The 72,089-nt window shown below is 42.2% G+C and overlaps 2 protein-coding genes across 2 annotated transcripts; one reads left to right on the top strand and one right to left on the bottom strand.

Moving 5' to 3' along the window:
* Window positions 1-22,330: 22,330 nt before the first annotated feature.
* On the bottom strand, window positions 22,331-31,146 carry LOC149473077 (small ribosomal subunit protein mS34-like; the record flags this gene model as incomplete). Its single annotated transcript, XM_089683688.1, has 3 exons — window positions 22,331-22,623; window positions 27,311-27,353; window positions 31,048-31,146. Coding segments are annotated over 3 exons (435 nt in total), but the record flags the coding sequence as incomplete, so codon positions are not given.
* On the top strand, window positions 31,146-48,961 carry LOC149473076 (structure-specific endonuclease subunit EME2-like). Its single transcript, XM_089683675.1, has 8 exons — window positions 31,146-31,152; window positions 31,475-31,611; window positions 36,940-37,031; window positions 40,586-40,690; window positions 42,768-42,870; window positions 44,634-44,749; window positions 46,357-46,546; window positions 48,731-48,961. The coding sequence occupies exons 1-8, from the start codon at window positions 31,146-31,148 to the stop codon at window positions 48,959-48,961; spliced, it is 981 nt and encodes a 326-aa protein (XP_089539801.1).
* Window positions 48,962-72,089: the final 23,128 nt, after the last annotated feature.

Raw genomic sequence — 72,089 nt, 5'->3', positions numbered from 1 at the left:
AGAACCCAGCAAGCAGCCTAGCTATTTGCTGGCGCCATATTTTGTTTTTTTTTTTTGGGTCAGGTAGATTACTTTGGCGAGCCGTATCTGGCCCACAGGCCATAGTTTGAGGACCCATTGCCCTAGAGAATAAAATAGTGGTAGTTCCAGTTTTTTTTATGTCACACGATATTATCGCAAAGGTCTATGAAATGCAAAATTTCAGTAAAAAATACACTTAAGTTAATTTTAGGGCACAAAAAGCAAAAAATTATCTATTTTTTTAGTAAAATATAAAAGACGAGGTTGCATCGAGTAAATAGATATCCAACATGTCGAACCTTAAATTTGCGCACACTTGTGTAATGGTAACAAACTTTAGTAACCCTATATTTTCTATAGGTGACACTTTTAAAGCCCCTTATAGGTCATCAGTTTAGCGTTACAGAGGATATCTCGTGCTAGAATTATTGCTCTCATTCTGGCGTGTGTTGTGATATGTAATGTGTATCGCAATCATCGCTTTCATGCGTAGACGCCCCTGCGCACGCTTTTATGTTTGTACGTGCGTACATATGTGGGGGTGGGGAGTCCTTGAAAAATTTGTTGGGGTTATATATTTGGATGTAACTTTTAATTTTTTAAAAATTAAACTTTTTTTTTTTTTTTACTTAACTTTTTTTTTCATCACACATGGGACAAAAAGTGATGATTTTTGGTGACAGATTCTCTTTTTTTAAAAACATACAGGGTCTAAAAGACCCTGCATGTCCCTCCTGTGCTCCACTGAATTTAATGCTGTGCATATCGCAACGCATTACATTTTATTCCAGCCTTGATGTCCGGTAATCTGCCGACGGGGACCCGGAAGTGACGTCACATCACTTCCAGGTCAGGACAAGAAGGGGAAGGGAACAGATGTGTTCGCTCTCCTCCCTCTGCTATACACGTTGGCAGTCACTGAAATGGTCCTGAGCCCGCAGATGGGCAAGCGGAGCCGGGGCAGAGGCTGGCAACATAGTAGGCTGTGTGGAAGCAATCGGGCGGCAGCGTTGCCACCTGAATGCTTCCACCTGACAGGTGAGCCCTGCTGCTTGCCCGCAGCAGGGCTACAGGTAACAAAAAACTACCTGACCGACGCCCGGAACTACATGTCCTCGGCGTCGGCCCATATGAATTGCACATCCCTGAGAGAGATATACAGTCATATATATAAAAGCAAAGTGAAAACCATAGATATATGTAAACCTTAACTTATAGCAGATATTCAAAGCCCAGTTCTATCCACATAAAAACACTTGTGATTGGTGCTGCTTCTCCTTTAAAATGCTCACTCATCAGACTGTATGGACCCCTTAATAATAATCAGGTCTGAATGCATGTTGGATGTAATCTCCACACTCTCCTGCTGTTATACTCCACCTTGCTCTTCTCCAACCTTGGAAGGTAAAAATATCTGTACCGCCAGTTAGCTCCTTTCCTTTAACCATCAGACTCCCAGAGTCGGTCACCAAACTGTCACTTCATAAAGCTCATGTGATGACACAGACCAGAAAGAACCCTCATCATTTTCCATCTGTATTATTTTTAACACACATATAAAAACATAAGCATATGTATTGACGTTGCCCTGTGCCTGATCCTGCACCCGGAATGACAAGCCTGCATAAGCTGTAAGGGAACCCCGCTGCTCCACTACTCACCTGGAGCCAGAGTGTGTCACAACTTAAGCAGAGGTGAGGTCACCAACTGAAGTCACAACCAGGGGCGGACTGACCCTTTGGAAACTCGGGCACTGCCCAAGGGCCCGGGGTCAGTAGGGGGCCCCATGAGATGCCCCTGGTACCTTTTTCATAGACTTTTCTGAGTTTGGGCAAGGACACAGGGGCCCCATGATCTCCTATTGCCCGGGGGACCCATGAGTTGTCAGTCCGCCCCTGGTCACAACCTACACATTTTGCAACATCCGAACGTCATCAAGCAGAGGTACGGCTGCGACATCCTCCACTCGCTAAGAACTATTTTACAATGAACCATCTGCATGTAAGTTAGCCAGCTGGGCCATGATATATTATTATAAGCAATTATTTTTTTACAAATATCATGTGGAAGAGCAGGATTACAATTAAGAACCAATAAGATCAACCAATTTGTACCCAGTAATAATAAAAATCCATAAACCGTTATCTAAGAAAATTGCCATTTAGTGATGTTGTAATACATAACCATCATCATCAAAAATGCATATACAATCTAATGTCATCTAGTGGCCATTTATGAAAAATAGTAAAATGAAAATAAAAATGAAAAAATGTGTGCTCCCCATTTATAAAATCGCTATCAACACCTATCTAGCTTAGTTTGAATGATAAAATCTCAGAAGTATGAAATATCTCCTCCTTGATACTGGAGATAAAACAATTGAGATCTTTCTCTATCTTCAAATCCTGTGGGCTCAGGGCTTCCAATTTGTAAATCCCCTGGGTTTTCTTTCTAGAATTATTCCCCAGTTGTGTTTTCTTCACTATTTTTGTTTGCATATTAGGGTCACCTACACACACACATATATATATATATATATATATATACTGTATATGGCTTGTTCTTTATTCTAGGAAACTATATTCTAAAGTTGAGTGATAATTCACAGACTTATAGGTAGAGCTGCCTAGCGGGTACATCTGAAAGCAGCGGCTGGGTTCATTTGCTAGTAGCACACTAAAAAAATTAGAGCTTTCAAAAATAGACGTGTTAATAGTTTATGTAATTTCCATTTTGCTCATAAAAATAAACAGCAGAGAATCCCAAATCAAATCAATATTTGGTGTGACCACCCTGTGCCTTCAAAACAGCATGAATTCTTTAAATCTTCTAGGTACACTTGCACACAGTTTTGAAGGCACTTGACAGGTAAGTTGTTCCTAAACATCTTGGAAATAACAACAGATCTTTAGATGTAGGCTGCCTCAAATCCTTCTTTCTCCTTATGTAATCACATACAGACTGGATGATGTTGAAATCAGGGCTCTGTGGGGGCCAAGCCATTATTTTCTGGACTCCTTTTTCTTGTGTACACTGAAGATAGTTCTTAATGACGTTGGCTGCATGTTTGAGTGTCGTTGTTCTGCTGCGGAATAAATTAGGGGCCAATCACACACCACAATGATGGTATGGCATGATGGATAAGTATCTGCCTGTATTTCTCAGCTTTGAGAACATCATTGATCTTGACCAAATCTCCAACTCCAAATCTTCAGCTCCATTTGCAGAAATACAGCCCCAAACTTGCAAGGAACCTCCACCATGCTTCTGTTACCTGCAGACACTCATTATTGTACTGCTCCCAAGCCCTTTGCAAACAAACTGCCTTCTACTACAACCAAATAGTTCAAATTTTGACTCATCGGCCCAGAACACCTGCTGCCATTTTTCTGCACCCCGGTTCCTATGTTTTCATGCATAAGATATGGAAACAAGGCCTAGGCGACTCAACTATGCATGAAAACTGGCGTGCAAAAAAATGACAGCAGATGCTGTGGTCCAATGAGTCAAAATATGAAATATTTGGCTGTGGCAAAAGGCAGGTAGTTTGCCAAAGGGCTGGAGTGCGGTACAATAATGAGTGTCTGCAGGCAATAATGAAGCATAGTGGAGATTCCATGCAAGTTTGGGGCTGCATTTCTGGAAGTGGAGTTGGAGATTTGCTTAAGATCAATGGAGTCCTCAATGCTGAGAGATACAGGCAGATAATTATCCATCATGCCATACCATCAGAGAGGCGTGTGATTGGCCCAAATGTATTCCTCAGCAGGAGAATGACCCCAAACATACAGCCAATGTCATTAAGAACTATCTCCAGTGTAAACAAGAACGAGAGTCTTGGTAGTTATGGTTTGGCCCCCATAGAGCCCTGATCTCAACATTATCATGTCTGTCTGTGACTACATGAAAAAACAGAAAGAGTTGCGGCAGCCTACAGCCATAGAAGATCTTTGGTTAGTTCTCCAAGATGTTTGGAACAACCTACCTGCCGGGTTCCTTCAGAAACTGTATGCAGGTGTACCTGGAAGAATTTATGCTGTTTTGAAGGCAGAGGGTGGTCACACCAAATATTGATTTGATTTGGATTCCTCTTCTGTTCAATTACTTTCCATTTTGTTCATTAATAAAAATAAATGATTAACACTTCTATTTCTGAAAGCATTCCTTATTGACAGCAATATATATATAAAATCTGTCTAAAGTTCCTCAAAGTATAGGTGGAAGAACTACTCACCCCCCTGCCTCTAGGTCAGGCTGTTCTCCACCTCCTACCCACTCCTAGCACAACCCCTTGTCTGAGCCGCCCCCTCCTTCTAGCATTGCTCTACATCTGCCTGAGCTACATGCAAACAGCCTATAGAAGTAGATGCATGTCACAATCTGGATCATCTGCACGGCCCTGTGTGCACACAATCTGCATTTGGGGCTGCGCAGCTATCACATTTTGACATGTGGCTGTGTCATTGCAGCTGCTGCATCTGCATCCGCTTCTGTAGTTTGTTTCTGCATCCACCCTGAGCTGCATGCAGGCAAAGGCAGCCTGCACACAGGACGGGGTCCAATGCCCATCTGAATGAGGCTTTAATTGCGATATTTGGCATGGATGCGCTTCATATTGTTGCGCTCTACTACTCCGTGCCTGGTGGGTGACAGAGAAGTTGAGGGCTCATGCACATAGGCCCTCTAAGCCATATAGTGTAATACCAGGCATATCTTTGCCATAGGTCTTATGTATAGTTGGCTGCCAACAGCCTGTAGAAATCAATACCAGAATGATATACACAGCAGCTGTATTCATATTTACACATCCCAGCAGTAATTCCATACAGGGACAAATACCTACAGGGATGCAGAGCATATGTCCCTATACACATCAATCACAAAACTCCAGTACCACGGGGGATGGGCATTAATAAATGGGAACTGCTGCTGTGTGTTGCACCTTGGCATTGATTTCTACTAGCTGAATGCAAGACCTGTTATTTGCTAGCACAGGAACATGCCCAGTTTTTATACAGTACAGCTCTCAGTTCCCATGTGCATGAGCCATTAGAACACATCTTTGCATGAACGATAACCCCCACTGACTACGGGAATTATAGGCCCCTTCTAGCAACAATAGTTACCCCAGCAGGAAGAATATATACCCCAATAACAACAGTAGATGTATGAGCAACAATAAATAGCAAGAATAGTTACCCCAGCAGGAAGAATATATACCCCAACAACAACAGTAGATGTATGAGCAACAATAGATAGCAGTAATAGTTACCCAAGCAGCAAGAATATATACCCCAACAACAACAGTAGATGTATGAGCAACAATAGATAGCAAGAATAGTTACCCCAGCAGCAAGAATATATACCCCAACAACAACAGAAGATGTATGAGCAACAATAGATAGCAAGAATAGTTACCCCAGCAGCAAGAATATATACCCCAACAACAACAGTAGATGTATGAGCAACAATAGATAGCAATAATAGTTACCCCAGCAGCAAGAATTTATACCCCAACAACAACAGTAGATGTATGAGCAACAATAGATAGCAATAATAGTTACCCCAGCAGCAAGAATATATACCCCAACAACAACAGTAGGTGTATGAGCAACAATAGATAGCAAGAATAGTTACCCCAGCAGCAACAATAATTAGCCAAGCATCAAGAAAAGATAGCCCAGCAGTAACAATAGATACCCCAGCAGCAATAATGTGCCTCTTAGCAGCAACAATAGATGCCCATACTGTTCCTCAGCAGCAACAATAGATCCACATTCTCTATGTAACATGAACAATTAGTTATGGGGAAACTGTGCACTCAGCCAGGAGGAGCGAGGACACTAGGAGTGGGCACAGGCAGCAAACCTACAGGCAGCAGATCTCTCTCAGTCCCTGCAGCCTGTTCCTGGCTCCCCTGTAAAGGCATATCCCCTACCCTATACAGGGAGAGGGCAGCTTCACATAGATCTCTGCTGGAGACTGTCAGAACTGCTGCAGCCGCCGGCCAGCACTATAGAGGCAGCGTTGGCAAATGCATCCGCCTGCTTACTCTGTGGCCGGCACAGCTGCAGAGAGCTGAGAAAGTCCCACTCGTTCCCCGCGTACATCAGTGGGGGTGTCAGACCCTAGTTCAGCCAGAAGGAAAGCCCTGTGTATATATATATCTATCTATCTCACACATGGACATGTTTTCTGTTCAGCATTAGGGACTCAAGCCTCCACATCACAAGGCCCCAATGATGAAGAGAACTGAATGACATGTCACTTGGGACACTTCAATAACATTCTAGCAAAATGTAAACAACCCCATCCACCAAAATGTGATCTAGTGAATGAATTCTACAAATTCTACATAATTAGGGGATTAAAAATGCATTGTATGACAAGTGTATTATAAGGAAAAATCTATTGTTGCTATTAGCAACCAGTCAGAATTCATTTCACAGCCTGGTGCAGCACTGACAGCTAGAGGCTGACTGGTTGCTAGGGGCAACAAGAGATTTCTGTCACAGCACACTTCTCCTACATCATCCCCAGACAGGGCTTTCAGTGATTGCTGCATAGGGATGATGGCAGGCTGTGCATAACACACAGCCCTGATACCCAAAGGGATGCTGGGACTTGTAGTCTGCACAGACTCCAGCCTCAGGCTCATCACTACATCCTATATCATGGCATATGGGAGGGGCCTGGAAACCACAGGGCAGACCTACCACACCAAACCCCACCCACAGGGAGAATAACTAGTCCTCTAGAGGAGGGGTAGGCCTTGTAGGTGGGGCTAGCACTGTAATTGGGATTACTGGTGGGCCATTCAGATTCCTAGGGACACTGCTGGGGACAGGCCCATCAAAACAGAGAAACGGTAACCATAGCAACGGTTTAAAAAATTTATTTAATAACACTCACTTATTGTCTCTGGGCGTTCAGACGTCATCTCCGGTCTTCTCTGAAACGAAATCACTGTAAAATCGCTGTGGATGTGACTAGAAATTTCCATTTAAGTCTCTCTGCTTCCCTCCTCTCCAATCTCTCAAAGCAGAGTGAGCTGTTAGTGTCAGAAGTGACAGTTGGAGGTCACCTGACCCTGACCGACCAATCACTGGAGACTTTCTTCATTTTCTTGCACTCCGGCTAAACTGCACGATTTGTGGCTCACAATGACTTTATATTCCTAATAAATTATATATTTTCCGAAAGCAGAGACTCTGGAGAACACATTGATGCTAGTTTCAAATTTTTATCTTACAGCATACTAGCACAGCGGTTTAATAAACCCCCTATTGTTAGTAAAAAAATGTATATAAGTTAGTTTTGATGTATACAAACACTAAAAAATTCTCATTGTTTGATGAAATATAAAAGATAAGGTTGAGCCAAGTACAAACCCAACATGTCAAGCCATAAAATTGAAATGGCAACAAACTTTGATACCCCAAATTATCCATAGGTGATGCTTTAAAGGGCTCTTTGCAGGTCATCAGTTTTGTCTTTTTAGATCTGTCCTAATAAAGAAATGGTTTTATCGGATGGCAGTCATTCCTCCATGCTTAGATCTAAGCTAGACTAGCACTTGATAGTCCTGGCAGACAAGGGTGGACCAGCCTGGAGCAGTAGTTTTGGTGTTCTTCAGTTCACAGTTAACCATGAATGATGGCCCTAGAATTGTTCTCTCATTCATATTTAATATGTGTGATACAATCAGTTTTTCTTTGGCACACTCTACATACGTGTTTACATTTGTATGTGCATGCACTTATGTAGACGGTGGGGGGCATTACCCCTTGGTGACCAAAGGTAAAACAAATGTTAATGCCTGAACACCATTTTGCAACTTTGGCAAGTGTTAGTACAACTGTACATATCGGTGCGACTACTTATTGTATCCAGGTCCATTATACCATGGTGTATTTCAGGACAAATGGGGCTTTCTTATAGTGGTAAATGGTAATGGATAGCTCCTGATTTTTATTTTTATTATCAAAGGGAAACTGATTCAAATTATTTAAAAAGAAAAGCAAAAACTTATTTTTAAAAATTTAGCTTTTGTATTTTTTGCTATTACCATGCTTTACCACCAAGAAACAACCCAAAATAATATCTCCTACTCCTGATGATCGCAGCGATACCACATATGTGTACATTATTTGTTTGTACCCGTAGTACAGCCCATAGACAACAGTGTGTATTTTGCTTTTTTTATCCTACCTAAACAGTACTAATTAATAATTTAAAAAAAAAATTTATTTTTTAAATCCTACTTAAAATATACTGTCCTTGACCTTTTACCTTTACCTTAACCCTAATGCTGACCCTGGCATTGATTTAGATCGTACCATGGTATAGCTAATTTTTTCTTTGTTTTCATTTTTTCTAATATATTTTCTTTACACACATTTGTTTATTTACTTCTTCCTCTCGTGCAAGAAGAGAAAGATACAATGTATCCTCCTCCCACCTAGAGTAGGAAACACATGATCCACAATAATATAAAAATCCTGGGCACATGCTACATACGTGTTTACTTTTAAATATGCGTGGGGGTGGCGGCTTAAAACAATTTTTTTAATTCATTTTTTTCACAGGAACAGGTGTCTCCACTACGCCATTTCATTTCACTTCTTGCTCTAGTGGAAATGCTAACATTCTGCATTTTGTCGCACTTTCTGTCCCAGTGGCAGTGGTCTGCAGGATGCATAGAGAGGGTGAAGGGTGAATCTCCCCAGATGGGGACACCAATAGAAAAAAAGAAAAAGACAAAAATCGAACCCTTCCCCCAGACTATTTCAGTTTCATTCAGTAACAATGGTTGCTAAAACCAATGAAATGCAAAAAAAAAAAAAAATCCTTGCCCAGAGTAGTACAATATTACTATGGTAACATTGTATTGCTTTGGGCACCATGTGTTGAAAATGGTAATAAAATAAAAAAGTAATAAAAAAACTGAAAAAAATAATTAAATTATTATTTATTTTTACATACTGTCACCAGGTCAGTGTCCCTAATCACCACCACACCACTTATATGATAATACTGGACTGGACTGGTGACAATATGTTAAAAAAAAATATATATATATATATATATTTATTTACAACTTCAAAAAACTTGCCGTGCCTCTTACTAAATAACTTTGGCTGTCTATTTTCCAAAAATGGGTCATTTGGGGGGTATTGGTACTGTCCTGGCATTTTTGGGCCTCAAGAATTGAGATTGGCCATCAGTACATTAGAATTGATTGATTGGTAGATATACAGTGGGGATCAAAAGTTTGGGCACCCCAGCTAAAAATTTGTATTAATGTGCATAAAGAAGCCAAGGAAAGATGGAAAAATCTCCAAAAGGCATCAAATTACAGATTAGACATTATTATAATATGTCAACAAAAGTTAGATTTTATTTCCATCATTTACACTTTCAAAATAACAGAAAACAAAAAAATGGCATCTGCAAAAGTTTGGGCACCCTGCAGAATTTATAGCATGCACTGCCCCCTTTGCAAATCTGAGACCTGCCATTGTCATGGATTGTTCTCAATCATCATCTGGGAAGACCAGGTGATGTCAAGCTCAAAGGTTTTAAATGCCCAGACTCATCTGACCTTGCCCCAACAATCAGCACCATGGGTTCTTCTAAGCAGTTGTCTAGAAAACTGAAACTGAAAATCGTTGACGCTCACAAAGCTGGAGAAAGCTATAAGAAGATAGCAAAGCATTTTCAGATGTCAATATCCTCTGTTTGAAATGTAATTAAGAAATGGCAATCATCAGGAACAGTGGAAGTTAAAGCAACATCTGGAAGACCAAGAAAAATATCAGACAGAACAGCTCACAGGATTGTGAGAAAAACAATTCAAAACCCACGTTTGACTGCACAATCCCTCCAGAAAGATCTGGCAGACACTGGAGTTGTGGTACACTATTCCACTATAAAGAGATACTTGTACAAATATGGTCTTCATGGAAGAGTCATCAGAAGAAAACCTCTTCTACGTCCTCACCACAAAAATCATCGTTTGAACTTTGCAAATGAACATATAGACAAGCCTGATGCATTTTGGAAACAAGTTCTGTGGACCGATGAGGTTAAAATTGAACTTTTTGGCCGGAATGAGCAAAGGTACGTTTGGAGAAGAAGAGGCACAGAATTTAATGAAAAGAACCTCTGTCCAACTGTTAAGCATGGGGTTGGATCAATCATGCTTTGGGGTTGTGTTGCAGCCAGTGGCACAGGGAACATCTCACGAGTAGAAGGAAAAATGGATTCAATAAAATTTCAGCAAATTTTGGATGGTAACTTGATGCCATCTGTGAAAAAGCTGAAGTTAAAGAGAGGATGGCTTCTACAAATGGATAATGATCCTAAACACACCTCAAAATCCATGGGGGATTACATCAAGAGGCGTAAACGGAAGGTTTTGCCATGGCCTTCACAATCTCCTGACCTCAACATAATTGAAAATCTATGGATAGACCTTAAAAGAGCAGTGCGTGACAGACAGCCCAGAAATCTCAAAGAACTGGAAGACTTTTGTAAGGAAGAATGGGCAAAGATACCTCAAACAAGAATTGAAAGACTCTTGGCTGGCTACTGAAGGAATCAGCCTTTCAGCATTACCATACCGCCATTTTGTCTCTTAGCCTAAGCTCTGCCATTTTAAGATAAGTATCCATTTTAAAACTTAGTACTTAAAGATGAATTTGTGTTTTAAGACTGTTTTTTACTTTCGATAAGAGCCTAAGGTTCCTCTTTTCCCTTCAGGTATAACTTCCCTTTTTCTTTTAGCTAGCACAAGACTGAAAGTCTGCGGTTGGATATATCCTGTTGCAAGATTATTAATAATTATAGCCAATGTTAAATAGGGAAATTGTCTACTTTCTATACTGAACAAAAGGTCATGTTTGACGCACTTAATAATAATTTACATAAATGCCAAATGATTGGGCATGACTGACGTATGTAATATTCTGATTGGTTTATGCATATCTGACAATTGATTGGTTCTTCTATTTCCATGCATTGTTTTAAGTTTCATATATAAGTTTAAACACGGAAGAATAAATTCAGTTCCTTCTGAGATACCACCTTGTGTCTGTGTGCATTTCCTGTGTCTCAGAGGGGGCTCCAGGCCTGAGGACAGACACTGATCAAGGCCAGGGACTGACGGGGGTCAGTGGCTCGAGAGGAACGACAGTCAATTCCTTTCAATTGGGGGCTCGTGTCCGGGATGAGATAATCACCCTTCGGTAAGTAAGATTTTTTGTCATTCTGCCAAATAAGTCTCTTGCCGTTAAGGCTCTGATAAAAATTTCATGCCCTATTGTAGCACTGGACCTCACGTCATAAGACGCCAGTGGCCAGGCGCAGAGTGCTGTGGGAAGCACTCTGGAAAGACCGGAGCAGTTTTGGGAACTGCAAGTCTCTTAAGAGAAGGGACTGAAAAGAGTTTCTTTAAGAAGAAACCAGAAAAGGTCCGGGGTTGATCAGTTCTGTCCTGCAACTCTTTGCTTTTCTTCCTATCGCATAGAAGTATAAGATAATTTGTTTGTGTGACACAAGTGTCCAGGTGGTAAGTGTATGGACCAGCGGTTACTGAAGGTATTGTCAATTTCAGTGTGACATGCCCCACCCCTTCAGCTAAACCTTATTGGTTGATGATCTGGATGGGGTGATTGCGTGGCAACACTGAGTTGGGTGCCTATGTAAATGTCTTGTTCAAATTGTGTTGTAGGCTTATTGTTAGAAAAAGTGGGAGGTAGTCAGAGTCAGGATATTATTAGAAGTATTGTATATCCAGGTTATAATCTCCACTTTTGGTCAACCACTAGAGAAAGACCCAATCAATATCTTAAGTCCAGACATTTTTATAAAGTAAATTGTCATTTGGAAGTTGACCCCTGTCTTTTGGGACAGCCTATAGGACAGATTTGTAACACAGACCTTTGTAAGTGTAAAAAATGGGAAGTGGTCGAAGTAAGGATAAACTCCCCCCCCCCAAATGTTGGTGAGATATGTAAAGATTATGTAGCCCGTATCTGTGGGACAGATTACTATCTAGTTAACCCCTGGGTGGATGAATTAGCAGACTGGAGTGAATTCATGGGAAGTGTTGACCCGTTTCCCCGTGATGGGAGTAATGATACTTTTCATATGGATATGATTAGGGGTCTCTGTCTGGGGGATAAACAGGCTTTTCCATGGTATGAGGGAGATCCTGCGTGGGATCAGAAATATATGGCCAGAGGAGGACAAAATTGGTTAGAATTTGCCCCTCTCTGGTTTCATAGACAAACTGGGAAACAAAATAAAGCCAAAGCTAGAAATGTAGATGCCACTAAAAGACATGCATTAGAGTCAGAAATAGACAGACCCACACACCCTCTCATGCCATTCCCTCCCCCATATGTCCCACCTGTCCCACAGCCCACAAAACTTTATCCATCTCTAAGAAGATATTGATTTTTTAGCCGGACATTATGCAGTCCAGCACCCCACTGCACCTCCAGCACCAACACTTCCACAGACCTCTCAAATACCTAGTGCTGTTCACATTTGTACCACACAGCCTAGTACAGTTCAAACTCCCGCGCACTCCCAGGGTGTGGTTCAAATTCCTACCACACAGGGAGTGACAGGGGGAATAGCTGTTTCTTCAACTACTGAAGCAGATGACTCACTTGTTGATGATTCCGCTAGTTCAGGCTCTCTGCTGTTCAGAGCAGCTAATAGTCTAGGTATAGTGGACATGCTAAGTCCATCACACACACGCCATAATACCCAATATGGTATTGATTCCAATACACAACAGATGCCCTTCATGACAATAGGAGACAATCTATTAAATAAACCCATTGAGATAGAAGACATAAATAGGATTGTCAAACATTGTCCAAGACCCACTGTTTCTTCAACGGCTACTGTGAGCTATTTGAAGAAAGCATGTAAAGGTAGAAATTACACACAAGAGGATATGCGCCTTATCCTCGATGGAATATTGGGACAAACTTCCCCTTGGAATTGGGGTAATGTTGGGACCATATCCATCTTAGAAGCAGGCAACATTACTGCCACAAATTATAAATTAAACACAGAAGATGATAGGGACAATATGTGGAGAGAGGTCTCAGAAGAAATGGAATGAGCTTTCCAATCTAGATCCTCCCTCCCTACCGCAGTAGCCTGCAAGCAAAAGTCAGGAGAAACTGTGTTAGATTTTTGGAAAAGATTTAATGAGACATGGACACAAGAGGCAGGATTGACATTGCAAGACACCATGCATAGTCTACTGATTCAGACTTTCCTGTCCAATCTAAAACCCAGTGTCATGTTAACTGTAAAACAGATGATTTCTGAATGGCCCACTTGTACCAGAGAACAATTTCAATTAAAATTGACTGAGAAAGATGCTGCCGGATGTCTAGAGATACCCAAGGCGGTGGCCACTCATTTTCAGGAAGATCCTTTTCCCCACACAAACCCGCCGTACAAGAGAAGGGGGGGTTTCAATAACCGAGGCAGAGGCCGGTTTAGGGGAAGAGGGAGGAATAATAGGGGACGGGACACGGGTTGTTTCAACTGTGGGGCTGAGGATCATTGGAGAAATCAATGTCCATATGAAACTCAGGACCACGCCCAGCATAGCCCCTCCCCAGGCCAACCACAAAGGGACCTCCCACAGCAGAATGTGAGGTTTCCTATCTCTTGGCAGACACAATCACAAAATAAATGAAGGTGCCCAGAAGGTGGTATCCCAGCATTCCCGCTTGTCTCTCATTCTTATAAGGAACAACCCCTTGTATCCTTACATATACAGGGCAAATTAATCCCATTTTTGTTGGACTCCGGGGCCACTCGTTCGAGTCTGAGTGAGGATTATTATAAGGGAGAGGTAATGAATGCTGAACCTTCCATGGGAATAAATGGGATACTGACCAAGACTTATAAAACACCGCCTCTTCCAATTTTTGACCCCATACAGGGAATCACTCTGCTAGATCACTCATTCAGAATCATACCCAATTGTACAGTTAATTTGTTAGGGAGAGACCTCCTGGGAGAGTTGAACATCAACTTGAAATCCACAAAGAGAGGTGGTATTGTGGCTCACTCTGCCAAAATGCCAATCATCCCTGCCATGACAATGATTACTAAAGAAGACCCCTCATTTCCTGCTGGAATAATTAATGACAAAGTTTGGGCAAAAAGTGCCTTGGATGTGGGATCCATTTCCTGCACTCCATATAAGGCCACACTGAAACCATGGGCTCAACCTGTGTTTCACAAACAATACCCTTTGTCAAAAGAAAAGGAGGAAGGAATAACGCCCATGGTGGAACACTTTCTCAAGGAAGGAGTTCTTGAAGAGGTGATTTCACCATACAACAGCCCAATAAATCCAGTTAAGAAGCCGGACGGCTCTTACAGATTTGTGCAGGACCTGAGGGCCATTAATGATCTTGTGATTCCCATTGCCCCAATAGTGCCTGATGTACCAACACTCATTTCCTCCATCCCAGCTGATGCTGAGTTTTTCACAGTGATTGATCTGACAAATGCATTTTTTTCAATCCCTGTTGCCAAGGAGACACGCCCAATTTTTGCGTTTCATTACAGGAGAAAGACCCTTGCTTGGTGTAAGTTACCGCAAGGGTATGTAGATTTGCCTGTGGTCTACTCTGTCGTCCTCCAGGCTACCTTAAAGCCATGGACTCCTCGCCATGGTTCAGTTTTGGTTCAATACGCAGATGATTTGCTTCTCTGTAGTGTTAATCGGGCAGCCAGCCAGGGGGATAGTGTAGATCTCATGAACTGGTTATATGAATGTGGTCATAAAGTGTCTAAGAAAAAGCTACAATGGTGTCAGAAAACTGTTGAATACCTTGGTTTTGTTCTCACAAAAGGTGAAAGGAAAGTCAGCCACAAAAGAGCTGCGGCTCTTATGGGTCTGCCCCTCCCATTGACCAAGAAAGACATGCTCACCTTTCTTGGTATGATTGGTTACTGCCGCCAATGGATACCTGACTGTTCCTACTATGACAACATTTTGAGACAAGCCACAGGTTCAGAAATGTCAGATCTTGTGAAATGGTCAGATGATATGTGCAATGCTTTTGTGTATCTGAAAAATGCTATGGTAATAGCCCCTGGTCTTGGTCTGCCCGCATATGATCAAATGTTTCATCTGTATGCTAGGGAAAATTGTAAAACTATGGCAGGGATCCTGGCCCAGGAGCATGGAGGAAAACTCCGCCCTGTTGCTTTTTTCTCAAAAATGGTTCCAGTACAGGTCCAAGGCATGCCTGCGTGTCTCAGAGCACTAGCATCATGCGCTATGGTGGTCCAAATGGCTACGTCACTCACTCTGGGACATGAGACCACCTTACATACCACCCACAATGTGTCTATTCTACTCAAGAATATACATACCCAACACATGTCAGCCCAGAGACTTAGTGGATATGAGGTTATACTGTTGTCAAACCCTAAGTTGAGAATAAAATATACCTCTCCCACTTCAGGTCCAGCTCCAATTTTGAATGCCTTATTAGGCTTAAAGGGAGAGCAGGATGAAGTTGTTCCACAGCATGATTGCCTGGAATTGATTCATCAGGACACCTCCCCAAGACAGGATATGTCTTCTGTGGCTCTTCCAGAGGCACAGAATGTTTTTGTAGATGGCTCTTGCTCGAGACCCACTAATACTGTTTACCATGCAGGATATGCGGTGGTGCAGTTGCCAGATAAAGTACTTGAAGCAAAACCCATCCCATACCAGTCAGCTCAGGCCGCTGAGCTGATAGCCCTTACAAGAGCATGTCAGCTTTTTGAGGGACAGGATGTAAATATTTACACAGATTCCAGATATGCGTTTGGCGTGTGCCACGATTTTGGAATAATTTGGGAAAAGAGAGGAAAATCCATCTCACATTCATCTCTGGTGAAGGCTTTACTCAAAGCCATACAACTGCCAAGATCCCTTGCTATCCTACACTGTAGGGCACACACAAATGAACAAACTGATATTGCAAAGGGAAATGCTCTAGCTGACAAAGTAGCAAAAGAGGCGGCCCTTACCCAGCCTGCCATGATCCAGATGCCAATGCTCACCCCTGAAATGCCACTGTTGGATCAAACATTGCAGGATTTACAGACATATGCTACCTCAGAAGATATTAAGCAGTGGAATGCAGCTGGTGTGACCAAAGATCCATAAACTGGACTTTGTGTCACAGAGGGGAGACCATGCATTCCAAAGGCTAGTGCACCTCTGTTCATCTCACAGTATCATGGAGTAGGTCACAGGGGATGGCAGGTTACATGTGAACTGCTGGATAATGATTTTTTCATTCCTGGCCTTCCCTCTTTGGTAAAATCTTATGTGTCTAGATGCATTACATGCATAAGGAATAACCCAAACAATCCTCACAAGGCAAGACATGAACACCTGACATACCCATCAACACCTTTTACCCACCTACAAGTAGACTTTACACACATGCCAAAGGTAGGAAAAAGACAAGAATATCTTTTGGTAATTGTGGACATGTTTAGCCGCTGGGTAGAAAACTTTGTAACCACAAAAGAAGATGCCCAAACTGTAGTGAGGATCCTCACACGGGAAATTATTCCCAGGTGGGGATGTCCACTCCAGATTAATTCTGACAACGGTCCAGCATTTGTGGCCAAGGTATGTCAGGAATGTCCCACTCCCTGGGCCAGACAGCCACTCATGGTAGAAAGAGGGGATTTGGAATTGATTCAGGAGGAATATGTGAGAAAACGTATTGAAACTTTGGACAAGGTTGAAAGAAATGTTGCTCGCACCTTTCCTCTTTCTTCACAGGAACCAACTCACTCTTTCCAAGTCGGGGACCGTGTGGTGATACAAGCCCTCCATAGGAATCGGAAGCAAGAGTATCCCTTTGGGCCCCCTACTTCTGTGATCGCTGTCACCAGGACCGCTGTCCTGACTGAGGATTCCAAGGCCTGGATCCATGCCAGTCGTGTAAAAAGGGTGAACCAAGCCCCTAAGAAGCAAGACAAAGACACAGATAGAGAAGAAGAAAAAGGAAGTGAAGCCGGTGTAAAAGTCTTTGAAGAAGATGACCTTTCTGATGCTCTCACAGAACTCTGGGCAGACATTTTGCTTCCTCATACTAGCAACCCTGACTGTGTTCCTCCCAGTATGGACAATAACTAACTGTATTTATCACCCAGATGATTATGGAGTGATTAAGAGTATATGTAATACCCCCATCCAAGCTAATGACCCAGATAATGCAGAACCAGTGCACACACAAAACCATAGTACACAACATTCTAGTGTCAGAAAGAAACGAGGTCTAACCCGCACTAAGAGAAGGATGAGAAGAATGTCAATACAAGATAAGGGATGGGGGTTACAGGAAACACCAGTCTTGACTACTGAGGATGTAAATCAGACCATAGTGTTTACTCTGACTAAAAACCAGGTGTTTGACCCGACTAAAGTTACTTATGATATTGGACCTTATAATGTGTACATGTGTGGGAGGAATAAGCCCTGTGGTTACTGGGAGAATATATGGTGGACAACAGACCCTCATAAATGGGAGACCCAATCAGCTAGAATTCCCCTAGAGGACATAGGCACCTATCAAAGAATCTCTATAGCAAAAGGCCAAGGGAATATCATTTTCACAATAAGGAACCCACAGGTCAGAGATAGTGGGGAATATAGGTTGGGAATAACTGTGTCAGGAACAGACCCCTGGGCCAACCTCATATTACAGGTAAAACCCTCCCCAAGAGTCCATGTCAATACCATAGACAATTCATTCCCCAAAGTTAGGGATCGACTGGATAATGAGGTGACAGGAGTAGTGATGCAATCAGAAGACAGATTAAGCATTGAAACTGGTTACTCTGACAAAAATGAATGGATTGAATGGGTGAGATGGACCACTAAGAGCAAGGGACAGGGAGACTGTGTTTCATGTGCCAATCCCCGCCCCCTACTTGCCACAGTTCCTTTGTTAGAAGAAGAAACTAATATGTCCTGCCTAATTAGAATGTATAAAGATAACATCACTGAGAAGGAATGTTCTGATTTTGTTAAGAAGTTCCCTGTTACCGGATTACGAAATTTACCTTTGGCCTCTAAACCGGTACCAGGAAATTTCACCTGCTTTGAACATGATGATGCTAAGGGTAAAGATTTAGGTACATTTCCACCTAATTACTGTATTAAGACCAACCACACCTCCGCAGAAGGCTACCGGAAGGAATGGTTTCAGGACCACCGGCAGCAACTGTCAGATGTGTGGTGGCTGTGTGGAGATATGAGACTCAGAGCCAGACTCCCCAGCAGATGGAAGGGAAGCTGCGCTCTGACCCATCTTCTCATGCCTTTCTTTATGATCAAAGTAGAAGATGGGATAAGAAGCTTGCCCATCTTGGAAAAATCCAGATCTAGAAGGTATAAAAGAAATGCACCCAGTGGTTCCTTTGACAATAGAGTTTACATAGATGCTATAGGTGTACCAAGAGGAGTCCCTGATGAATTTAAAGCTCAGGACCAGATTGCTGCAGGGTTTGCCTCTATTGCTATATGGGTACAGCCTAACAAAAATGTGGATTGGATTATTTACATTTATTATAATCAACAAAGGTTTGTTAACTATACTAGAGATGCTCTAAAGGGGGTCTCTGCCCAACTTGATGCAACATCCCTTACTGCTTGGCAAAACCGCATTGCTCTTGATATGTTATTAGCTGAGAAAGGAGGGGTATGTAAAATGTTTGGTTCCTACTGCTGTACTTTTATCCCCAATAACACCGCTCCTGATGGAAGCATTACTAGAGCCCTTCAAGGCCTCCAAATGTTGTCTGAAGAATTGGCTGAAAACTCAGGAGTAGAAAATCCACTAGCTGGTTTATTTGAAAATTGGTTTGGTAAATGGGGAACCCTGATGAAAACTATGCTGATTTCCATAGTAATGGCTGCTGCAGTATTAACTCTGTGTGGTTGCTATTGTATCCCCTGCATCCGAGGTTTAATGCAGAAACTTATTGACGCCACCATTACTAGAACCATGTGGAATCAGTATCTTGATAAAGGACCTACTAAGGGCCCCAGGTACCAACCTGTAAAAAAGGTGTAAGGTCACGTGCGTGACCTAAGAGGGGGTTTGAAGGAATCAGCCTCTCAGCATTACCATACCGCCATTTTGTCTCTTAGCCTAAGCTCTGCCATTTTAAGATAAGTATCCATTTTAAAACTTAGTCAGTACTTAAAGATGAATTTGTGTTTTAAGACTGTTTTTTACTTTCGATAAGAGCCTAAGGTTCCTCTTTTCCCTTCAGGTGTAACTTCCCTTTTTCTTTTAGCTAGCACAAGACTGAAAGTCTGCGGTTGGATATATCCTGTTGCAAGATTATTAATAATTATAGCCAATGTTAAATAGGGAAATTGTCTACTTTCTATACTGAGCAAAATTTCATGTTTGACGCACTTAATAATAATTTACATAAATGCCAAATGATTGGGCATGACTGACGTATGTAATATTCTGATTGGTTTATGCATATCTGACAATTGATTGGTTCTTCTATTTCCATGCATTGTTTTAAGTTTCATATATAAGTTTAAACACGGAAGAATAAATTCAGTTCCTTCTGAGATACCACCTTGTGTCTGTGTGCATTTCCTGTGTCTCAGAGGGGGCTCCGGGCCTGAGGACAGACACTGATCAAGGCCAGGGACTGACGGGGGTCAGTGGCTCGAGAGGAACGAGAGTCAATTCCTTTCAGCTACAAAAAGCGTTTACAAGCTGTGATACTTGCCAAAGGGGGCAGTACAAGATATTAACTCTGCAGGGTGCCCAAACTTTTGCAGATGCCATTTTTTTGTTTTCTGTTATTTTGAAAGTGTAAATGATGGAAATAAAATCTAACTTTTGTTGACATATTATAAGAATGTCTAATCTGTAATTTGATGCCTTTTGGAGATTTTTCCATCTTTCCTTGGCTTCTTTATGCACATTAATACAAATATTTAGCTGGGGTGCCCAAACTTTCGATCCCCACTGTATATACCATGGTTTGTGGACTCTATAACTTTCCTACAGACTAATAATATACAATAATTTGGGTTATTTTCATAACAGAAACAAAGAAAAATGCGTGGTTTTTTTTTCAAAAGTTTGTGTTTTTTTGTTTATTTAGCAAAAAAAAACTCAGTGGTGAATAAATACCACCATAAAAAGCACCTTACAGCATCTGTCTCCATCCTGGGGATAATGGGATCCTGCCGACATTGGGGATCCCTGTAGACCTGCTCCGCTGCCTGGAGCGGGGAATCGGGTTCTGTTTGACCCCCATCCGTAGAGCTGGAGGTTCACGGCCTACGTGGCTTCCGAGAGGGGCCACACTATATGCCACGGCTCATATATCCCCTCCCCTCGATGTGCTAGTGTCCTGCGATACCATGGGCAGAGTTGCTTCCCTCTGATGTGGGTTCAGTTTCCACCTAGTTTAAACTTATTCAGTAATATTCAAGAAAATATTTTTCCTAACAAATTCATTCAAGACCATATTGCAAAAATGAATACACCTCAATGAAAGTCTTAGACGCAAAGCTAAGTTTTAGACAATAAAATCCTAATTAACAAGAATTCAACTACAGGTGAGTCTAAATATTCATTAAACAGGTGTACAGCAGTTGATTATAAAAGGGCATTACTTAACAAAGAAAACCCCTCCCATTTCATGCTGTCAGCAATGGCACCACATGGAAGAGAAATGTCACAAGGCCTGAGAAAGAAAATAATTTCTTTACACAAGAAAGGTGAAGGCTACAAGAAGATCAGCAACACTTTACTTATCAGTCAGAATTCTGTATCAAAAGTGATACAAAAATTTAAAAAATATGGAACTGCAACCATCTCACAGAGACTTCCAGGCTGTCCACGGAAGTTGACACCTCGACAAGAGCGTCTTCTGATGAGAGGGGTTAAAGAAAATCTCCATGCAAGTTCATTGCAGTTGTCTAAAATAGAAAGCAAAAACTGGGGCAATTGTTTCCTATGACGCAATATGGCGTATACTGCAATGGCATGCATAGGAATGGCATGCATGGGTGTCATCCACATAGGAAACCTCTCCCATGCACAAAAAATCCTGCCTAGAATTTGCCAGGGAGCATACTCAAAAAGAAGACTACTGGGACTCTGTACTCTGGAGTGATGAGACCAAGATAAATGTTTTTGGAACTGATGGCTTCAAAACTGTACGGTGTTGCAAAGGTGAGGAGTACAAAGAAAAATGCATGGTGCCTACAGTGAAACATAGTGGTGGCAATGTCCTTCTGTGCTGCCGCATGAGTGCTGCTGGTGTCGGGGAGCTGAATTTAATTCATGGTATCATGAATTCACTGATGTACTGCTCTGTATTGAAAGAGAAGTTGTGCACTTTTCCAACATGACAATGATCCAAAACACACATCTAAGGCCACTGTTGCATTTCTGAAGAACAAGGTGAAAGTGATTCAGTGGCCAAGTATGTCTCCTGATCTGAACCCAATCGAACACCTATGGGGAAATCTTAAAAGACAAGTTGAGCATCACTTTCCATCCAGCATCCAGGCTCTAAGAGGTTGTTCTCGAAGAATGGAAAAATGTAGATGTTGCAATGTTGCCAACTTGTTCATTCCAAGCTTAGAAGACTTGGTGCTGTCCTTACAAATCATGGAGGTCATACAAAATACTAGATATAGTAGTTTTTGTTGTGGGGTGTATTCATTTTTGCATCAACTAATTGGAGTAAAACTGAAGATTTTGTAATCTACGTTATACTATTAACCTTACTTTCATGTAATGAGCAAAACAAATGTTACATAAAACTCAGTTTTGCCAACATTTTGGAAATTGTTCTTGTGTTGAGATGTTGAATAAAATCTTACTTTTCAAAAGGGGTGTACTCATTTATGCTGAGCACTGCATATATGGTATGCCTTTAAATTCTCAGTAGCACATAATGGTGTGATTTTATATAAAGTTTTATTACAGCCCAGTAAACATCAAATAGGAAAGTCCAACAGTTACTTATGGTGTCATTGAGTAAAAATGACAATTTTCAATTACGGAAGGTGTTGTGCACTCTTTACTCAGTATGGTCTATAACTGAAAACAACCCTCAACAAAGAGCAGAGCCCACAACCCCAATTACCATGGCACTTTGTTGCCATTTTGGTTTGAAGGTCACGCTGCTGACAATAAACTGTACATGAATCCATGTTTCTAGGAAGTAGCAGAAGTCCATGGCCTTATCACACTGGTGTCCCTGTTTTGGCTCTCCTCACTTTAAGCTCCTTTTGGAGCTCATGATCAGATTCCCGTAATCTCCCAATGTCCAGCATGGGCTCTGTTAAAGGCTTTCCTTCTTTCTGCAACTGAGCCAGAGCAATAGCCCTCAGTAGTGGTGGGTATGGCACATAGCGGACAGGTTCTGGCTCCGGCAGAGGGATAAATTGCTTGAAGTTCTCTTCTTCATGCCGTGGTATAAGACGCCAGTCATGGTACATGACTTTGCTGATCTCCTGCTCTTCAGGCACGGTTTTACCTGGGTGAATGAAGAAGATGACCATCAATATAAGATCATCAAGTCACTCTACCTAAGATAGGCTCTGCTTATGATCCTGGATGAGAAATACGCTATATGGCCAAAGCTACAAGGACCCCACTCCAAATAATTGAGTGAATGTGTTTTAGTGAAGGGTACTGTTCATTCTACAATTCTCTAGCATACAAAGACATTTAGATTTGGATGTCAAGCCTACTACACACGGGCCAAATGTCGAGCGGTATTTTGGCATCTTCCAATTTTTATTGGATATTTGGCCCGATGTGGTAGCCGGTCTGTCAGAAGCCAGACGTTCGGTCGGCTTCTGTCAAAGAGGCATGATTGAAGAAGGTCTGCTGATCAGCTCCTGATCAGTGCTCTCAGCCAATGGCTGACAGTGTTGACCGAAGTGTTCTGTCCGGGATGGGGGGCATCCCTGTCAGAACCCAATAGCACAGCAGGGGAGCTCGCTGTACCAATATCGGATCATTAGTATACTATGACATACAAAGCCATCCACAACACTGCCCCAATTTACATATCTGATCTTATCTCTATCACCCAAACCGTACTCTTTGCTCCTCGCAAGACCTCCTACTCTCTAGCTCCCTTATCTCCTCCTCCCATGCTCATCTCCAAGACTTCTCCAAGGCATCACCCATTCTCTGGAACTCCCTACCCAAATCTATCAGACTATCACCTACTCTACTTACCTTTAGGCGATCATTAAAATCTCTCTCTTCAGGGAAGCCTATCCCGCCCTCTGCTAATACTGGAATCCTCTATGCTTCCAACCACTCCATCCCCCACAGTTTTACCTATTGTACCACTCACCCCTCCCTCCTAGATTGTAAGCTCCAAGGATCAGGGCCCTCAATTCCCTCTTGTATTGAACTGTATTGTTACTGTATTGTCTCCCACTATAATGTAAAGCGCTGAGCAAACCATTGGCGCTATAAAAATCCTATATAACAATAATAATTAGTACAGTGGCTCCTCCTGAGCTGTCCGTTTTTTTTCTCATTCAGTGTGTACCAGGCTTTAGTGCAAATAAAAAAAGTATCATGGACAATACTCGATTGTTCCTAAAGACATTCAGACAATTACAATCTGGTGGCAATTGTTCAATACGAATACCCTTAATTAACCTGAGATGTCCAACAAACTCATATGGGTTTGATGGTCAATAAATGTCCGCAAATCGTTAACCATATAGTGTACTTCACTCTCTTTCTTAACTACCTGCCGACCGCAGATAGCCGAATGACGGCTTCACTGCGGCCGGCCAGTTCTGAGTGGACGTCATATGACGTCCCCCCAGAACGCGCTCTCCTGCGCGCCCCAGGGGGCGCGCACCCGGCGATCTCCGTGATCGCTGTGTCCTACAGACACAGCTGATCACGTGATGTGGTAAAAGGCCAATCACAGCGCCTTTTACCACCTGATCAGCGGTGTCCAATGACACGCTGATCAGAGGGAAATGCAAGTGCCGGTTCTCGGCTGCACTTTCCTCACGCTGTCAGATCGTGAGGAAAGTACTGCCGAGAACCTGCAGTTGTCAGAGCGGGGATCGGCACCGATCATCAGGGCACTGATGATCAGTGCCCTGATGATCGGTGCCCAGCAGTGCCACCCGCAAGTTCCGCCCACCTGTGCCCAGCAGTGCGCCCACTAGCTCCGCCCACCTGTGCCCAGCAGATCACCCACCTGTGCCCAGCAGTGCATCCACCTGTGCCACTCTGCAGTGCCACCTACCTGTGCCCAGAAGTGCCACCTACATGTGCCCAACAGTGCCACCCACCTGTGCCCACCCACCTGTGCCCACCAGTGCCACCCACCTGTGCCCACCCACCAGTGCTGCCCACCAGTGCCACCCACCAGTGCAGCCCAGCAGTGCTGCCAGTCAGTGCCACCAGTCAGTGCCCAGGGGTTGTGCCAGTCAGTGCTGCCAGTCAGTGCCCAGCAGTGATGCCAGTCAGTGCCGTCTATCAGTACCCATCATCAGTGTCACCTATCAGTGCCACCTATCAGTGCTGCATATTAGTGCCGCCTATCCGTGACACCTCATTAGTGCTGTCTATCAGTGCCGCCTATCCGTGCCACCTCATTAGTACTGCCTATCAGTGCCCTTTAGTGCTGCCTATCAGTGCCCATCAGGGCCGCCTATCAGTGCCCATCAGTGCTGCCTCATTAACGCACATCAGTGAAGGAGAAAAAAATGCCTGTTTGAAAAATGTTATAATAGAAACAAAGAAACTTTTTTTTTTTTCAAATTTTTTGCACTTTTTTATTTATAGCGCAAAAAGTAAAGCGCCCAGTGGCGATTAAATACCACCAAAAGAAAGCTCTATTTGTGAGAAAAAAATTATCAAAATTTCATATGGGTACAATGTTGCATGACCGTGCAATTGTCAATCAAAGTGCGGCAGCGCTGAAAGCTGAAAATTGGCCTGGTAAATAAGGGGGTATAAGTGCCTGGTAGGCAAGTGGTTAAACAGCTTAGTTCATCAATTACTTTTCTACACTGTTTACCAAACTATTCACTGCAAACTCTACAAAGAATTAAAAGGAAACAATAGGGGTTATCTACTTAAACTGGAGGGTGCAAAAGCTGGTGCAGCTCTGCATAGAAACCAATCAGCTTCCAGGTTTTGTCAAAGCTTAATTGAACAAGCTGAAGTTAGAAGCTGATTGGCTACCATGCACAGCTGCACCAGATCCTGAACGCTCCAGTTTTAGTAAATCTATTCCTATGTATATGTGTAAGAATGTATACTAGAATTTGGAAAATTAATATAATGAGTTAGTTTGGCCAATTATTTTTTTTTTTCACATTTCATAACCCCTCATTTGCTGTGGCTTCAGTTTGTGTTGCTTGCCTATGAGTAAAAGGTCGGATGTTGCAATCAAATTTTATGGCATACTCCCTTTCAGATGCTATCATTTGAAGGCTGCACTGGGTTCTAAGCAGTCCTGCCAGAAAGACTTGCTTTTTTTTTTTGTCATCTGCAGACAACAGGATCTATGAAAACAGAATTATATAACAAAATGCATCCCCAAGATTCCTCTACGTTGATATGTTCCCTCAAGACTAGCTGGACGGGATCATCAGAGAGCATGTACGCACGGTTTTAAGCAAACTCCCACACCCCTTCCTTTATAGAAAACAGTATTTTAGATGTCATCCAGACATTTTTACCACCAACCTTAATTATTAAACTAATTGTAAAGGATTGCTTTTTATTTTTTTTTAACCACTTCCTGTCCAGCTGTTGTATATAAACGGCCAGACGGTGGCAGTACAGGGTCGGGTAAACATTTATAAACAGCCTCCCCGCCCCCTGCTTGTGCGCACTCCCTGGGAGCACTGTGATCTAGTGCCCGCTGTGTCCTCCGGACACAGTGGAACACCGATCGTCGTATGGGACCTCTGTGCAAGGTACCGATCATGTAATCACTGATTGGCCAATCAGTGATCACATGCAGAGTATTAAGCAAGATGTTACTTCTGACATCATTGCTTACTACGTGTGAAATCTGTGAATGATCACAGAGGTCACATGGTACAAAGCTATTCACAACAGCCTTGTACCATGTGACAAGCTGTGACCAATCACAGCTCACACAGTAGTTCTCAATGGCTACAAGAATGCAGCCAGAGAGAAGGAGCAATGATTGCTTTTATAGCCTTTATGGGTGTAAAAGCAATCAGTGTAAAAAAAAAAAAAAAAAAAAAAATCTTCATCACCCCCCACAAGTAGTAGTGTCACCATGGTGACACTGTACTGCTAGGGCGACAGTATGTTAAAATAATAATAATAATAATAAAAAAATAAAATAAAAATGTACAAACAAATGTTTAAAAATTATAATTTTGGTTATAAACTAATTTGGGTTATTTATTTTTTTTTTTTTACTAAAAAGATAAACGGAATAAATTTTGGCCAAGATTTACGATGAAATATTATTTGCAAACTTTTGTAAGAAAAACACTTTTTTTCAAAATTTTGGGACTTTTTCATTTACATAGCAAAAAAAAATCTCAGTGGTGAATAAATACCACCAAAATAAAGCTTTACCTGTTTAAAAAAAATGCTAAAAAATTCATATGGGTACAGTGATGCATGACCGCGCAATTGTCATTCAAAGTGTGATAGCACTGAAAGCTGAAAATTGGCCTGGACAGGAAGGGGGTAAAAGTGTCCGGACTTGAAGTGGTTAAATAACAAACATGTTATACTTAACTGCTGTGTGCAATGGTTTTGCACAGAGCAGCCCCAATTCTCCTCTCCGTGAGTTCCCCTGCTGGCACTCCTGGCTCTTTGCCCCCACCGAGTGCCCTCATAGCAAGCATGCTTGCTTCCGAGCTGGCTCTGTGTGTCCATAGACGCACAGAGCGCGGCTCCTCCCTGGCTCTGATTGACAGCAGTGGGAACCAATGAGGAGGGAGAGAGCCAAGAGAACGGCTGCTCCTGTGCACACTGCTGGATTGAGATTGGGCTCAGGTGAGTACAAGGGGAAGCTACATGCAGAAGGTTTTTTTTACCTTAATACACATTAACTTTCCCTTAATAATTTCTTTGAACTAAAATATTAACATGGATTTCTATTAAACTTTTTACAGTATGTTTTTGGTCTGTTGCTTTTTTTTTTAATTTGTAATGACATTTAATGTACCAGGACCTACCGCGATATGTTAAATAACCCCAGGCTTGCCCATGGTCCATGTTCTGGAAGACACAAACACAAGTTAAAATATGTAAATTAAGATTAAAGAATGAGCACACTGTTAACAAAACCTAGCTAGTTTCATATATTATTTAGGAAAATCAAGCAAGTTGGCAAACATAACCTTTCAAATTTATCCATCCTCCTTCGGTCACCTTAGGTCTTCAGAGTTCTTCAGTGGTATTCTAGAATCCTGCAGCTATCTTCACTGGAGTACATCAAAGAAAACACCCCTTAAACCTCTTTATGTGTGCGTGCTCTTAGCTGACAGTCTTTCAATAACAACTCTAAATTATAATCTGTCCCTATCATAAGTATACACTGGAGGTTTAACTAAAGTTCTGCAAGATGTAGCTGGTACATCTATCATGAAATCAACAGCTCTCAGTTTGTGCTATCTAAACATACACTATATTGCCAAAAGTATTGGGACACCTGCCTTTACACACACATGAACTTTAATAGCATCTCAGTCTTAGTCCGTAGGGTTCAATATTGAGTTGGCCCCGCCCTTTGCAGCTATAACAGCTTCAACTCTTCTGGGAAGGCCGTCCACAAGGTTTAGGAGGGTGTCTATGGGAAGGTTTGATCATTCTTCCAGAAGCACATTTGTCAGGTCAGGCACGAATGTTGGATGAGAAGGCCTGGCTCACAGTCTCCGCTCTAGTTCATCCCAAAGGTGTTCTATGGGGTTGAGGTCAGGACTCTGTGCAGGCCAGTCAAGTTCCTCCACCCCAAACTCAATCATCCATGTCTTTATGGACCTTCTTTTGTGCACTGGTGCACAATCATGTTGGAACAAGAAGGGAACATACCCAAACTGTTCCCACAAAGTTGGGAGCATGAAATTGTCCAAAATATCTTGGTATGCTGATGCCTTAAGAGTTCCCTTCACTGGAACTAAGGAGCCAAGCCCAACCCCTGAAAAACAACCCCACACCGTAATCCCCCCTCCACCAAACTTTACACTTGGCACAATGCAGTCAGGCAAGTACCGTTTTACTGGCAACCGCCAAACCCAGACACGTCCACTGGATTACCAGACAGAGAAACATCTCCACTGCTCTAGAGTCCAGTGGTGGCATGCTTTACACTACTGCATTCAATGCTTTGGATTGTACTTGGTGATGTAATGCCCGGATGCAGCTGCTTGGCCATGGAAACCCATTCCATGAAGCTCTCTACACACTGTTGTTGTGCTAATCTAAAGGCCACACAAAGTATGGAGGCCTTTAGCTACTTACTCTGCAGACAGTTGGCGACATCTGTACACTGTGCGATTCAGCATTCGCTGACCCCACTCTGTCATTTTACGTGGCCTACCACTTTGTGGCTGAGTTGCTGTTCTTCCCAGTTTGTTATAATACCACTAACAGTTGACCATGGAATATTTAGTAGTAAGGAAATGTCACGGATGGACTTACTGCACAGGTGGCAACCTATCACAGGACCACACTTCAATACACTGAGCTCCTGAGAGTGACCCATTCTTTCACAAATGTTTGTAGAAGGAGTCTGCATGCCTAGGTGATGATTTTATACACCTGTGGCCATGAAAATGATTGGAACCCCTGAATCCAATGATTTAGAGGGGTGTCCCAATACTTTTGGCAATATAGTGTATATACTGGAGCAGGGTGGATAAAAATCAATGATTTTTTAAAAAAAAATCTGATTTGTTTTTATTTAAATCTGATTTTTTTTATTTAAAATCGGATTTTTTTGAATAAAATGCTTTTTGAGAAAAATATATTACCATCCAAAGGTTATTCCATCATGAAATAAAGATTAGTTTTTTAATTATGTAGAATAAGGCTGTATATGTTTAATTTTTTTTGGTAAATAAATTCCATTACTACATTCACAATGTCATGCTCTTCCAGAGGTTTTTGTAAGATTATTGGGCAGTTTCTCTGCCTACAAGATATTATCACAGATGCTTGGTTTACTTTTGCAGTTCTCAAAACTGAATTTTACTCAGCGGAGATCACATGCCTCTTCTTCACAGCAAAAATGTTATAACATGAACAGAGTTAAGAAAAAGACCTTAATCCTAACTTCTACAAACCTATGAATACAGAATCAACCCCTTCACTGCTAAGTTTCAAGAAGTTCAGTGAATAGAATAGAAACAATATTTTTCTGATTGTTTGGAGTGGAATAGATCTGCACAAGAAGAAAGTGAAACTAAGTGTGAGGAGGAAGGGGCTGACAGTCTAAGTTTCTTAAAATATATATATTTTGTTTAGCCAAATTAGTTACCAAACATGGATGTTTGTTTAAGGAAATCACATATGCTGGAATGTTATTGTTTCAGTTGAATAAATCTATTTAAATTGTTATTATTAAGGTAATGATTATTTTTCTCCTTCCTAAGTACAACAGAAAAGTTGTCCAAATATGAATGATTAACCTATTAAACTGGGGATAAAAAAACTAATATGAAAAGTTGTTATTCTAAAAATCTTCATCTACTTGCATATTAAAGATATACCAGCAAGAATCAGTCTTTATGTAGAAAACTAGGATTTAAATCAAGCCTTACTGACTAGTGATTTAAATTGTGATTTAACTCAGTTTGATTTAAATCAAATCCACCCTGTACTGGAGTATTTGTTACATCTGAACCTATGTCACCATACAATAAATAATTTACTATAAGAATAGTGATATGTAGAACTGTAGGGAAAATTATGGCAATAGATCTAGGAAGGTTCTATGTATTATTAAAAGAGCAACCTCAATGACCCTTTACCATCCCTGTGTTCTATTTTTGTTCCCCTCCTATCTTGTTAGCAGGGTTACCTTCAAAATACATACTTACACATCCAGCTGATATAGTGTTGTCCTGGGTCAAACCACCGATCCACTGCAGCATTCCAGGTCTTGCTCCACCATCTCATTTACTTACAACATCAGGGGGGAACTATCTATTTTGGGTTCTTGTAGCTGGCCTCATGATGGCATGCATGTTTCACTTCATCAGGGGGCTGGCTGCAAGAACCAGAGCCTCAGCAAGCCCCCTGATGACGTGGCATTGTAAAGTACCCCAAGGCCTCCCTCCCTTGATGCACCAGGAGGGGAAAAAAAAATGAAATGAGGTTCCCATGGCATCACCACAGCCCCATATTACACATGACCCCACCTTGGCTTCTAGCCCACAAAAATGAACACAACATGCAGAAGACGTAAGAGGCAGGCAAGCAAGTGTGCTGTCTTGTCTACCATGTCCATGTGTGCAGTATCCTTAAGGGCTGATTCACACTAGAATGCTGCGCGGGTTTCGTGCACCGCATTCTGAATGCGCTGCCCTTGCGACCTGCAGTGGGTGTCAGTGCAATATTACTGACACAGTAAACGCAGTGCATTGGCCCACACCACATTGCATGGTACAAAAGTACCATGCAATCCAGTTGTAGTGCGTTTACAAAAGTAGTGCATGCACTAATTTAGGTGCAGTGCAGTACAATTTCAGCCCATTTAAAATGAATAGGCTGAAATCGTACTGCACATAACTGCATATGAATCGTACAGGAACGTGCAGCGCATACCGGTGCGATTCCTAGTGTGAATCAGTCCTTAGAGTCTGATGAGCTTAAATACCATGATGTGTATTCTGGCTAAGATTGTCAGCGCCACTTTCTACCCTCTCAATTTTGCAGGACGGCGGTCATGATCTTCTGAACTCTCCCTCACCTCAGCTCTGTAATCCACTTTGACCTTAGTAATATTCCAGTAGCAAGGCTCATCGAATTGCTCCAGCCAGGACTTCTTGGTCACCTCTATGTTCTTACATGCAGGGTTTACAAACAAATGGGGCACATTGAGAACTGGCTATATATATATATATATATATATATATATATATATATAGTCTTTTGGCGCAAGCTACCATTTCAGATTAGTGTTTGGCAGCTTTTTTGGAGGACCAGAAGAGGGTATCTGCAAGGTTAGGCCTTGTGTTCTTACATGTAGAGTTTACAAGCAAATTTGACTCATTGAGAGTTGGCACTATATAAATTGTCTTTTGGTGCTTGCTAACATTACAGATCAACTTTTTGCATCATTGCAAATCACACATATATGTCTACATTGCGTTGTTGATTGATCTCTTATTGCGCAGGTCTTCTCCAAGATGCAGGGTCAGAAGGTATGCTGGAAGCTCTGAGTTCAGCTGGGTATACTTACTCCTTAGAGCCACACTCTGTGCCATGGAGCATTACCTGGAGAAGAGAGATGCCTGCTGACTGGACATGTGTAGTAAGTTGTGATTGGAACAGACAACACGTTTTTGTATTAGAGCCGCTTATATTTAAAGTGGAAGGATCAGTCAACTCCAAACTGATATTTTAGTTCTTTGTAGGTGCTGCTGAGATAAAATGCCTGTTAGTTCTTTATATCTCCTGGGGATTCTCTTATTGAGATCTTTGTTGAGCATCACAGGTTTTCACAACTGATGTGGCCATTATGAGATGTCCCATTCTCTCTATTGGGTTTTCATATTTATTCTAGACTGCGGAAAACATAGCCAGAGCAAAGGTGGCCAGGAACAGTCATGGATTATAGCAGGAAGATCTCCCTGTAAGAGCAATCAAGATCTAAGAAAGAAACCTGGGGCAGTCTCAGTCTGCCAGACGTCACCTGCAATAAAATATCCATCTGAGAGGGTTAGTCCTATTTGAGGAAATCTGTACTATTATTATTATGCAGGATTTATATAGCGCCAGCAGTTTGCACAAAGGATGACAGTACAGTTACAATACAAATTAATACAGGAGGGATCAGAGGGCCCTGCTCAGTAGAGCTTACAATCTAAGAGGGAGGGTCAATTGATACAAAAAGTAATAACTGCGGGGGATGGGCTGATAGAGAAAAATACATGTACCGTTGCTAGGAGGGGGCAGGATAAGCCTCTCTTAAGAGATGAGGTTTTTAGGGATTGTCTAAAAGTGGACAGGGTAGGAGATAGTCGGACACATTGGGGAAGGGAGTTTCAGAGGATGGGAGTACCTTTGGAAAAGTACTGAAGGCAAGAATAAGAGGAGGTAACAAAGGAGCTGGAGAGCAGGAGGTCTTGGGAGGAAGGAAAAGAACTGGAAGACTGGAATTTTGAGACTAGGTTAGTGATGTAGCTGGGGGCTGAGTTGTGGATGGCTTTAGAAGTTGTTGTAAGTACCTTGAATTTAATTAGTTGAGTAAGCGGAAGCCAGTGGAGGTATTGTCAGAGAGGGGTGGAGGACACTGAATGGAAGCCAGTAGAGGGATTGTCAGAGAGGGGTGGAGGACACTGAATGGAAGCCAGTGGAGGGATTGGCAGAGAGGGGTGGAGGACACTGAATGGAAGCCAGTGGAGGGATTGGCAGAGAGGGGTGGAGGACACTGAATGGGGGCCAGTGGAGGGATTGGCAGAGAGCGGTGGAGGACACTGAATGGAAGTCAGTGGAGGGATTGGCAGAGAGGGGTGGAGGACACTGAATGGAAGCCAGTGGAGGGATTGGCAGAGAGGGGTGGAGAACACTGAATGGAAGCCAGTGGAGGGATTGGCAGAGAGGGATGGAGAACACTGAATGGATGCCAGTGGAGGGATTGGCAGAGAGGGGTGGAGGACACTGAATGGAAGCCAGTGGAGGGATTGGCAGAGAGGGGTGGAGGACACTGAATGGAAGCCAGTGGAGGGATTGGCAGAGAGGGGTGGAGGACACTGAATGGAGGCCAGTAGAGGGATTGGCAGAGAGGGGTGGAGGACACTGAATGGAGGCCAGTGGAGGGATTGGCAGAGAGGGGTGGCAGACACTGAACAATTGGTAAGAGCAAATAGGAGCTGTCAGTACTAAAGTCTCTTTTGGAAATTCTAGTTGCTGGACTATTATGCTAACCCAAAGGCTTTCAGTACTTTGAGTCAATAACTCAGATTAGATGAGCCGTTCTGATTTTTCTCTGGGTTCATTAGCTAAATTCTTGCCCTAGGTTGGAAGTAGAGATGAGTGAATCGAACCAGGCGAAGTGGAATTCGTTTCGAATTTCAGGAAAAATTCGATTCGTGCCGAATCCGAATATTAGCCAACTTCGGATGCACGAATCGAATTTTTCCCGATCAGCCGGCAAAAAGTGTCCCTGCAGAGAGCTCCACTATTTCTGACAGTTCTCTGACAGTTCCTTCACATTTACAGCGGTTGAAACATTGTATCTATTTGTTTCCATTTAGGATACAGATGTTTTTATTCGGAAACAGATACAATGTTTCAACCGCTGTAAATGTGAAGGAACTGTCAGAGAACTGTCAGAAATAGCGGAGCTCTCTGCAGATACACTTTTTGCTGTACTGGAATACTTCTTCTTTTCATTCTTCTTTTCATTCTTCTCATTCTTCTTTTCATTCTTCTTTTCATTCTTCTTCTCATTCTTCTTTTCATTCTTCTTCTTTTCATTTTTCTTTTCATTCTTCTCATTCTTCTTTTCATTCTTCTTTTCATTCTTCTTCTTCTTTTCATTCTTCTTCTTTTCATTCTTCTTCTTCTTCTTTTCATTCTTCTCATTCTTCTTTTCATTCTTCTTTTCATTCTTCTTCTTCTTCTTTTCATTCTTCTTCTTCTTCTTTTCATTCTTCTTCTTCTTCTTCTTTTCATTCTTCTTCTTCTTCTTTTCATTCTTCTTTTCATTCTTCTTCTTCTTCTTTTCATTCTTCTTCTTCTTCTTTTCATTCTTCTTTTCATTCTTCTTCTTCTTCTTTTCATTCTTCTTTTCATTCTTCTTCTTCTTCTTTTCATTCTTCTCATTCTTCTTTTCATTCTTCTTTTCATTCTTCTTCTTCTTCTTTTCATTCTTCTTCTTTTCATTCTTCTTCTTCTTCTTCTTCGTTGTGCCCCGTGACTGCCCAAATGAGTGAAGTGTGCGGTGATTCTAAGATCGACGGCACTCATCTGCATGTCATACTGACTGACAGTATTATTTCTCTTCCCCAGCAGACTCCAAGGGCATTTAAATTAAAGGTACAGTGTTCTGCACTAATATAAAGGCTCTCTGAAGCCTAGAAACCCTTTTAATAAGTTAAATTCGCAGCGAATAAATTCGCATTGAATCAAATTTCTCCCGCAAATTCGGCGAATCAGCCGAATTGAATTTTTGAATAATTCGCTCATCTCTAGTTGGAAGCTCTGAATTTATTGATGCCAAAAATAGCCAAACAACAAACATTTTCAGGGGAAGGTCAGTAATGAAGGCATCCAGGCTGTGTCAGTACTGGTTTCCTTTATGTTATTATGTTAAAAAGAGAATAATACATTCTAATAATTCATATTTTATGAGAAAAGGTTTCCATTGTATTCTTTTTATGGCACCACCTTTGTGCACAAACAGCAAGCCACTGCACACAATGTAATTCTCACACACTGTTTTCTGTAATTCCTTTTACCTATATGCAGAATACATTTTTTAAACCTGAATGCCAAATGCTAAGCATGTATATAATGTCATCATGTAATCTGGTAAGTATTCAGTAAACTATAATCAATGTATCATAAAACTAGCATACAGTGTTAAAGTGGAATTTCACACAAAAGAGGGAGTTCTTCTTTTTTGCCGCCAACTCACCCCCCAACATGTTTGGTCATACGTTGTTACGTTACGGTCATACTGGGGGGGGGGGTCGAGCGGGTATCTAGTTTTGACAGGTATCTGCTCCCACTTCCACTTGGATCGCTTAGGCAATCCGAGTGAAACTTCGCCCAGGCGATCCAAGAGAAACTTCACCCCCCTCTTAACCCGCAACATTTTGGGACACATCACAAGTCCCAGAAAGCTGCAAGACCATTCACAAAGTGCAGCTCAACTTGTGCATGCGCAGTAGGTAGCTGGCTGTGAAGCTGTTAGGGCTCACTGCGCACTTCAATTAATAAACATGCTTGCACCGGGCTGCCAAAGACCAGTGAGTAACCAGCCCAGGTGAGGGCGGCACTTGATCCATGGATATCTAAATATCCTTATAATGAAAGTCAGTAGCTACAGTATTTGTAATTTTTAATTTTTTGGGGGGGACTTTGAAAATCCTCTGACTTGATATCAGCCTGCACAGGGGGCACTAAGACTGAGAGAGGTATTCTGAGCTTATCATGGCTAACACTGGGAGCAGCCTCCAAGGGTGGGAATCAGAGGGATGAGATCATCAGTATTGGGCAGGGTGGATAAAAATCAATGCTTTTTTTAAAAAATCTGATTTTTTTATTTAAATCGGATTTTTTTTAATAAAATGCTTTTTGAGGAAAATATATTACCATCCAAAGGTTATTCCATCATGAAATAAAGATTAGTTTTTTAATTATGTAGAATAAGGCTGCATATGTTTAATTTTTTCGGTAAATAAATTCCATGAATCCATTCACAATGTCATGCTCTTCTCGAGGTTTTTGTAAGATTATTGGGCAGTTTCTCTGCCTACAAGATATTATCACAGATGCTTGGTTTACTTTTGCAGTTCTCAAAACTGAATTTGACTCAGCGGAGATCACATGCCTCTTCTTCACAGCAAAAATGTTTTAACATGAACAGAGTTAAGAAAAAGACCTTCATCCTAACTTCTACAAACCTATGAATACAGAATCAACCCCTTCACTGCTAAGTTTCAAGAAGTTCAGTGAATAGAATAGAAACAATATTTTTCTGATTGTTTGGAGTGGAATAGATCTGCACAAGAAAAAAGTGAAACTAAGTGTGAGGAGGAAGGGGCTGACAGTCTAAGTTTCTTAAAATATATATATTTTGTTTAGCCAAATTAGTAAATAAACATGGATGTCTGTTTAAGCAAATAACATATGCTGGAATGTTATTGTTTCAGTTGAATAAATCTATTTAAATTGTTATTATTAAGGTAATGATTATTTTTCTCCTTCCTAAGTACAACAGAAATGTTGTCCAAATATGAATGATTAACCTATTAAACTGGGGATAAAAAAACTAATATGAAAAGTTGTTATTCTAAAAATCTTCATCTACTTGCATATTAAAGTTATACCAGCAAGAATTAGTCTTTATGTAGAAAACTCTGATTTAAATCAAGCCTTACTGACTAGTGATTTAAATCGTAATTTAAATCAGTTTGATTTAAATCAAATCCACCCTGGTATTGGGGGATTAAGTAAGAAAATTGTTACTCTACCGGGACCAAAGAAGAGAATTTTTACCAAAACAACAGCAAAATTATACAACAAGAACACAAACAGTAACACTAGCACTGTAATAATATGTTATGAGGCAAAAAGAAGTATGTGTGTGTGTGTGTGTGTGTGTGTGTGTGTGGGGGGGGGATAAGGAGTGCACATAAGACCTACTACAAATATTTACTCAGAATGGTGATATAATGCCAGCTATTGAGAGCTGCTATCTTGGGGTGTCCTCTCTTCCTCTTAGATTTGGTTCACACCTGCAGATGCAACCAAATGCAGGTGCATTTCCATGTGTGGCATGAATGGCAGCCTGTTCATTTCCATGGACTGCTCTACACACGAGAAACACAGAAATTAAGTTCCGAACTCTTTTCATTCAGCTAACACAAAAATATTTATGGATTTTCCAATCGCTGTTTTTATATTCCAGGATGGTCTGGATCTATGTAAAGGGAAAGAAGAGCAAATGCTGATTCTGGTGGAGCCTAGAGAATTTCTCAAGAGTGTCTTCTATTACATTCAGGTAAAATTTGGAAAGGTGAAGAACATGCAGATTTATATATATTCTGTATCTGCCACCCCTCTCTGCCAATCCCTCCACTGGCTTCCCATTGCCCAACGGATAAAATTCAAAACATTAACAATAACATATAAAGCCATTTATAACTCTGCCCCAAATTACATCACCAATCTTGTCTCCAAATATCATCCAAACCGTACTCTCCGCTCCTTGCACGACCTTCTACTCTCTAGCTCCCTTGTCTCCTCCTCCCATGCTCATCTCCAGGACTTCTCCAGAGCTTCCCCCATGCTCTGGAACTCTCTACCCCAATTTATCAGAATATCGCCTACTCTGCTCACTTTTAGGTGATCTCTGAAAACCTATCTCTTCAGGAAAGCCTATCCTGCCCTCAGCTAATAATGGAATCTTCTACTCCTCCTACCAGTCCATCCCCCACAGTTACTAACTTTTGAACCACTAGCCCCTCCCTCTTAGATTGTAAGCTCCAAGGAGCAAGGCCCTCCTATCCCTCTTGTATTGTTGCTGTATTGTCTCCCGTTATATTGTAAAACGCTGAGCAAACTGTTGGCGCTATATAAATCCTGTATAATAATATACTAATAATAATATAGGGACCCATGGGGCATATAGCTCAATATCCATGTGCCATATGTACAATAATTGCATTTGCTGAGGTCAATTATAATAGATGTAAAAAAAGGTTTACAGTATGTGTCCTAGATTTTTTATTTTTTTGTGCTTAAAGTGTTACTAAACCCACAACAGTAAAATCAGTCTGTAGATGCAGTAAATCATGCTTGTTATACTCACTGTGGAACCTAAGGGGTTAATCCTCTGCACTGTGTAAAAATTATGTTTGATCCAGACTTCTCTGATCCTCCCCTTCTACTGCTGTCCCCAATCCATCTGCTGATAGAACAGAGCCTTGGAGACAAGCTGCACATGCACAGTTTGGTGTGTATTGCTAGAGACCTTTTTTTATTTTCTTGGGAGAGTGCATATATCCAGCACAGGGTCAATAAGCACTGTCCAGACAGAGGTTTAGGGGTCATGCAGCCTCATAAGTCAGTCGGGAGAATGAAAACTCCTCCTACCATCTTTATCCAGTACTCTGCTGGACATTGATAGAAGTCTCAAGACTGCTCTACCCGCTGATAAAATAAAAGGTACTTAGCAGTTTATATTTACTAAAATAATTATATTTCCATGTTCTATGTACTGTGGGAGGCCAGATATAGTTAATGCAGGGTCCAGGGTTTAGTAACACTTTAAAGTGGAGTTCTACTCACTTGTCAAAAAATAACTCATTAGCTACAAAAACTGCTGACTTTTAAAAAACAGCCATTTACCTGTCCCTCGGTCCTGTGGTGTGTCTCCCGCAGCCCGTTTCACCGGCCGTCCTGGATTCCAGGAGGCCAGCAGGCCGTCATGTATTCCAGGAGGCCGGCATCTTCAGTGTGGGCACCCAGCTGTGATAGCTTGCGGCTTCACAGCCGGGTACCCACTGCACATGCGCGAGTAGTGCTGCACTTCCTGAATGGTCCTGTAGTCTTCTGGGACCTGTCACGTGTCCCAAAAGACTACAGAGAGGGAGGGAGGACAACTTCTGTTTCCAATCGCCTAGGCAATCAGACCGGAAATGGGAGCAGGTACCTGTCAGATTTGGGCACCCAAAGGTGCCAGTCCTTAATGGGGAGCGGGGGAGCAGTCCTTAAAGCGGAACTTCACCTTTTGGGAGGAGCTCCGCCTTAAGGCTCAGTTTACATCTGTGCGTTTAACTGCGTTTTTATCAAGTTCCTGTGAGTTATGTGTGGATCAGTTTATTAATTTCAGTGGGCTTCCCTACATGTAGGAATCATGGTAAAGAAGCCCCTGACCCCTGTTAAAAATTATGCCGCATCAAAACGTACCCTGCATTTCAGTATGTGTGAAAACAGACGCATGGGAGTGCCATTAGGAGTTGATAAATACTACTACTACTAATAATAATAATTAATTAATTCAGAAATATTGGCACTGCCACGTGTCTGCCAAAGGACAGCCCTTTTGTTACCATTTAGTAACTTATATAAAGAGAAGTACAGACTCCTGTAGTGTTGGCTCTGAAGAAGAGGTTGTGTCCTCGAAACGCGTTAGCCAGTTGGTCATCCAGGGTTCCATCGTATGGACTCAGATGTTGTTTGGATCATACACCTTGTTCAGTTTGACATACCTGTGTTATTATGTCCATTGTGAGTATGATACCTATTTTTGTTTCTTTAATACATTATTTTAAACGATAATGCACTAGGTCGGTGCGCCCTTTTTCTGTTTCTCCATTTGTATCCAGTGTATTCGGACCACCCCGGTCTGTTGAGGGCAGCAAGCAGTGCATATTCCAGAAAATTCCAGAACATTCTTATTAGGTCTACTGAGTCCTTTCCTAGCGCAGGAGTAAAGTGTTTGTTGTACAGGATGTTTTGCGTCAGGAAAGTGCACAATTTTGTTCACAACCAACAGTAGTGTGAATCTTACCTTAGAGAGACTTGAAGTAGTAAAATGTTGCTAAATGTCTATGTATATTTCAGTTGTTTTCATTTTGGGAGATTATACGTGGAAGTAGTTTAATTACAAAGGAATATGTAAGAAAAGGCATGTACTGTAGATGGATATAGAAAAGATATGAAGTATACAGATAGAACAAAGGGGAAAACAAGGGAGTGATGCGAACTGAACCCACATTTTCTTCCACTCAGGCTTTAGATCACCTGAGCAGCCATTTTTTTTAATAACAACAAAAAGGTACTTTTTTTACTCAAAAGAATGTCATGGTAAAATGTTCCCATATTGATTCATGTGCTTTCTAATTTGTAATGATAGATCCGCTTTCATTGGTATTAAAAGCATGGCATGATCGGGGTGGAGGTTGTGTTTAATCCTTTCACTGGCACTGACGTAAGGGCAGAACTGCTTGCAGTAGGCCATGTCAGTAATCCTTTTTGCAGTTGCATTCCCTTAAGCCAAGGGTCTCCAAACTTCCTAAACAAAGAGCCATTACTGTGCTTCAGACTTTTGGGGAGCCGGATTGTGGCCCTTGGGAGTAGAAAGGTCCTAACATGAGTGGGAAAACACAATGCCCCATTTTTGGTGTCAGTGGGAGGAATTGTGCTCCATCATTGGTGTCAATTGTTGATGTCAATAAAGGGAGTTGTGTCCCTTCATTGGGATCAGTGATGGGGGGAGGTATGGTTGGTATCAGTGGAAGAAATAGTGCCCTAAGGGCTGGAAAAAACAAGCAAAGGCCTGCATCTGGCCCCCGGGACACAGTTTGGAGACCACTGCCTTAGTCTATAAGCTAATAGCCACTACGCTGATCATGAACTTATGGCAGAGTGGTACCTGAGACTCTCCTAATTCATGAAGGGCCACAATCAGCAGCTGCCGATCATAACCAGTGAAAACATTGCCAAAGTGGTCTGGGTATGTGAGGTGAAAAAATGGACATCGGGCCCAGCAGTGAAAAAGTTAATAACAGCCTTGTAAGATCTAAAGTAGCTGATCCCTCTCCATTCCTGGCTCCTGAAAACGCCATGACTCCGACCTCTGTGTTTGGAATAGATAGGAAGTGTTCTGGAAAGAAGATCACCTTGGCTGTTTTGGGGCTACATGATTATAGAAGGTAAGTTGGATTACAGACTGCAACTTTCATTAAAGAGGACCTTTCACTTTTGAAATAATACCATTAGTCTGATTCAAGTTAAACATTTTTATTTACATTTTTTTGTCCAAAAAACTTTCTGTTCAAAGCTACAGTGTTCAATAGTCAGTCTGATTTTAAGATGCAAGTCTGGTTTACAGATTGAAATTTAAAGCAGAACTCCATGTAAAATTTTACTTTCCCATGCAGTGGGGCTGTGCGCTGCATGGGAAAACTGCTCGTTTTGTCCAGGGGTTTAGTGGAAAAGCTATATATATCCCGTCCTCCGATCCTCCGGAAAACCACGCTCCCCCAAGTCCAGCGGTGGACTGTTCCTGCCATCCTCAGGCTCTGAGACGGTCTGTTGGCATGATGACGTCAGGAACAGTCCATTGACAAGACCGCTAGTATGCGGGGGGGGGGGGAAGCGGCAAGGACCAGTGTTGCGCTCTGAGGATCATCTGATTCGGTAAGTATATTTTCACTCTTATGACCCCTAGACAAAAACGAGCAGATGGCCCGTGCAGTATGGGCACAGCACCACTGAATGGTTCAAAAAACATTTTGCCCCGATTTCTGCTTAAAGGTTAAGTGTTGAAGGTGAGGTTGCACACACATTAATAAAATCAAAAATGTGCATTTATTAAAAGAGAAGTATGGGCTATACAAAGAGAAAATCTTCTACTCACCTAGGTTGATGCAGCATCAATCTGATGCTGCATCTGTCCCCCACCGGCTATCCACTGAGAATTAAGTGATCAGACACTGCTGATCGCTCAGTTCTCCCCTCCACTCTGAGAAGGGAGCAGTGATTGTCAGTGACTGGCTCTCTGCTCTGCCCCTCCAGCACTCACTGGAGTGATAGGCGGGGGTGGGAGTGGCTGGCTCAGGATATCAGTGGATTGCTGAGAAGCTGAGTCAGTTGCCGGTCCAGGATTCTGGGTGGATTCCAACCATGTGGGTAGGATCTTTCGGAGCCTGAACTGGCTCTGTGAGGTCAGAAAATGGATCACAGGAGTGCAGAACAAGCTGCACACCTATGATCCATAGGAGACGATTGGCAATGCTTCTCTTTTAAATATATGCATTCAGTCCTGCAGAGCATTGCAAGTGTAATCAGTGCATAGTGGGTGTAGTTCACAGGCACCTGCATTATTTACCCCAAGTCCTCAGTTTTTTGCTAAAAACTGTGCACTAACAACACCAGACTTCTGGTTCCAAAAGCTAACGTAACAAAGAGGTGGGTTCTCTTTTTATAGTAAGTAAAGTGCAGCACTATAAATAAGTAAATAAATTATAATAATGTCCGTATAAATGAATATTCTTATGGTGACAATCCGTGTGTAGAGTACCCACTATGGCGGTACTTCAGTGCTTGTGCTTTTAAAAGTGGGGTAAGAATACGCACTCACCAGATGCGTAAAGAAATTACGCATATAGATCAATGATCGGAGGTCCCCTTTAATGAAGTGGAGTCATTGATTTCCTAGAGCTCACCCCTGAATCAAGATCTACCTTATTACACAGAGGAGGGAGTTCCTGCTACACAGGTTGCTACACCCACTCATCCCTTAAAGGGGACCTCTGGTTTACTGGATCCATATACCACCCAGAAGTGCCTGACATACCACCCATACAGAGGGAGGATATCTCTATACATGGCTTAATCCGCTTCCTTAAAGGGGACCTCTGATGATTGATTTAAATGCGTAATTTCTTTACACATCTGGTGAGTGCGTATTCTTACCCCACTTTTAAAAACACAAGCACTGAAGTACCGCCATAGTGGGCACTCTACACACGGATTGTCACCATAAGAATATTCATTTTATACGGACATTATTATCATTTATTTAATTATTTATAGCGCTGCACTTTACTTACTGTTTTGACTGAAGTTTTATTTGGTTACCTTTAGTGCATAGCTGCTGACGTTGAAAGCACTCACTTTTTTATTTATTTATTTGGGGTTCTCTTTTTATGCTTGAAGACGGAAAACACTGAGATGGTATAAGTGAACTGACTGAGCTTTAATAGTAAATGTTTTTTTGACCACCAGATGTCAAAGACTGTCGCGTAAGATGGAGAGACACTCTCTAGAGCCAAGCCTTTGCTATGATGAACAGCCAGAAAGCCAAGTGACCAGGCGACATATAGATGAGGTTGGTAGCTAATCTACATTTAAATACCAGTCCTCGGTTAAAGACTTCTCCATACATCATCTTCTTTAGTATCATCTTCTAGGATTAGTTTTGGAAACTAAATTTTGAATACAATTTTTTGTTTTAAGCAAGAGCCTAAAATGAATTTTGTTTTGCTACATAGTTCTTTTACTTTGCTGCATTGTGTCCTAAAGGGGGGGGGGGACTATGTGGCCCAGTGAGCTTATGCAATACATTTTTGTCTTAAAGTGGAACTAAAGGCACACGTACTTACCTTAGTTCTAGTTCCAACAATCTGACACCCATAAAGTCCCTGCTCGGCGCTGTTCTCTTCTCCCTGGGTTCTTTTGGACCCTGGTTTTTGTTTGTTTTGATTGGCTGATGTGGGATGACATCACTCCCATACATGTGCAGGAGTGCAGTCATCCGGGCACGCTGGGAGTTTGCCAGTTTGTGAAGTTCAGTGTACATTCTACAGAGGACTGCAAATAGGCAGGAAAGTGTAACATTGCATTTTTTTTCTGCAATAAAAAGACTGCCTGTTCACAAATGTTTCTATTTTACATTTAGTTCCACTTTAAGTTTACATGTTCCAGACACCTCAGGTCCCATGCACACTAGACATTTAGCAACGAAGCATGAGATCCCAGCATCTTGATGCGGGTGGAAGGCAAAGGTTGCACCATCCAGCCTCACTGTCGGCAACTTGTAAAACTCTATGAGAGGCTGAAAGCTGCTGCGGCTGGACAGGCCTGGATGTTGCACTGAGTGTTCCTAATGTTTGTGGCAGTATCAGGGGTGGACTGACAACTCATGGGGCCCCCGGGCAATAGGGGATTATGGGGCCCCTGTGTCCTTGTCCAAACTCAAAAAAGCCTATGAAAAAGGTACCGGGGGCATCTCATGGGGCCCCCTACTGACCCCGGGCCCTCGGGCAGTGCCCGAGTTTCCAAATGGTCAGTCCGCCCCTGGGCAGTATGTGGCCAAGGATGAATGCTGGGAGTGCACACTGCATGTATTCTGGGTATTCGTTCCTGGGAACATACTGCCCTAAATGTTAGTACCACTCTGCGCACCATCCAGTCCCATCCATCCGCAGCAGCTTTCAGCCTCTCATAGATTTTTTCAGACTGTCAGCAGTGGGGCTGGATGGTGAACTTTTCATTTGCACCAAAATGCCAGGATTTCAGGCACGGGGGGCTAAACACCCAGTGAGCAATGAGGCTTTTATGTTGAAGCCATAATATATTTTTCAAACTAGCTTCTGGGGAGAATTTACTAAAGATTTGTCACTTTATTTAACCTTCCTGTGTAATTTACAGTAGAAACTGAGTTATTGTCAAAACTTTTTGCAAACTGACTGCCAAGTGGCAAGATCAGCCCTCTTTCTGATCAGTTTCAGAGCTGTAATAAGAATCTCAGACCTTCTCTGCATCAGTGGCCCCGGCTTAGGTGTTTTTTTTTCTTTTGTTTTTTTTTTTACTTTTTGTAGTCATGAATGTAAAATTATTTTGTAAGAAAAGGAGCGACCTTTGCATCTCTTTACAAGATCCTTTTAGATTGGGGCAGCACCTAAATATGGGTGTAACATGGTGCAAAAAGATGGAGTTGCCCTTTAACTCTGATTTTTCTCTAGTTTATTATCACTGTTAGGCATGCTGTCAAATCTAAATTTTAATGTGAAAGCATTATGTATATTCTAATAAAGTTTTCTCTGTGATGTCACCTTCTTTGATAACTGTTATCCTCCTCTGTGGAGGTAGGCACTTATCTTTCTACAGCTGTACCATGAGACCGAAGTCTTATTCTTGGATACATGGAGAGAACTGGGGCAACATGTGTGTGCTGTGACCAAGAGTATAGCTCAGCGCCCGTTCCGGTGAGTTCACAAAAAAGTGACTGGACAATGTAAATTCCTTGTGAGTGAAAGGTTATACAAGTGACATGAGCAGCCTTATAATCATTGCCCTGCTTTAATGGATTATTTAGATTTCTGTTTTTCAGCAAATCAGCATTTTCAGGTGGTATAAAGGAAAAAGAATTTACATTTAAAATGAATTGTCTATTTTGAATCCACTGAATGCCTACTAAATTATTTCCGTTTTAGGTGTACGCCAATAACCAAACTGCAACATCTTGAAATAACATACACTTAGAGCAGAGCTAAACCCTCTTGCCCTTTACAGCCAAGGAAGCTATTTTCTTAGCCTCTGTTTAATCATTTGACCTCTCGAAGGTTTTACCCCCTTCATGACCAGGGAATTTTTTTTATATTCACCACTGTGCTACTTTAACTGGCAATTGCTCAGTCATACAACACTGTACCCAAGTGAAATTTGAGTCTTCTTTTGGTGTTATTTTTTATTATATAAACAAAAAAAAACCCCAAAAAAGTTTGGGGAAATAAAACACAATATTTTCTACTTTCTGTTATAAAAAATAAAGAAATGTAAAAAATCTAATTTCTTCATAAATTTAGGCCAAAATGCTGCTACATGTCTTTGGTAAAGGAAAAATCCCACTAAGTGTATAATAATTGGTTTGTTTGAAAGTTATAGCATCTAAAAACTATGGTGTATATATACTGGAATTTACGCAGCTTTAACGCTGTGCTGGTGATCAGTGACTTACAGTTGGACTGTGATAGTGTGGTGGGCAATCTAGTGCTAACAGACCGTCACTGGGAGGTAAATTAAATGACACTGACATCACTAATACAGTGATCAGATATAATACTTTACACTGTCCCTGTACTAATTACACTGGCTTGGAAAGGGTTCACATCAAGGGGCAGTCAAGGGGTTAACTGTGTGCCTAACAAGTGTTGTATGTGTAATATGTGCTGCTTTTACTAAGGCCCCTTTCAGACGGGGTGGACCAGTCAGCGGATCAACTGTCTTCTATGAGCGGTCGAATGGAAAACAACCGCCTGTGTGTTTCCATCCAACTGCCATCCCATCCGATCCGGTGGACAGAAGGGGAATGGATCCCCATCCATCTCTTTTCGACGGATCAAATCGGATTGGATGTCGTTGGGTGTAAACAGACACATGTCCATTTACACCCGCCGCTCCATAGAGGAGAATAGAGGTTTCAATGGGTCCACCTGAAAAACGGGCAGATGGACCCGATCAGAACGTCTATGTGAAAGGGGCCCAAGAGATCTGGCTGTTTTTTTTCCCTGCTTTTCAGGGAGAAGAAACAGACAGATCGCTGTTCTGTGTACAGAGTCCTGTGTGTTTGTAAACACAGGGCTGTGTGCTGTGAATGGATACAGCCAATCAGCAGGTGTCAGCCATAAATCATTGGATGAAACCTGCTGACAAAATTGCACAGTGTCCAGTCTCAGTGGGGGTCAGCAGTGGGCACACGCATGCATGCCCCAAATTTTTCTTTTCTTTGCAGCAAACATTGAGGTCAGATGACCTATAAGTGATGGTGCAGCAAGGTGGACCGTGGTAAACAACGTTCTCTCTCTGTCTGCAGGTTGCACTGGGAGGCTCAGAGCTACTCCTTCTGCACCTCAGCAGGCACCTGGCGAGGGTGGGGACCCAAAGGATCGCTCACTGGCTTACCATTGGCCTGGAAGAGACAGATTCAGCAGTTTAATAGAGTCAGTCCAGCAATGGCTGCAACTATAACAGAGGCCTATCCTTCTCCACAACTCCTTATGCAGGTCAGTGTCTTTGTGTAATGTGTTTTCTGCCCAGGATCCACATGCAATGGGGGAGATTTACTAAAGCTGGTGCAGCTGTGCATAGTAACCAATCAGCTTCAATCTTCAGCTTGTTCAGTTATCCTTTGACAATAAAACCTAGAAGCTGATTGGCTACCATGCACAACTGCACCAGATTCTGTGTGCACCAGTTTTAGCAAATCTCCCCCACTATTTTTCACACTAAAGGGAAAGCTTGAGCATCTGCAGATATTAGACAGAGGAGTGTATAGCCATAGGGATCATTGGTCACTCCTATCAAAACAATGGACCATCTTCTAAGGCAGGGTCTCCAAACTTTCCAAACAAAGGGCCAGTTTAACCTCTTGACACATGCAAATGTGCGGCCTCCCGGTGTCTGGGCCTAGACGCTGAGCGGCCGCACATTTGCGTTCTATTAAAAAAACATATGTGCTGAGAGCACACGCCTGCGCACTCCCAGCACACATGTCCAGTACTCATGGAAAGGTCCCAATCTCCTCTTTCGATCGCGACCTTTCCCGATCATGTGACAGTGTGTCACGGCGGTCACATGACGCTAAACCCTGCCCCGCCTCCCGACTTCTGAAACCCTTAAAGGGCCAGGAGGCGCCGGTGCCAAGGGGTAATGTCCTTTAGACTTTCTGGGGGCTGGATTAGGAGTAAAAAAAGTCCCTGATGTTAGTGGGGAAAAGTCATTGACGCCATCTTTGGTGTCATTGGGAGGAAATTTGCCTCATCATTGGTATCAGTGAGATAAATTCTGTCCCATCTTTGGTGTCATTGGGAGGAATTGTGCCTCATCGTTGGTGTCATTGAGATGAATTGTACCCCATCATTAATGTCATATGGCCCTATTGTTAGTGTCATTGGGAGAAATTGTGTCCCATCCTTGGTGTCATTGGCAGGAATAGTGCCCCATCATTGGTGTCAGTGAGGGTAATTATGCCCCATTGTTGGTATCATTGGATGAAATAGTTCCCCAAGGGCCAGATAAAAGCAAGTAAAGGGCCGCATCTGGTCCCCGGGCCACAGTTTGGAGACCACTGTTCTAAGGCATGCCGTAGAAAAGCACATATCTGAAATTGACTGGAAGTAAGACATTTACTTAGTTACATCAAGCTGATGTACAGTATATATAAAAATAGACCTTGTTTTTTAATTGCTTGTATAAGATGGTTTTGAAATTTTACAATCTTTCCCAAAGCCCCTCTCATCTACTATTCCCCACTGACAGGTAAGCTCAGTGGCCAATAGGGAGGCACAGGAGCCAGGAGAGGGGGAGGGGGTGTCAACCCTCACCATTACTCTTTTAAGGCAATATTTGCATATTCGAGCACCCCAGAATATGGGGATCTCTGGTGGATCTGGAAAATATTAAAAGGAAAGTGCTTCAAGTATTTCTTAGACTTTACCATACTAGTCTGGAAGGTATTAAAAGGTAAGTGCTTCAAGTATTTCTTAGACTTTACCATACTAGTCTGGAAGGTATTAAAAGGTAAGTGCTTCAAGTATTTCTTAGACTTTACCATACTAGTCTGGAAGGTATTAAAAGGTAAGTGCTTCAAGTATTTCTTAGACTTTACCATATTAGTCTGGAAGGTATTAAAAGGTAAGTGCTTCAAATATTTCTTAGACTTTACCTTACTAGTTTAATAGAAACATACATTGATGCTGTTCTGTAATCATTATTACATCATATTAATGTATTTTTTTCAGTGTCAGCAGTGTAAGCACCATGTTTGGCTTGGTATCAGCCTGCATTCCCCTGTACAGCAGAGCTCAGAAAGGAGGAAGCACAATCAGCCAGGTGTTGCTGCAGTGCAAAAGGAGCATGCTGATAAAAGAGCAGTGATGAAGGGATGAGCGCAGTGTGCTGCTTCTCCTTTCATTGCCCTGACACAGGGTGGGGTGGAAAATAGATCTGTAAGTAAAAATGAATCCACAGCAGAGACAAATCAAGTCCCCTCCCCTTCCAGGCAGGGATGTGCTGTGAGGCAGAGCTGTGTAAATGGTAAGACCGGATGGACAGAAACACAAATCCTTTAGCAGGTAAATAAGCTCACATGTATGCATTTCATCTGTTCCGTATTAATTCTAGTAGTCGGTGTATAAAGCTGATGTTATTCAAAGAAAGTAAATTCTGTATCTTTTCTCTCTATCCAGGCATATGTGGCATGTAATACTGATAAAGAGAGACTATCTCTCCTCAGTAACCTGAGGGTACCACGTACTGGAGGTGCCACAGATGATATGGAGTATCCAGATGAAGATGTCACACAGTCTAATGACCAAGACCAGACAAGAGAGAGGCGCATTGGTCCTGATTTGTCACGACGCATCTGGCTGTTCATGACCTCAACCAATCCAGAACTGGTATTGGACTTAAATTCCTAGTACATAATCACTGGTGCTTTTGTACTGTTATTTGGCAGTAAAGTATTTATAATAAAAATATGTTTCCAATCATTGCAGTAAGGAAAATGTGCCTGTGTGTTTTAATGACTGGCTCATTCACACCCTATGGAAAGATCTATAGTCACTTTAGATCAGTGGTTGTCAACGTATGAGATAAAGGGGGCATCAAATGTGGCCCCTGACATCACCAAAGGACCGCACATACTGTTCAATATATATAATGCTTGAGTGGACTGTCGGAGACTTCAGACTTTAATAGATGAAAATGAGGGCTAGAGAGTGTAGACGTGCCACATTTTGGGCTGGGGGTGTGCTTTTGAAGACAATAGAAAACAGGGAACACGTTACATGAAACTAGTAAACATCAATTCTATTGCCCCAATCGATGTTTCCACTATAGACCACTAAGGTCTGAGGGCCACACATCATATATGAAAGGGCCACATGCCTACAGTCAATAAAGTGGTACTTTAGCTAAAATAATAAAAATGGGCAAACAGGCAGGAAGTTTAATGCAGAAAAGACATGCTTTGTCTCTTCTGCACTGAAGTTACTTACCTGCTGATGATTTTTAGGTGACAGGTTCTCAGTCTAAAAGATGTCTCCTCTGTACTTCGCTGAGTGTACTGCAATGCAAATCGCACTGCAATACATTCCTTCCCGACTCTGCTAGCCAACGAAAGTGACAAGTGACCTGGAAAAGATGTCATACACATAGTTTTCTGGGTCACAGCAAGAAGGGGAGGAAAGTGGACGTGTGTCCACTCTCCTCCCTCCCCTCCACCACATAAAATACCCCTCAAAATAATTATGAGGCCATTCCCATATACACTATATTGTCAAAAGTATTGTTCGGCCTGCCTTTACACGCACATGAACTTTAATGGCATCCCTGTCTTGGTCCATAGGGTTCAATATTTAGTTGGCCCCGACCTTTACAGCTTCAACTCTTCTGCTGTCCACGAGATTTAGGAGGGTGTCTATGGGAATGTTTGACCATTCTTCCAGAAGCACATTTGTGAGATCAGGCACTGATGTCGAACGAGAAGGCCTGGCTCACAGTCTCCGCTCTAATTTATCCCAAAGGTGTTCTACCGGGTTAAGGTCAGGACTCTGTGCAGGCCAGTCAATACCTTCCACCCCAAACTCACTCATCCATGTCTTTATGGACCTTGCTTTGTGCACTGGTGCGCAGTCATGTTGGAACAGGAAGGGGTCATCCACAAACTGTTCCCACACTGTCCCCACAAAGTTGGGAGCAGGAAATTGTCCAAAATGTCTTGGTATGCTGACGCCTTAAGAGTTCCCTTCACTGGAATTAAGGGGCCAAGCCAAACCCGTGAAAAACAACCTCACACCATAATCCCCCCTCCACCAAACTTTACACTTGGCACAATGCAGTTTGCCAAATACCAGTCTCATGGCAACCGCCAAACCCATCGGATTGCCAGACAGAGAAGCGTGAGTGTCGTTTTACCTCCAATACTGCTGCTTTCAACACAGCAGCTGCTTTCTACACAGTAGCTGCTCTTTACACATCGGAAATATGTGTTTTCTGATGGTCTTAGGGGACCCCTGTGAAAGGGTCGTTTGACCCCCAAAGGGGGCACGACCCACAGGTTGAGAACCACTGGTTTAGAGCGTCACATAGACCTGATATGCTATGTTATGTTTTACATACAGTAATTATGCATAAAGTGTTTATTTTCTCAAAAGTTGCTCATTGCTGTGTAGTTTGTAACTATTTTAAACCAATACTAAAGGATACTTTTTTTGCTTTAAAATAAAAAAAGATGTTATACTTCCCTGCTCTGTAGAAGGATATTCTGTGATATTGCACAGAGCGGCTCCTTAACTCCTCTTTTGGGGTCCCCTGCCAGTGCTGTCTGCTCCCCTTTCCTCTGGGTGCCCCTTCAGTAAGCCGTGTGCTAAGGGGCACCCGTGCAGCAGCGGTTCCGAGCAAGGCTGTATGCATCCATAGACACACACAGCACTGGTAAGCCACATCTGTGCTCCCTCCTCAGAAGTTTGATGACAGCAGTAGGAGCCTTTGAACCCAGGAAGTGGAGGGGCAGTGCTGCAGCCAAGACAGCACGGGATTGGTGAGATGAGCCAGCTAGATGTTTAGGGGCAGGGGGGCTAGGACAGGTATTGCAGTACTTTTTTAACTTTAATGGTAAAAAAGGTTTTGCGTTTAGAAGCACTTTAATGAAATTCTTCTTCAAGGTAGGCTCAGACAAAGTGTTAGCTATCTGTCTATATTCTGTTTCATTTCAGTAAAATATTCCTTTAAGTTAAAGTGGAACTACACTGCATTTGAGCACCACAAACCAAGATCGCTATTTAATTCATTTTTAATATGCAAAGCAAACTCCCCCATCAAGCCATGTCTCCATGGTTTATTGTCCTTTTATAAATCACTTTGAAAAACAACTCCCTAGTGTTTCTGGCTGCTGCCATCTTGAGTAAGGGCAGATGATTCATGTAACATTCACTTCCTGGAATTTATCTGCCCTTAGCTCAGGAATACAGGCAGGAAGGTGTGCTTAGCTGAGAAAACCCCTCCTCCCCTCCCGAAGACTCCTGGGATGTATGACCTCATTTGCTGGCAGCAAAAAAATTAAAATAATCAATGTTGAGAAAGTGGAGTTCCACTTTAAGCAAGGTGGGTGGGGTGAGGGAAAGTAAGTAAACATGTCGCTTTTCATAAATTACACTACATGGCCCCCATCCTTTATTTTCCATACATGAGCATCCATTACCTGTGATTGTGCAAACCGGGACATCCTGGTATATGTTGGGCAGCACAGTGGCTAAAATGTTAGCACTTCCACCTGGCAGTACAGGGTCGTTGGTTCAAATCCAAACCACAGCACCACCTGCCTGGAGTTTGCATGTTCTCCCTGTGCCTGCTTGGGTTTCCTCCGGGTACTCCGGTTTCCTCCCACACTCCAAAGACATGCTGGTAGGTTAATTGGCTCCTGACTAAATTGTCCCTAGTATGTGTATGTATGAATGTGAGTTAGGGACCTTAGATTGTACGCCCCTTGAGGGTTAGCGACTGATGTGAATGTACAATATATATGTAAAGCGCTGTGTAAATTGATGGCACTATATAAATACCTGGAATAAATAAATATGTGGAGATTATATTATTATTATTATACAGGATTTATATAGCGCCAACAGTTTGCTCAGCGCTTTACAATATAACGGGAGACAATACAGCAACAATAAATAAAGAAAAATAGTGAAGCGCTTACATTACATAAAAATTAATATAAAATAAAAAGTGCCTTCAAAAATTATAATAAATATAATAATATGTGACAACTCTATATAATATACGCTAATATCTCCCTCTATTGGAGGAAGAAAAATGGTGCAACCAAACTTATTAAATTGGTGAATTAACACACACTGTGAAAGATACTATTTTGCAGGGCATATAATCAAAAGGACTCCACAAATCAAATTAAGAGTGAATATACAAGTGAATAAAAACTCATATAATATATCAATTAACCACTAAAATATCGTGCCTAATTTACACACATTATATATACATCATAGGTGATAAAATGTCCATGCATGTGACTCTGTGCTTTTAAAACCACTCGTGTTCTCCACTTCTAGGTGTAAAATGAATCCTCCAAATGGCAGCAATGCCTGCTCACCTCCCCTCCTTGACCCTCACAGGGCCGCAGAGCTGTTTCCACCTCAGTGGTATATCCCTCCTGGCAAACTCCTTATTCCTTCTCCTCTCTTAGTTCTCCACTCCAAACTCTTGCACAGGCTCTACAGTCCATTGGTCCGCCACTCATGCTGGTAGGTTAATTGGTTCCTGTCTAAATTGGCCCTAGTGTGTGTATGTATGAATGTGAGTTAGGGACCTTAGATTGTACGCCCCTTGAGGGTTAGCGACTGATGTGAATGTACAATATGTATGTAAAGTGCTGTGTAAATTGATGGTGCTGTATAAGTACCTGAAATAAATAAATATGTGGAGATTATATTATTATTATTATATAGCCAACAGTTTGCTCAGCGCTTTACAATATAACGGGAGACAATACAGCAACAATACAGTTCAATACAAGAGGGTTAGGGGGGCCCTGCTCCTTGGAGCTTACATTCTAAGATATCGTCTGAATCAAGGAGCACTACAAGCCCCAGCAGAGCCAGAATTTCCCACTAAGTGCTTTAGAGTCCAAGTCTAAGAGTCCGCTGAAGTCGGTGAGTGAGTGGGATCATTGGTGGGGAGCACAGCATGTGAATTTGCCACTAATTGTATGGAGAACAGCACACTGGCACTGATATTAATGTACTTTTGATATGATGGACTTTTTATAGTGATATTTGTTTACACGTTGTGTTGCACTTATGCGTTTGAATATCCAATAAGGCAACGCTTATCTACCCGTATTTGTACAAGTTTACTGCTGGCTGAAGGTCAGAAGTAAAGAATCACCAACCCAAGACAAGAATGCGGATCAGGTGCTGTCATTTTTTCTACCTCTCTGCTTATTTCAGGCCAGTGGCTCAGTATTGACACCATCTGGAGTCCTTGAGAAGTCACCTATTCCTGAGATTTCTTTCACTTTCATTTTGCTCTGTTTAGTATGGCGTCTGCTGCTATGAGAGAAGAACTGACTTGTGGTATCTGTCTGGAAATTTACATGGATCCCGTATCATTGAGATGTGGTCACTACTTCTGCCATGACTGCATAGTGAAGGCACTAGACACCCAGGAAGGGGGTAGATCTTATACCTGTCCTGAATGCAGAGGAAAGTACCCAAAGAGGACTTGTCTGCAGAAGAACAGGAAGCTACGTAATATAGTGGAATACTTCAGATCAATGCAGAGAGAACAGGAGAAAACCGGGGTATCATGTATGTATTCTATTTCATTTTCTGTTCCCGTGTTTGTATCCTTAAGTCTGTTGGTATGAGATCACATGGAAGTCTTTATTGTCTTTTGTGCTCAGGGAGTGTTTCTCCAGCTTTAGCAACCCCACAACCACTTTAAGCAGGGCTCTCATTCTGAACCCTGGTCTCAGATAAGTAGATTCTAGTATTGGAATCTTAGTCTTGTGTTCCAGTATAGAGGCTCCGAGGCAGAGGATGATGTGAATATAATGCGGAGTAAGTAGTAGAGTTTAGACTAGGATCCAAACACACCAGAGTTCATCCCTATTTAGCACTACCTTGCTGTGCAATAAAATTGTTAAATGTCCCCCACAATGTATGAAGAGGACATGCCAGGCTGGTGATTTAGGAGCTCACTGGCCAATTTAAATAGCTTCTTGTTGTTTCTTAGATTGTATTTCTGGCATACCACACCTTGTTCGCAACTCACCTGCATCTATCCATGAATTCTCTGTTTCCTGTCCACAACTTGTTCATCTCTACACAACCCTTCTCCATACACCCTCTGCTCCCTGACCACACGTAATCTACCAATGCCCAACACCTCTCCATGAACCCCTGCTACCAATTCTGTTCTGTATATATTTGTCATAAGGGTATTCTGCCTGTGTTTCCATTTTTGCCCTCCACTCTCCTTCTGTAATCTCAATCAGTGCTCTGCTACCTGTCCCCACCTCGCTCACCTCTTCTCAACATCTCCCTATGAACCCTCTCCAACTTGTTCCCACCTCTCACCTCTCCCACCCGCTTTCTTCCTGCCCACACTTCATTCACCTCTCCCTGTTTCCTCTCCATGAACCCTCTGCCTGCCCACACCTTACTTACCTCTGCCTGACACCTCTTCATGAACCCTCTGCTTGCCATCTACACCTCACTCACATCTCTTTGTTTCCTTTCTATGAACCCTTTGCTGCTTGTCCACACCTCCCAATACTAGCTATTTTATGCCTTGTCCACATCTCACTTGCATTTCTCCATAAACCCTCTGCTGCCTGACCACAACTGACCCACTTCTCCCTAACACCTCTCCATGAACCCCTGCTGCCTGACTACACCTTATTAATTTCCTATATGTCCTATATTTTTTACTTTAAGAGCATTCTGCTCATGTTTCCATTTTTGCCATCCACTCTCCTTCTCTAATCTCAATCTATTGCTTGCCCACTTCTCGTTCACATTTCTCAGGAGCCCTCTTCCTACCTGCCCACACCTTGCTTACCTCAACCTGACACCTCTTCATGAACTCTTATTTTTGTGTCCACACATCACTCACCTCACTCATCTCTACCTGTCTGTTCTCTGTGAACATTCCGCTGCCTGCCTACAACTTACTCTCCTCTTCCCGACACCTCTTTGTGAACCCTCTGATTCGTGTCCCCACGTCACTCACCTCTCCGTTTCTATTCCAGGAATCCTTTGTTGCCCAACCACACCTTGCTTACCTCTGTCCTACACCTTTCCATGAACCCTTTACTACCTTACTACACATCACTCCTCTATTTCTGATACAGAACTTCTCCATGAAACCTGTGCTGGCTGTCCACACCTAAATCACATTGACCAACACCATTTCATGAACCCTTTGTTGCCTGACCACACCTCACTCACTATTTCCAGGTAACTCCTCATAAACCTTCAATGACCCCATATAACTCACCTTGTCATCTTTCCTACTTGTACAATATTCCTTTGGCCACCTAATCTTCACCTTTTGATCACTTTCGTCCCATGTAATTCTCAGAATATTTTTCACATTTCCCTTGTGTTTCCAGTTACCATTTCCAGTCTGATGAGTGAATTCGTTCAGTTGGCCATAGGGCTGCCTATCAGATTTGTCAGAGAGGCAGCCAAATGGACAACTAAGGCAACTTGCACAGCAGACTGACAATGCCACTGTCAATTGGAAGATAGTGGCTTAGCACTATCAGTCTGCAACCTTCAGGTTGCTAGGGCTTGGTTTGCTTTGATATGATTGAAGACTGTTTTGTATTTAAGTTAAATCAAGAGCCTTCCCCGACAGATTCAAGGCAATGCTTGGAGCATAAAGCTAACACTTTGTTGTAGGTTTTTTGTTTTTTCTGACTGCACTTATTAATTTTTGATTGAAGTGGGTAAGTTTTTGTCAGCTCTCTCTATGTCTGCCCCATGTCTTTATTGCTTATACACTTTATTGATTGAATAAAGCATGCTTTATTTTTAGCGTATGTACTTTACAGTGTTTGGATGTCTTCTTTCCATTCTCCAGTCCCCTTTACAGGCTTGGGTTCACCCGGTAGCCACAACTCCTACCACTGAAACCAGCACAGGTACACTTTCCTCAATGGGAACCAGAACCTTTACTGGCCTAGAACGTCGCAAGCTTATCCAGCAGCAGTTGGTGTTATTGCTACATGCACACAAGTGTCAACGACAGCAGAAAGGCAGTGGTGTCATGCATGTATGCAGTCTTCCCCATTGTCTTACCATGAAGAATGTTCTGAATCACATGCCACATTGTAAAGCTGGGAGAACCTGCCAGGGTAAGCTGTTATCAAATGTACCAAGTTGTTAAAATAACCTTTACTGCTGCTCCGTATTCACTGTACCATGTTCCCAACTAGAGATGAGCGAATTATTCAAAAATTCGATTCGGCTGATTCGGCGAATTTCAGGAAGAAATTCGATTCGATGCCAATTTATTCGCTACGAAGTTAACTTATAAAAAGGGTTTCTAGGCTTCAGAGAGCCTTTAAATTAGTGCAGAACACTGTACCTTTAATTTAAATGCCCTTGGAGATGAGGAAGGAGAAGGAGAAGGAGAAGGATGAGAAGAAGGAGAAGGAGAAGGATGAGAAGAAGGAGAAGGAGAAGGATGAGAAGAAGGAGAAGGATGAGAAGAAGGAGAAGGAGAAGGAGAAGGATGAGAAGAAGGAGAAGGATGAGAAGATGGAGAAGGAGAAGGATGAGAAGAAGGAGAAGGATGAGAAGAAGGAGAAGGATGAGAAGAAGGATGAGAAGAAGGAGAAGGATGAGAAGAAGGATGAGAAGGATGAGAAGAAGGATGAGAAGAAGGAGAAGGATGAGAAGAAGGAGAAGGAGAAGGATGAGAAGAAGGAGAAGGATGAGAAGAAGGAGAAGGATGAGAAGAAGGATGAGAAGAAGGATGAGAAGAAGGAGAAGGATGAGAAGAAGGACAGTTCTGTGACAGTTTCTGTCTATTTCTAACAGTTCTGTGACATTCACTCCATACAGCGGTTTCAACCGCTGTATGGAGGGAATGTCACAGAACTGTCAGAAATAGCCTATTTCTGACAGTTCTGGGACATTCACTTCATACAGCGGTTGAAACATTGTATCTATTTGTTTCCATAAATGACATTCTGCAGATACACTTAGAGGAGCTCTGCAGATACACTTTTGGCCGGCTTGGAATTATTCTTATTTTCATCCTACTTCTTCTTCTTCTTCTTCTTCTTCATCCTCATCCTCTTCTTCTTCTTCTTCTGAGGATGAGGATGAAGAAGAAGAAGAAGAAGAAGTAGGATGAAAATAAGAATAATTCCAAGCCGGCAAAAAGTGTATCTGCAGAGCTCCTCTAAGTGTATCTGCAGAATAGAGGAGCTCTGCAGATACACTTTTTGCCGGCTTGGAATTATTCTTATTTTCATCCTACTTCTTCTTCTTCTTCATCCTCATCCTCAGAAGAAGAAGAAGAGGATGAGGATGAAGAGGAAGAAGAAGAAGTAGGATGAAAATAAGAAGAATTCCAAGCCGGCAAAAAGTGTATCTGCAGAGCTCCTCTATTCTGCAGATATACTTAGAAGAGCTCTGCAGATACACTTTTTGCCGGCTTGGAATTATTCTTATTTTCATCCTACTTCTTCTTCTTCTTCTTCTTCTTCATCCTCATCCTCATCCTCTTCTTCTTCTTCTGAGGATGAGGATGAAGAAGAAGAAGAAGAAGTAGGATGAAAATAAGATTAATTCCAAGCCGGCAAAAAGTGTATCTGCAGAGCTCCTCTAAGTGTATCTGCAGAATAGAGGAGCTCTGCAGATACACTTTTTGCCGGCTTGGAATTATTCTTATTTTCATCCTACTTCTTCTTCTTCTTCATCCTCATCCTCAGAAGAAGAAGAAGAGGATGAGGATGAAGAGGAAGAAGAAGAAGAAGAAGAAGAAGTAGGATGAAAATAAGAATAATTCCAAGCCGGCAAAAAGTGTATCTGCAGAGCTCCTCTATTCTGCAGATACACTTAGAGGAGCTCTGCAGATACACTTTTTGCCGGCTTGGAATTATTCTTATTTTCATCCTACTTCTTCTTCTTCTTCTTCATCCTCATCCTCATCCTCTTCTTCTTCTTCTGAGGATGAGGATGAAGAAGAAGAAGAAGAAGTAGGATGAAAATAAGAATTCCAAACCGGCAAAAAGTGTATCTGCAGAGTTCCTCTATTTCTGACAGTTCTCTGACAGCTCCTTCACATGTACAGCGGTTGAAACATCTGTTTCCGAATAAAAACATCTGTATCCTAAATGGAAACTAATAGATACAATGTTTCAACCGCTGTACATGTGAAGGAACTGTCAGAGAAATGTCAGAAATAGCGGAGCTCTCTGCAGGGACACTTTTGCCGGCTGATCGGGAAAAATCCGATTCGCGCACCCGAAGTAGGCAAATATTCGGATTCGCCGCGAATCGAATTTTTCCTGAAATTCGTATCGAATTCCGGTTCGCCTGGTTCAATTCGCTCATCTCTATTCCCAACCTTTGACTCCCTACTTTTAGATATTTTTTTCCATTGCCTTCAGTGCAAAAACTGTCAGGCTGCTCAGTCATTGTAGCTTCTGAATGTGACATCATAGTGCCTGTAAAATATGAAATTAAAAGAAAAAAGATGCAGAATGTGAATAGGATTCCAATATGTAAATCTTAGCGTTCAGGAGCCAGCTATTAAATCATTTTCGATGTCTTTACTGTATATTTCTTGGTTCCATAAAATTGCTGCTGGAAACCAAATTTGACTCTTCAATTCTACATTAAATAGCCCACCTTGCTTATGATTTGGTTGCCCGTTTGAGATGAAACAATTTTAAGCTTTTAGGTAGGCTAAAACTGAATGTTTTAAGAGTGTTTTATTTTATAACAGAGCTTTGTCTAAAGAATTGTAGGCTTCTTCTTCAACTTTTGAAATAAACCTGTGGGATTCACAAACGAAGATGTAGGTCTAAGTGAATTCTCCCTTTGAGGTAGACCGACGGTGCTCCAAAGGACAGTGTCTTCTTGGCACTTTAAATAGCATGAGAGTATAAGGTGAAGAGCCAGCAATCGCTCTCCAGATAAAACTACTTTATTAACCACTTCCAGTCCGCACACTTTTACCCCCTTCCTGTCCAGGCCAATTTTCAGCTTTCAGTGCTGTCACACTTTGAATAACAATTGCGCGGTCATGCAACACTTTACCCATATGAATTTTTTAGCATATTTTTGAGACAGATAAAGCTTTATTTTGGTGGTATTTATTCACCACTGGGATTTTTATTTTTTTTTGCTATGTAAATGAAAATGTCCAAAAATTTTGAAAAAAAGTGTTTTTCTTATAAAATTTTGCAAATAAATAGTATTTCATCATAAATCTTGGCCAAAATTTATTCCGTTATCTTTTTAGTAAAAAAATAAAAATAACCCAAATTAGTTTATAACCCAAAATTATAATTTTTAAACATTTTTTTTATTTTTTTATATTCTTTTTTATGGGTTTTTTTTACATACTGTCACCTTAGCAGTACAGTGTCACCATGGTGACATTGTACTACTTGTGGGGGGTGATGAAGATTTTTTTTTTTTTTACACTGATTGCTTTTACACCCATAAAGGCTGTAAAAGCAATAATTTCTCTGTCTCTGTAGCTGCATTCTTGCAGCCATTGAGAACTACTGTGTGAGCTGTGATTGGTCACAGCTGTTGTAAATAGCCTTGTACCATGTGACCTCTGTGATCATTCACAGATTTCACACGTAGTAAGCAGTGATGTCAGAAGTGACATCTTCCCTACTACTCTTGCCAATCAGTGATCACATGATCGGGACCTCGCACAGAGGTCCCTGTAACAGCGTATACCCAGAAATGGACGCAGTTCAACCATTTTGGCTTCAACCTCCATCTTGGCAAAGGGATTAACCATCCTGACAAATATATTTCTCCCTCATTCTTCCCCCCTCCCTTTCTGAGAGTCCCAGCGACATTTGGCCAGTGTGTATGTGTGTCACAGAAGGGTCATAGGAGCTATAAAGCCCCCCAAGGGAGCCGGGGCCTCCCTGTCCAAAGATCCTGAAAATTGTAACACCTCAGAAGAGATAAGGTAAGCTTTCCCAGGAGTTGAAAGAGATTCCGACCTAATAAACCTAACTCAGCGTATGTGACAGAATCAGATAACCATTGTTAAAATCCATTTTCCCCCTATGTCTCATATCTTGGAATATGAGAGACTTACATAAAAACCTGACATATCGTCAGATTGGCTACAAAAAGGCGAACAGTTTGTTGGATTACTTGCCTTGTCTCGAATACACAGGAAAGCAGAAAAGTAGATCTCGTGAACCGTTCAGTATAGAATTACATATTTCACCTCTAATCAATCCTCAGACGTGTCTGCATAATAATCTACCTGCGGGTGGAATGTCACTTGTGCAGATGGAAAGTTAAGGGCCAAAATATGAGTAACGGGAGATTTTGGCTCTAGTTGAGGTATCCACCCATACCTCCACGCCCTACACGGGGTATTGGTCCTTGACTTCAGAGACACCCCCTGCTGGGGACTACAAAATAGGCTGTCAGGCCTAAGAGTGGGAGTTGAAGACGTCTCCCATTTTAACATCAATGCCACCTGGGGAGACCCGTGCCCTTTTGCTCTGAAACTTGGATCTGCTAACCCAGGATTTTGGCAAGTACCTTAACCCTTTCACCTCTCTCTGATATCTCTTTGCTGTGCTGTTGGTCTCTGTATGTTTATATATATATCTTAGTTACCTCTTTTCTGTAAATATTTTTATTGCACCCGTTTGACCTTTTAGTAATAAATCTTTCCTTCTGAAAGTGTTGAACTGTTTCTATAGCGCTTTTATTGCAATTTACGAATTCCTGCCTCTAAAGAAAATGCTGCTGTTTGTTTAACCCTCTGTATAACTGTGTTATGCAGACGATTACCTCAACCATTATAGTGTTATTGCTGAGATTTCCGAGGTTCCTCTTTCTCTGTACAAAAAGGAGGTAGTGGCAGTGTGAAGGGTTAATTGCGTAATTAACCTGACCCAGTAACAATCGCTCAGGCTGCCGGTACATCGATTGTGGTCCAATTAGCTGGAAAATCATTGTGCAGGGTGCAGTTGGGTGTGGCATTGTTACGCACGTGACATCGCGGTTTTAGATCAGCTAGTCCTTCGGTCACAAGTTTGGTGAGAAGGCCTGGGGTCTGACGCCGCGATCGTGACAGTCCCATCTGACGATCGGTGTTCCACTGTGTCCGGAGGACACAGCGGGCTCCAGATCGTGGTGCTGCGTGCTCCCAGGGAGCGCGCACAAGCAGGGTGCGGGGAGGCCGTTTATAAACGGCCACTCCACCCTGCACTGCCACCGTCCAGCCGTTTATATACAACAGCAGGATGGGAAATGGTTAATAAAGGGTACAGTGTGCAAGTTACAGCAGCTTACGCATTTTGGTAAAAAAACATTATTCATAGCCATGGCTATGAATAAAGACCTAATAAAGACTGGTCACTGCTAATCTCTCTCCCTGTGCAGGGTGACTAGTCTTGTATCTGCCCCTATTGTATTTTGCAGGCAGCGTGTAGTGGGTGGGCCACATTAAATGAAATAAAGTTTTTATTTATATCTTACCCTACAGTATGCACTTACAGAATATTGTGCCTTTTCATCCCTTAGTTCCCCACTGCGCTTCCTCCAGGCAGATAATCTCTCATTGGAAGAATTGCACACGGCGTGACTGTCCTGTGTGCGCACCTGTAGGGAATGCCAGAAGCAACAGGAACCAGCTGTGTAAGTGTATTCATTGCCCATGTATTCTTTGGTGATATAGAACAATGTCCCACAAAAGGGCATAATTGTGAGCCATATCTGCCCTTACTGATGATAGAATATTGTGCATATGATATGTTGCAGAGCAAATGCAATTCCAAGCTTTAAAGTGACCCTGTTGTAATACCAGGATATAAACCCAAAGTACTCTGTAAAAGAAGGAGCTGAATACTTTCCTGTCCGGTGGGCAGAGAGTCCAGTATTTGTTTTATTCCAGAGCTAAAGGGTGCTGCTGCTATCTGACACTTCTGGGTGTGTCAGATAGTGTGTACTCACTGCACTCTGTGGTTCCATCTGCTGGTCACTATGTCACTCCAGCACCTTAAAGTAGTGTAGGAGCAGGTAGGTGATACTGCAGAACACAGCAGGGAAAACACTAACCTACAAACCCGGAAGTGTTGAAAAACAGTGATGCCACTAGCTCTGGAAGAGAAAGAACACTGAGAAGCTAAATACTGTGTTTCCCCGAAAATAAGACACCGACTTATAGTTATTTTTCCTCAAGAAGACACACTATGGCTTATTTTAAGGGGATGTCTTATTTTTATTAAGTATCGTACAGCAATCTACATTTGTTCAAATATAGTTAAGTTGTCTTAAGCTGAAGCTTTTCCCCTATCCCCTGGTGTTTGTGGGGGGTGAGAGAGACCCACAGACTGTTGCTAGTCGGTGCTGGGGAGCAGCAGCTTTACTGGTGTTTGTGGGGGGTGAGAGAGACCCACAGACTGTTGCTGGTCGGTGCTGGGGAGCAGCAGCTTTACTGGTGTTTGTGGGGGTGAGAGAGACCCACAGACTGTTGCTGGTCAGTGCTGGGGAGCAGCAGCTTTACTGGTGTTTGTGGGGTTGAGAGAGACCCACAGACTGTTGCTGGTCGGTGCTGGGGAGCAGCAGCTTTACTGGTGTTTGTGAGGGTGAGAGAGACCACAGACTGTTGCTGGTCAGTGCTGGGGAGCAGCAGCTTTACTGGTGTTTGTGGAGGTGAGAGAGACCCACAGACTGTTGCTGGTCGGTGCTGGGGAGCAGCAGCTTTACTGGTGTTTGTGGGGGCTGAGAGAGACCCACAGACTGTTGCTGGTCGGTGCTGGGGAGCAACAGCTTTACTGGTGTTTGTGGAGGTGAGAGAGACCCACAAACTGTTGGTCGGTGCTGGGGAGCAGCAGCTTTACTGGTGTTTGTGGGGGGTGAGAGAGACCCACAGACTTTTGCTGGTTGGTGCTGGGGAGCAGCAGCTTTACTGGTGTTTGTGGAGGTGAGAGAGACCCACAAACTGTTGGTCGGTGCTGGGGAGCAGCAGCTTTACTGGTGTTTGTGGGGGGTGAGAGAGACCCACAGACTGTTGCTGGTCGGTGCTGGGGAGCAGCAGCTTTACTGGTTTGTGGGGGGTGAGAGACACCCACAGACTGTTGCTGGTCGGTGCTGGGGAGCAGCAGCTTTACTGTTGTTTGTGGGGGTGAGAGAGACCGACACTGTTGCTGGTCGGTGCTGGGGAGAAGCAGCTTTACTGGTGTTTGTGGGAGGTGAGAGAGACCCACAGACTGTTGTTGGTCAGTGCTGGGGAGCAGCAGCTTTACTGGTGTTTGTGGGGGTGAGAGAGACCCACAGACTGTTGCTGGTCAGTGCTGGGGAGCAGCAGCTTTACTGGTGTTTGTGGGGGTGAGAGAGACCCACAGACTGTTGCTGGTCAGTGCTGGGGAGCAGCAGCTTTACTGGTGTTTGTGGGGGTGAGAGAGACCCACAGACTGTTGCTGGTTGGTGCTGGGGGAGAGAGACCCACAGTGCCGAGTAAAACAGCAGGCACAGCTTTACTTCTTCCCCGAGGCCACACAATATGGTACCTAAAGCAGAGCGTCCTGATCCTCACTTCACTGAGAAGACTTTTACTTTCACTTTCTACCTCTTCACCATCTCCCTCTATGAATTGGCTTGCAGCACGCACAGAATGACTGGGAGCCGACCTTGTTCATGGGGCTGCCCGCAACCTCTCCATTCACCTCCGAGATAGCAGCTGTCACAATGGGGGAGATGAGAAGGGCTGCCCGGCTCCGCGCCCGTACACTGCATAGCCACGCCTATCACTGTCTTATTTTCGGGGTATGGCTTATATTGCGCAAATGCTTAGAAATCCTGCTATGGCTTATTTTATGGGTATGTCTTATTTTCGGGGAAACACGGTACTTACCTATCCAGTGGGCACTGAATCCAATTTCAGGAATTTTTTATTATAGCGGCACATTCACTTTAAGGCGCACATTCCGGAAACTCTCCATGTGCATTCTTGAAATGCTCAAAAAATGTGTTAAAAATGCACATCACACTTGTTTTGCCATTAATTGTTAATGGTACCCCAAATATGGCTAGCAAACACGTGTTTTGCGGCATGGTAAAACGTGTGCGAAACTTAATGCCCGAAAACGTCCGAGAGCTTCTTTTGGCACGTTTGTCCCCCATAGGGCAGCCCATTCAAATGAATAAACTGCCATATTCTGTTGCGGAAAAAGCACAGAAAAACATGGGTGACAAATGTGACACAGCACTGTGAATGGGACCTTGAATGTGGCATGCATTCCTGCAATATTGCACTCTCTGCTGTGGAGTATAATGGAATGCCCATCTATCTACAGACATGCAGGGAGGCAGGCACTCTTTTATACTCTATGGCATGCCTGTATCCAGAGGTGTACCTACAGGGGTCGCAACTGAGACCTGGCCCCATGCTTCAGGGAGCCCATGTGGTCAATTGTACGCCTGGATAGGAGGAGAGGCAGGGCAGCTTTGACCGCAGGAATTCAGTGGTTACAGGAGGAAAATCGAGAGATCATTTCCTCTATATGCAGCTTCCCCCTTATCTCCTCCTATCCAGCTTCTTTCTGCTTTGTCATTTAGCTGCCCCTTCATTTTCTCAACAGACAGTTAGTGATCAGTACCAATCACTGACTCTATCTATTCATAACTGAAACACAGTAAACTGTGTTTACTATGCTTCAGTTTATGAATGGGCAGGGAAATCTGTACAGACCTATTCCTGTCCATTCATTCTGTGCAGCTGAGGATGCAGAGAATGAGATTGAGGGCTGTCTCCCTAATCTCATTTCTCTGTCCCAAAGGTGGAACATCAGAGGTCTGTTTAGACCCCTGATATCTCACCAAAGCCAAAGAGCTCCTAAAAACAAAATTGTAAAAAATAATTTTAAAAAATTTAAAAATGGTAAAAAGAATAATAAATAAAATAAAACAACAACAATAAAGAAAACTACTGACACCAGTGGCGGAACTACCAAGGTCGCAAAGGTCACACTTGTGATTGGGCCCTTGCGCCCCCCCCTTAGCTATTTCTCTAATGATTGAATTAATTTTTTTCCCTAATTATTTTATTATCACATTAAAAATGCTCCAAATGAAAAAAAAAATAAACTTTTATTTTGATTATAAGTAGGTCCACCAATGCTTTGTTCTATTATTGTAAGTTTAGTGTTGTTATAAATTGGACAAATCAAAGAACAATGTAGACATTTTTATCTACTACACTAGTTGTTTTAAAAAAATACTTTTCAAAGTAGAAAACAAAACAGTTTATATATATATATATATATATATATATATTTATATTCTATCCCTGGCCATGCGGGATCTCCTGCATGGTAGGGGTTGGGGAAAGACCTGGAAACCTACCCTGTACAATAATTGCTAAGAGAATTCATGGAAGAAGTCGCTTGCGAGTGATGGTCCATGCAATTGCCAAGGGTCGGATACAACTGAATGGATAGATAGATATTCTATGGATTTAATAGACAATAAAATATTTTTTTGCAAGACAATATAATCAAAAGAAAGTGTTGTTTGTGCTAAAAACTGTATTGTTTTGTTAAATTCTATGCAGCCATCCAATCAACCTATGGATATAAATTTGACCCTTTGTCTCTTTTAAATAGTGCTTATGTAGTGTGCAAAAATGCCTATAAAAATGTGATATCAGCACCAATATAACCACACATACATACATAGTATACATCTTCTTTATAAAATGCATTAGACTATTGGTGGTTTATGTGGATCCTCTGAGATCTATGCAAAGCAGAATGGGCCCCAGGTCAGTAAAGATGCAGATACATACGTATGTCAGTAAGAAGATATGAACCAGGCTGGGCTGCAGGCAAATATCCCCTCTTCCTTTGTGTCCCTATCTGATAAATAGGTCTGAATGTGCAGTTTATAAGCATGATGTCCTTTTCCTCAGGAGACTTTATATAGTCATCATACAGGGTTTTTTAGTCTGGAGACTAAAGCTTGCCATAGATGGATCAAAATTTGTCCAGTTCAGCAAGGACCGGACAAATTTCAATTAGTGTGAGACCTTCCCTTAGATTGATGACTGTCAAATGAACAAGCCGGAAAACTTTTGATGATCAACTGCTGCAGTCAATTGGCTGCAGCTGCTAATTAGTGTATTCTGACAGCGCCGGGCCCCACTGTCAGAATACAATATCCCAGTTGGGTAGGAGGGGTTGATGGATTCCTCCATCCAACCCGTTTGTGTAGTTGGAGGAACTGTCTACGGTCAGCTTTAGTTAACAATTTCTAACACAATAGTTTGGATTGTCTTGGGTATATACAGGTAGTGCTGCAAAAACAAATAGCAAATAGTATTTCTCTGTTGAATATTTTTACTTTCTCTCTCTTTTTTTTTTTTTTTTTTTTTACAGCATAGGTACATGGATATAAAGTCAATACAGAACTGAAAGGCAAAATGAAGCAAGATTCACTGACATCAGTAGCCCAACTGAGCGAATAGTGCCAGAATCTACCATGTGAACTTACGTGGTGCCGCTATGCAGATTTTACTAAAGATTCAAAATAAAAAAACTATACAACTAACAAATAAAAATGGTCTTTGTGTATGAATTCTAATGGTTGCCAGTAGCCAAAAGCCCATTGAAGAGTACAAGTTTTTTTCTTATTTTTCACCATTTTTATTTTATATGATACCAATCAAGGTTTACGCTGGGCAAATAACCTTTCAGTTTTTGCCTGCATAGAATGAATAAATACAAATTATTTGTAGGTGATATCGCATGTATGAAACTGAAATATAACAGATGAAGACTTCAAGGGTTATTGGGGAACTGTCCAACTTCTTCTGTATGGTTCTCAGTGGTCTGAGAATTTAATTGAAGAAGGCCCAGACTCTTCTCTATCTGATAAGTTATGCTTCCTCACATCATTATGCAGCTAAGGACTGGGAAATGTTTTAGGGCCCCTTTCTCCAGGATAACATGGTGTAAGCAGAAGTTGTTACTATACTCTTAAGTACCGAAGTGCTGTAATCTTTATTTCTGGAATTAAAGTATAACTAAAAGCAAACATTTTTTGTGTCAGATAGAAGGGAGCTCCTTCTGCTGCCAGTCAAACTCCTGCAAGGAGGGAGCATGGGCATGGCTTACCAGCGCTGTGTGTATCTATGCATGCACACCGCTCGGCTTGGGAGCGCATACACATGGGTGCCTTCTTAGCATCCGGCTTGCTGGGGAGGCACCCAGAGGAGGAGCAGGAGGATCAGACAGTGCCAGTAGGGAATTGCCAAAGAGGAGGTAAGGGACCTTTTAAATAAAACCTTAAAATAAAAGCCACAATATTGCACAGAGCAGGTAAGTATAACCTCTTTTTTTTTTTTTTTAATTCCAAAAGGTATTTATTGAAGTAAAAGGCATATCAGGTCATATACAGATACGGAGCACAGTCCGCGTATATACATCTGGCCTATTCTCCCGTAACGCAGACGGGTTATCAGATATTCATTTGAAGTGTGAATCGTTCTGAAGCAAAATAACACATTATAACAGGTGAACGATATAAACCAGTAAAGTATTGATTATAAATGGTAGTCTAGAAAATTAGGATGGATGCTGATCTATTGAGTAGGGAGTGCTCACATAATAGGACAATGAAGCATAGGACAACGATATCATCTAAAGGCGTGCATATCGTATGTGTCCGTATCCAAAAAATGTAGGTTTTTTTTTTTTATAAAGGACATGCACACCTATATGCGAGAGGACACTCCATCCCTTATAAGAGATATAGTCAGTTGGGTAAGAAAAAGGTGTGAAGGAAAGAAGGAAAAGAAAGGAGAAGGGAGCATCAGATGAAAAGATAGGAAAGATAATGTCATAGAGGGGAGGGAGAGAAGGAAAAAAAAAAAGGGGGGGGGGTCAATTATTAAGTAGTTACTGTTAAACCAATCATATCGTGGTACATTAGTCAAACTAACGTATATTATTCCTTTGATTTAAGATACAGTATGGTTAGGCTCAATCCATGGAGCAATTCTGGGGGTGAGAGCTTTAAAGGTTGTCTCTTTTTTTTACTTTAACAAAAAAAATTATAGCCTTTAATATCACTTTAAGTGTGGGCCCTGACATGTCCAGAAGGCTGAAAAAAAGTTAGTTTTTGAAAATTTGCTTTTTATTAGTTATTGAGATGGTAATAATGCAACATATCTAACGAGCAGGGCCCTCTGTTTCCTCTTGTACCAAATTGTATCGTAACTGTAATGTCTGCCTTCATTTTGTAAAGTGCTGCGCAAACTGTTGGCGCTATATAAATCCTGTATAATAATAATATATTTCTCTGCAGCTCCTTCCCTGTTTGGTCAGGTGACAAAATGGAAAGTGATGGGAGCACTCACAATCGGCCACCAACAAAAGAAGGCATTCTAATGTCCTCCAATGGAAGGGGCACACAATACTGACCACCAACCTAAAAGGACCACTTTTACCATTGACCACTAATGTAGGAGACACTTCTCCACTGACAATCAGTGAAAAGGTGCACTTCACCTATGACTGCCTATGTAAGGAATATAAGGTGATACCACACTGAACACTATGTGAACATACTGCAAAAATACCACTGAATTTCATAAGCTGTGCTGTACATTACATACTCCTGACCTAAGGGTTTGTTATCTCAGCGGTTGCTGATTGCTAACTAGTACCCAACCTAGTTAATCAAGTTCTTACTTAAAGAGTAACTCTACTTTTGTTGAGAAGAATGCAAGCCCTATTGGGTAACAGTGTACTCTCCAGCACTCCGGGAATCAATTGCCAAAGGAAGGCCAGGGGAACCAAGGCAAAAGGTGGCCTATGGATAGCGTTTTGGAGATGCAGCCCTCCTCAGATAGGGAAATCAACAACTTAAAAAGAGCAAACAGGTGGCGCAAACACCTACTGCATTATCCAAGGTTTATTGAAAAGTAAAAAAGACAAAAACATACAGACATAGCATGTGTGCAAAGCTTTGTATGATAATAAGAGATGGCCACAACAATGGGCAGGGTGCTCCGACTGTCAGTGTGGTTGGCTCTCTGAAGCGTTTCAGGGACGAATCCCTTTCCTCAGAGCTAAGCTAAGCTTCCATCATTAGCTCTGAGGAAAGGGATTCATCCCCAAAACGTGTCAGCAAGCCGACCACACTGACAGTAGGAACACCCTGCCCATTGTAGTGGCCATCTCTATTATCATACAAAGCTTTACACACATGATATGTCTGTGAGTATGTTTTCGTCTTTTTTACTTTTCAATAAAACTTGGATAATGCACTAGGTGTTTGCGCCACCTGTATGCTCCAATCCCTATTGGGTGACCAATGTACATCTCAAGGATTTTATCAAACTTTGTGGCAGATTCCTGCCTTGCCCTTTACCATGAAGTTTTCTCTGTTTTTGTTTCACCATGTCCTCTGCAGACTGATTCTGAATGGGAGGGGCTGACTCATTATAATCAGCTGGTGTACTCTCAGTATTTTAATGAGAAAAGCTGCAGTATCTACATCCCTGAAGAATCATTTAACCCTTGGGGAGTACCTAACCCAAACTGAAATCCCTTGTGCAGGGGGTGTTTAAAAATTTTACTTATATCTTAGTGAAAACATCTGGGAAATTTAGTGAACCAATCAAATAAACAGGAATATGAATTTCTGGGACCCTTCTCTACACCAGCAGTGTATAGAACACAATCAGGTTGCCATATTACATTGAATTTTTCATAAGATTACAGCATCAGATTGAAAAAGAAAGGTAATTTTAATAAGATAACATTACAACATGGCTTGTGTTGCAATTCCACAGTATATGCTTCATTATTTTTTGCATTTTCTCTATTTTTTTCCACAAATGTTGAAGTTAAGGAAGGCAAAGGCATAGAGTTAGCTTAATGTCTATATTTTGTGCATAGGAAGGCATGCGGTTTCTTTTTTTATTTTTGTTCCAACGTTCACTGTGGTATGATATACTGTACGTTCCTTGGGATTTCTCTTTCCAGTGCGCCCAGGGTTGCACAAAATTTTTTACAATCAAAGCAATGCACCTGACTTAAAACATTCAGATTAAAAAATGAGGTGTCGCGCAGATATTATTATTACAGGTACTTATATTATTATTATTATACAGTATTTATAAAGCACCGATGATTCGCTCAGCGCTGTACATTACAAAGGGGGACAGAACATGTGACAGAACAATACCAATACAATGCAAAACATGAGGGGATTGAGGGCCCTGCTCTTTCGAGTTTACAATCTTATATAGCGCTGTCAATTTACGTAGTGCTTTACGTACAGTTCAGCTCATATATATTTAGGCACAATTTTAGTTGTTTTTTCAGGTATTTACCAACACATATTCAAACTATAGTTATATCATGGATATGGGCTGAAAGTGCACACTCTCAGGTTTAATTTGAAGGTATGTACATCCAAATTGGAGGAAGGGTGTAGGAATTACAGCTCTTAAGAGTAGCCATCCGACCTTTTTCAAGGGATTCCAGAGAAGGGATACTGTACAATAGCCTTGCCAGCATAAGAACAGACATCTAGGATTACTCCTACACAGGGGCGGACTGACCATTTGGAAACTCGGGCGCTGCCCGAGGGCCCGGGGTCAGTAGGGGGCCCCATGAGATGTTCCTGGTACCTTTTTCATAGGCTTTTTTGAGTTTGGGCCCCATGATCCCCTATTGCCCGGGGGTTCCATGAGTTGTCAGTCCGCCCCTGCTCCCACATAAGGTCAAAAGAAGCGTTACTGCGTAGCATCCAGCCAAGGCTTTGGCTATAGACAGGGCTGCTGATAAGACAGTTCAGCCGGTCTTGTTGTACTAGACCTGGGCCCCATCAGCTCAACAGGGGTGTTTGGGGCAGCTTTATAATTCTTTTCTGCCAAATACAAAGATAGGACTCTCCTTTAAGAATCTTTCACCCAAGCTTTTCCAATTAGGGCCACCTGCCAGTTTTTCATGCTTACCTTAATTGAAAGCTCCATGTGGGTCTACAGGAGTCTGGATGTAAATGGAATTCTTGCCATTTACATCCGCCTACCTCCATGTCCATTCAGGTCCAGAAAAAAAGTTTTTTTTCAAGGCAGGGTCAGGGGAGGGGCCAGGGGTGGGATCAAGGGTGGAGTCAAAGGGGGCCCTATCAGGTAGACTGTACAGGATTTCTATCAGTGACCCTGGCTATAGATACCCTTTAACATGTGATCTGCATTCATCTCTTGGGTCGGCTGCTGAAAGTATTCAGCATTCGTTGTCGTTTCCAGTATGTGCTGAATATCTTCACCCATTCAAGACAAGAACGCAGATAAGCAACTGTCATTTTTACTTCCTCCATACTTATCCTGGACCAGTGACTCAGTATCTGGGGGGTTTCCAAGAAGTCATCTGTTCTTCTTAGAAATTCTTTCACTTTCATTTTGTGTTCATCATGGCGTCTGCTGCTATAAGAGAGGAGCTGACCTGTGCTATCTGCCTGGACATTTACACGGATCCCGTATCACTGAGATGTGGTCACTACTTCTGCCATGACTGTATAGTAACTGCACTGGACACCCAGGAAGGGGGTATATATTATACCTGTCCTGAATGCAGAGGAAAGTACCCAAAGAGGCCTCGTCTGATCAAGAACAGGAAGCTACGTAATATAGTGGAATACGTCCGAACTACGCAGAGAGAACAGGAGAAAACCGGGGTATCGTGTATGTATTCTGTTCCCATGTTTGTATGCTGAAGTCTCTTGGTCTGAGATCACATGGAAGTCCTTATTACCATCACTGCCAGCAGAG

The sequence above is a fragment of the Staurois parvus genome, unplaced genomic scaffold, assembly GCF_062004578.1.
Source record: "Staurois parvus isolate SC_StPar_1 unplaced genomic scaffold, SC_StPar_1.0 ptg000018l, whole genome shotgun sequence".
Classification (NCBI taxonomy): domain Eukaryota; kingdom Metazoa; phylum Chordata; class Amphibia; order Anura; family Ranidae; genus Staurois; species Staurois parvus.
Note: the sequence above shows the minus strand (reverse complement) of the source record. Positions and strands in the feature narration are given on the sequence as shown.

What these genes read in the sequence shown, in the direction of transcription:
- LOC149473076 (XM_089683675.1), top strand. An exon ending in GGGCTACATGATTATAGAAG is followed by an intron (nt 40,691 to 42,767) that starts GTAAGTTGGATT and finishes TTTGACCACCAG; the next exon opens with ATGTCAAAGACTGTCGCGTA. An exon ending in ATAGCTCAGCGCCCGTTCCG is followed by an intron (nt 44,750 to 46,356) that starts GTGAGTTCACAA and finishes CTCTGTCTGCAG; the next exon opens with GTTGCACTGGGAGGCTCAGA.